Source organism: Ascaphus truei, chromosome 1 (assembly GCF_040206685.1).
Source record: "Ascaphus truei isolate aAscTru1 chromosome 1, aAscTru1.hap1, whole genome shotgun sequence".
NCBI lineage: Eukaryota > Metazoa > Chordata > Amphibia > Anura > Ascaphidae > Ascaphus > Ascaphus truei.
Window position 1 is genome coordinate 15,796,436 of NC_134483.1, and position 72,089 is coordinate 15,868,524.

Below are 72,089 nucleotides of genomic sequence, written 5' to 3' on the forward strand. Positions count from 1 at the left end.
AGCTACAATATCCAAAAAATTATATCTGTGCATTGTGTTCAATCCATCGTTAATTTTGTTTTATTTCCCCTTTTTTCCCCCATCTTTCTATTTTTAGATATATATATGTATCTGAAATGTTTTGAAAGTTTTCTATATGCGTTTTTAAATATATTAAATGGATGTTAATTTTTAATTTAAATACATTTTTAAGGTGCTAGGTTTTAAAGATTATTGTATAAAGAATGTAGTTTTAGAATTTTGTTTGCTTTATGATGTCTATATCTTTAAATTTGCTTTATAAATAATGCACAATTGAGTAAGGTACCTCTAGTGGTAACAACCAATCTTTAAGAGTTGTAGAGATTGAATAAGATATTTCATGGTTTTAAACATTATAAAGGTTGAAAGGAGAATACTCCTAATACAAGTAGTAATGTAGAGCAGTAAACAGCTCAATTATAACACAGTTACAAAGGAACCAATATGTAATTGGAATGTATTGAACACTAGGGAGATGTCTGTGTGAAACAGCCTTTTCCAATTAACAATTAGACATTGCAAAGGGTCTATATATGCTGATATGACCCTCCAACACCATTCTATGAGCCTGAGGAATCCGTTTGCACGGAGAAACGCGTTGCTCTATTTCCTACCTGTTTGTGTCCCACGGAAGCTTCCGTAGCCAGCTCAAACAGTCGCAGCTGCAGCCGAGCAGAGGTGTGCCATCTCTCTGCACTCCGGACGCGGAGACGGAGCATCTTGCGGCAGGACTTTGACATTGGGCAACGTTGGAGAGTCAGGGGGCTTTTTTTATTGTATGTGAGTTCACTGTAGATGTCTGGATGTCATTTAATAAATGTCTTTTTTAAATTTGTCAGCAAGATCCAGAGCAAGTTGCTGGACTTTCTCTGGATGGGGAAGCATTGGGTCTCTGCGGGAGTTGCGTGCCTCCCTTTGGAGGAGGGTGGACAGGGAGTGGTGTGTGTCTGCTCCCAAATACACACTTTCCGCCTCCAATACCTGCAGAGATACCTATTCGCATATCCGTCTCCGCAGTGGTGCCAGCTGGTGACCAGTTTCTTTCGCCAGCTGCGCAATATGGGGTATAACCGGCAACTGTTTATCATCAGGCCCAAGGAGTTAGGTAGAGACTTCTCGGTGCTGCCGGCATACTACCGGGACTTACTAAAGGCCTGGAACCAGGTCTCCGCGACCAGGAAGGGACAGGCGGTGGGGGTTGATTTCCTCGCCGAGCCCCTGCTGTATAATCCGGCAGTGGGGGCTCGGATGTTGGGTTCACCCTCTATTTGCTGCTGACTAATCCTGGCGTGGGTGACCAGAGTCGGGGATCTCCTGGACGACGGGCGATGGGACTGGGTAGGGATAGAGGTGCTCGCGCACCGTATGGGTCTGCTTACTGCCCGCGTCCCTCGTCGTTTGATCCAAGAGATTAAAGATGCCATCCACCCTGACTCACGCATCTTCATCGAGGGGGTATTGCAGACCGGAGAGCCCTGCCAACCTATCAACCCCAGCTCTCCGGATCTTTGCGTGGAACCAAGACCACGGCAACCCCCTCGGGCTCCTCTTTCCCCCAACCTCAGCATGTTGGGGGACATGTCCCCGGCATGTTTCCGCGGCATGCCGAGGAAAGGCCTGTACTCTCTCATGCTCCATATAGTGCACTACCTCGCCCTTGTCACCCTCCCCGGTACCATCTGGAGGTGGGTTCTTCCTGCGAACGAGGGAGAGGCGCCCCGGTGGAGGGAACTCTAATCGGAGTTGGTTCCCTGTCCCGCCGGGGATTTGAGTTGGAGAGTCCACCATGGTGCACTGAGCACGGGAGAGTATTTGGCCCACATCATAGACTCCTCCGCCAACTGTCCCTTCTGTGACGAGCGGGAGTCCGTGTATCACATTTATTTAAGCTGCGCCAGACTGCAGCCCCTCTTATCCACCTTGAGGAGCCTTCTCCTGCAGTTCTGGCTGCACTTTTCCCCTCACCTTTTTATTTTTGGGTGCCCAGTGTCCCGGGACAATAACCCTAGGGATCTCCTCGTCAACCTGCTCCTGGCATTGGCTAAGCTAGCCATTTAGAAGACAGGAAGCAGTGTTTGGAGAGGGGGACCCAACAAATATCGTGGCCATGTTCCGGGCGCTGGTGCACTCCCGTATCCGGGCAGAGTACACGCACGCCGAGTCCACTGGGACGGTTTCAGAGTTTGCCTCCCAGTGGGCATCAGGCGGTGTGCTCTGCTCGGTATCTCTAATTATGGATTCTTTTGAATTGACCCTTTATTTTTAGTGCACTTTATTTTATTTACAGTGCACATGTTGGTTTAATTTTTATATTTGTTTGGCTGTTTTTTCTTTGTTCTACTTGGCAACAAGCAGAATTGCTGTTCAACAAGCCGGCCAATCAGTCAAACCAGATCAAAATAGACCTCCCCGTCCCTTTTCTCTCTCACCTCACACCGACACTTGTTCACATACCTCTCACTTTATGCTGCTTCTTTTCTTATCCCCCACTCTCTGTCCCTCCCCTCTTACTAACACCGCTCCTTTCCCCTCTACTTTCCTCTTTTCCGCTGTACGCGGCGACCCTTCTCTTCCCCTTGCGCCTATCTCGGTGCCGCTTGTCATTTAAACTTCCTGCCGCCACCCTCTGTCCTCTGCAGTGCCTGTTTCTCAACAAGCTTGCCGGTCCGGCGCTCCTTGGCCATCTTTCGGGGCTTCCGGCCTTGGTTTCCCTGGACGCTGACGTCATCCGCCTGCGCCGGCCGGGTCCGTCCACGCGCCACCTCCAAGATGGCGTCGTCCTTTCCGGCTCCAGCTGATGACACGCTTCCGGGCCGCCGCCATTTTGGGTCTCACCAGTGCAGAGGTATGGGCGCACTGTCCTGCTTTCCGCTCTTCGCCCTCTTCCGGCTTCTGCACCTCACCGTGGATTCCCGCCAACTCAGGTACTTTCGCTATCTTGTGTAGGGGACATCTTTTGTGGAAAGTGCAGGCCGATTTTTTATTGGTTTTTTTTTTTTTTTTTGATCGGGGCCTTCCTTGGCTCGATGCTGTCAGAGGTAGTGTTCTGATGTTTGGTGGTCGCATCACTCCCTCTGGGGGTGGGGGCCTGTCTGTGGCATGGAACCTTTGGGATGTGGCGACAACTTTTTTTTTTTTTTTTAGCAGCTTAACTGAATGCAACTACTGCCGTAACTTTAACTTGAGGATGTCAGCATTTGAATTGGGCGCCATTTCTGCTCCCGCTCCGCTCATCTTGGCGCGGCCGAAGTACTCCGGCAGCCCCTTCTTTTTTGTCACCTTGGGCCCTTTCCTGGACATCCTGGGGCGATGTGTATGAGATTTGGGGTGTTTGGCAGCAGTTTAGGGGATTGTGTTAGGTTTCAGCTTTATCAGTAAAGCGAGGCAGGGAGCTCCTAACCTATGCGACCATGCTCCTTGCCGTCGCACATGCGCCTCTCGTGTTGGAGTCTTTTTAAATCAGATCAAATACATGTCACCTACTCAACATCTCACTGTCATTACTTTGGTAAAGGAGGAGCTTCCAAGGGTCACTGTGAATGTGAACAAGGACCATGGTATGTTTAATAGATTTAAATGTAATTGATGGACTCCTGATAAAGACCTGACTTGTAGAAGTATTGTTAAATACAGTAATATGTATAATTTCCATGGTAAATATGCTCTGAGGGAGTTCAACAATCTCTATCAAATGTCTTCGGGCGGCTTGTCAGTCCTCATCTATAGGTAAATAATTTTTTTTATTTTGTATAGTGATTATGAAGCAATATCTTGTTAAATAGATTAACCTAAGAAGCTGTTATACGTGGATTCAGTGGGCTCAAAAAAAATTCAAAATTATACAAAAGTAAAATTGGTACGTTAAGGGCGATTGAATCATTTTGACCCCGTCAATGCCCTATTGACATACAGTGTACGTCCTTAAAAGTGCCACCCCAGCGGCCCTTATGATGTACTGTACGTCATTGCCCCTTGCTCTTGGTACATGTCCATCCCCTCCCTGTAACGTCCGGCAAATCGCCAGAACTGAAGCAGCATTGCGTGATCGTTCCGAAAAGCGGTCACGTCATGCGGAAGAGCCAGAGGGTCCGTGGCCACGAGGATACACGACACCCCGGCACTGAAGCGCTGAATGAAGCCAATTGGACGGAATTTTAAATCTATGTAGCATTTGTAAAACTCTGCTTCACTTCTCTGACAATGTTTTGAAAAAGTCTGCTTATTCAGCGTCCTATCTGAATGTGAACTAATTTTTGTTTTGCAGGTGACCTGGCTGAAGTTACACCACCTCTCCCCTCCCAGCCAAGGTAAAAAAAACAAAAAAAAAACGCTTTGCATGATGATTTAGGTGCAGTTTTACACAAGTAACAGGAAAAAATGCAAAGCAGCATAATCATTTTGTTAGAGGGAACACGAACACTAAGGCTGAGTCCATAGGGACTTCAGCCGTGCGGAGGCTGAGGGAAAGCGGGTGCTTTCCCTGGCCTTAGTCCATGCGCTGTCTGGGGGCGACATCACAAAGCTGGTTCGCTCTCATTGGGCGAACCGCTCATGGGACCAGCCCTCCGCTCCCCTCAGCACGCAAATTTAAATCTGACTGTCACCTCCACACGACTGCGGGAGCATGTGCGAGCCCCTGCTAAAGCCGCTCTCATTGCGGCTGCAGCGACTGACTGGTAAGCGTGAGCATGGCTTAGCACGGGTAAGCGCTGAACATGCTCTCGCCCTAATAGAGTTAAACGGAAAAGTGTTCTCCCTCTCGCTTTCTATTTGATTAACAAACTTAAAGCAACAGGTCAGGCTGACATTTTTTTTAAATGTATTTCCCCCCCCCACCCCTTTAATATGTGCATCACTACAATCCACACACTAAGTAATTAACCAAGTTGCCGATCAATCCGTTCTCCTGTGATCAATCGGCGAAGATTCAGCTCGGGGGTTCATTAAATGGCTGTCAGTGCAGCAGAAGAAAACCAAAGATGCAAAGTTCAGTGGGGAAAAATCATGTGACCAGGCAGTCACTGGATGCAATTGGGACACTGCTAGAGAGAGGGCAGGGCTTAAAAAGGGGTGTGCCAGGGCCTGTTTCAGAAGGGGATGTGACTGTAAAAATGTTCCTATAGAAACAAAAAATGCTTAGTCCACTATTTTAGAGTTGTAGCAGGGTTTTTTTTTTTTTTAAACAATTATATTCTCATAGTACAGAACAGATTTAATAAAAAACACACGTAGGATATTACTTGGTCTGCAATTTTGAGTATATTGCTTCTACAACTTGTGTTAACATGTGTCTCGGCTGTTGAAGTCCAAAGCATTTGATCCCGTTACCCCTCCCCCCTTCCAAAAAAAGAAAATTATGCCAGTTGAGTTGTATGTTGTACATTTGGGGGTTTCTCCTCCTCTCTTTCCCCCCCTGTCCCCTCCTCCCCCAACTAAAATTTTACAATTAAGCAGTTGATGACCAAGTATTTATATTTATTTATGTAATTTATGATCAATTTCTGTACATTTTAGCTAAACCTATGTCCTCAGGTGTTATACGCCAAAAGCCCTCATGTTGCAGAGAATATTTAATGATATAAGACCTATTGTATACAGATTTAGTAAGACTTGTACTTCCAGTGCAATGGCCCCATATACAGGGAGATCTTGGGTACGTACGACAGTGTGCACATCCTGCACCTGGGAGACGCGGCGTCTATGTTCCAGGTGGAGGGTCCCTACCCCAAGAGTCTCAGTGTGCAGCCGTGGGTGGAATATCGTGACTAACGAGTTATGGGATGCTTCTCAAGAGCGGCCAGTGGACCAGGACTTTGTCCGCAGAGCTTACACTCAGGTGGAGAGGAGCGGCCGGGGGAAGTGGACAGCTGACTTGTCCAATGAGCTCTTCCGATTCACACTGGATTCTGTGTGCTACGTCTTATATGGCCAACGTCTGACTCCTCCAGGCACTGAGTCTCAGAAGTGTATAGACTTCATGACACATGTTCCAAACGACCACTCCGATGCTGTATTTGCCCCCTCGCCTGCTCCGGGGCATCAACTCAAGAATATGGACTGACCATGTCCGGGTCACCATCTTTAACCACGCTGATAGCTGTATACAGGGCCCTGAAGCAGTGGCCAGTGTATATTCCAGGGTCCTGTCCAGTCTTCTCCTGCAGGAGCAGCTTCCTCTAGAGGACATCAAGGCCAGTGACCGAGCTGATGGCCGGAGGAGTGGACACGACCTCCATGACACTGCAGTGGGCTATGTACGCTGGCCCGCTCTCCGGACGTGCAGGAGAGGCTTAGGTCAGAGGTCACTGCAGCCAGAGAGGTTTCTGGGAGTGACCTCGTCACCCTGCTAAAGAGCATCCCACTGGTCAAAGCTGCCGTGAAGGAAACGCTCAGGCTGCATCCCGTGGCGATCACCATGCAGAGATACACACAGCGGGAAACCGATCCAGAACTACCCTATACCCCAGGGGACTCTGGTCCAGGCCGGGCTGTATGCGATGGGTCGTAACCCGGACATCTTCCCATCCCCGGAACGTTTCTCTCCTGAGCACTGGCTGGGCAGATTATGCACCCACTTCAAAAGGTCTGGGTTTTGGATTCGGCAGTGTATAGGACGTAGGATCGCGGAGATGGAGATGCAGCTTTTCCTTGTACACGTATGTGAGACCCATCTGTGCGGTGACCATCTGCTCTCCCCAGAGCAGCCACCAGAGGGGGCAGCGTTCACGTCACACGTCTTGATAATCAGTGTCGATTCAATTTGATTGTTTTGATGCTGTATTTCAATACTTCGATGCAGAATTCCTGAGTTTTGATGTTGCATATCTAAGTTGATGCAGTATTTAGTTTCAATGCAGTATTTCTAAACGTCGATGCAGTACTGCTGTCATGATGGTGTTATCTCTTACGAGTCAGAAGGAATTGCTCCTCGTCCAAAGATTGAGATTCAATCTGCAATAATGAAAACTAAGTTCCTCAACAGAAGATATAGCCGTTCTTGTGTAAATAGGGCTTACAAACGAGCAAAAACAGACAGAGGGACACTCCTTTATTCCAAGAAACCCGAACATGAAGGTACCCAACCTATATGAATAATAGGGACCTATAATAAGCAATGGAGACAAATCAGAAACACACTCAATCAGCACTGGCACGTCCTCTTAGAGGATGACGATTAAAAAAAAAAAAGTCTTACATCCCCAGGCTTCCATAACATACAGACGCCCACCAAACCTCTCGGACCGATTGTGCACAGTCACTACCAAAGCCATAACACTACAACGTGGCTGGATGCCAACAAAGTAGTAGGTAATTATTGGTGTGGTGCCTGTAAGGCGTGCAAATATATTCAACCTTCAAAACAGTTTAATGGATCATGCGGGAACAAACAATATAGCATGAGAAATGTTATTAACTGCAAGACTGAAGGAGTAATATATTTGGCAACGTGTAAATGTGGGATGAAATGTGGGAAAAACATCACGGTGTCACAGTAGTGCTCGCCACAAACCTGGGTCGGACCGCGTGGCTGAGATGGGGTTGTAAAAGCACAGACCTTAGACCGCGCAGGCTGATCCGGATTGTGCAGTTCGTAGTCGTACGTAGCAGGGTCAGGACTGGAGAAGGCAGCAACGTCAGTAGACGATGTCAGGGTCAGGACTGGAGACATCAGGGTAAACGTTGTTCAAGCAGGAGTTTGGCAACAGGTAGTCAGGAGTTCCCCGCTTCAGCTTAGGAGCGTGAGCGCGGGAGTGGACTCTGCGCGTGTGGCGACCATAGCCCATGGTACTGGTCTCAGGAAGTGATAGGTAGACCGGAGTGGACACACCGCCTGGCAGCAGTGGTAGATCAGTGCTTCAGCGCAAGAGTCCTGAGCGGGCTGGAGAATCCTCCACTTCAGCGCAGGAACCAGGACACGGCCTCTGCAATAGAGAATGAGCAGCAGGCCCCAGGAAACAGGGAGCTGAAGTCAAAACAAGGAGAGTACTCCGCTTCAGCACAGGAGACAGGAACTAGGACAAAACAGAGTAGTAACGAGATAACAAGCCAGGGGCTTGTGGCAGAACACTCTGTGACACCCAGGAAGGACTATGCTCGGCAGAGAAGGATTGTGGGGAAGCAGTACTTAAAGGCCAGCGGGCCAATCCCCGAAGGAGGGTGTGAAGGCACTGCTCCAATGAGTGAGTACAAGGCTAGGTTGCAGTGATAGCTTGCACAGCTGCAGTAGATACCAGAGGGAGTGTTCAAGGACTGCACATGTCTGTGAGGCCAGGTAAGCAGTAAACTGAGGTGTGGATTCCTTACATTACCCCCCTCCTTCACGTGAGACCTCTGGGCGAACATGACCACTCAGAGTTGGGGGACCTGGAATTGTTCCTGAACTGTCTAGGATTGGGGGTAGAGTCGTGGTCCAGAGTCTCATGGTCACTCCTTTGTGTACCCCCACCCCCCGGTGAGAACTGCGGCCAGACAGGCCCATCCATGGGTCTCGGGGACACTGAGTTGTTCCTAAAGTTTTTTAGGCGGAAAGGGGATCCGTAAACGAGCAGTTCCTTGGTGAGTACTGTTCTAGGATATGAGAGTGGTGGTAGAGACATCATTGGTACGTGGCTCGCCCCGTGAAATGGCTTGGGAATCCAAGGCTGTGAAGAACCAGAGGGTTCCGGAGCAGAAACGGCAGAAGAACCCCCCACTGGGAGCCCAGTCTTTAGTAATGAGACAAGAATTTAGGATAAGCGGCCTTGATAGTTGATCGAATATACCAGGGCGACCTTCGGGACAGAAAGTCTTGACTGACCTCTGCATGTAGGAATTTGAGAGGGACTTCTCCTCCAGAGGTCTCCCAGGTATTGGTCAGCGAGAGTATTGGGTGGGTGGGACCATTTCCCAGTCTTGGTATGGAAGGTGACAAGGCAAGCAGTAAACCAGACATAGAGACCGAAATCTTGGGATACGTACAGAGTATTTCCAACTCAGAGGAAATAACAGGGGCCACAGAAGGTTCCGAGGGGGAAAACCATGGTTTCACAGAGGCAGAGAAGCAATCAGCAGTGGAGCTCCCAAATACTGGGGAACCCTCAGTGGGAGATAGTATTGTCTGGGAATTAGGAATAGGCTTTGGGGCTTTAATATCAGGAACTTGAGAATAAGGCAGAGCAAGGGTAGCGGCGGGAGGGAAGCCAACATCAGAAGCTGAAGTCTGTACTTCAGTGACAGGGGCCTGAGAGACAACAAGCAGCAAGTAGGAACCATGGAAACTCAATGGCAGACACCTTAGGAGAACGAGTCTTATCCAAAACTGCAAGGGCCCTAACCACAGGGGTACTTGACATGACAAAAACATGAATAGACGTGTTTACTAGTGCAAAAATTCTGATAACAGGACTCCTAGCCAGTGGTGAGGGTGTCTGGGTTTGACTAGTGAGAAAATCAGATACAGTGATAAGTGACTTAGAATCAATCACTGAGGTTCTAGGTTTGCTGGACATGTGTGAGAAAGTACCCTTTAAGACAGGAGCTTTAATTTTTACCCCGAGTAACCCAACGGTTGCTGGGGCATATTTAGACGCAGTGCTGAGGGACTGAGGTTTAGCAAGGGCAGGAAAACTAAATAGCTCAGATTTAAACACCAGGACTAAAAATATAGACAGGGTGGTCTCAGACTGTACTAAGGGCGCAACAACAGATATGCTGATCCCTGGAGGGTTTGCATGGGCAGAGAAATCAGGGGAACCAACAGCAAGGATGGCCACTGTAGGAAGAGATTCTGAATCTAAAGGGATGTTTTTAGCTCTCAGGGTATCAGGACCGTCAAGGCAAATTTCAGAGAGAGGGGAAACTGTGTGCAGGCTTCTAGCTAGCACATATGAAAAAGCATCACTTTTGACAGAAAGCAGTGTGTCAGCCAACATTCCTGGGAACACAACATGAACCCCAGGAGGGGCATAATGACCACTGTACGCTTTTAACCCTAAGCTTTGAGAAGAGGAGAACACAGACAGTACACGGGGGGTAATCATAACTGTACTGGTCTCTGAACTGGGTATTTGGTAAGGAGTGTCGGGGAAACCAGAAATGACTGCAGATTCCACGAGGTGGGGACTATGCGCTGAAGCAGGGATCACCGCTCTCTGGGTGACAGACTGGTTCAGCGAGATACCCGGGAGTGGGAACTCTGCGACCAAGCTTAGGGAAAAACCTGGTACCAAAATACCTTTAACTGGAATCAGAACTTTAGCTGAAGTTTCAGGGGGCACAGCAGCTGAAACTTGAGCTGAAGCAGGAGCTTTAATACAAAGACTAACTAAGGACTCCGCAACATTGGGGGAGTCATTTAATGCAACCTCTGCTGTCTGACTTGAGGGCACATTCTCTGAGGCTAGAACGGAGGCATTAGCTTGGAGGCAGCAAGAGTTTATAAGGGTTAATGCAGTTAATGCAGATAGTAGCTAGAGAAATATACGTATACTCCAGGGGAACCTCACAGGACTGATCAGCAGGGGTTAACGTAGACGTATCATTGGTGTCAGAGTACCCGGGCGTACAATCAGGGCTAGGTTCCGTGGCAGCTTCTACGTTAGGGGGCAGTGATAGTGGGTCAGTTTGGTCATTTCCTGGAGAGGGAGATAAGTCCCAAGGTTTAGCGACAGGACTGGCAGCACAGGGGGACTGCCAAGCGGCAGCGTAGCTGGCGAGGAGAGGGTCCTGTTCCTTTATGCAAATGTCCAAAGTCAGGGAAAGTACACAGTGTGTTTTGTGCGTGAGCCAACATGAAGAGAGGGTCCTGTTGTACTACGTGAATTTCCAATGATAAGGCCAAGGTATAGAGTGCATTTCGGGTGTTGGCAAGTTTGATATGATTCACATTATCCCAGGTTAAAAGGGAACCAGGGGAGTAAACACAAGCGGCCAGAGACTGTTTTAAGTCCTTGAGGCAGTAAGCCTTACTAATGAGATCATTACGGCATGGTCTTTGCAAAGGGGTTAAACCTTCATACATAATCTGATCTTCAATCAGGGGTAGCATTTCGCACAGATACTGGTTTTCAAACTGGGACTGGTCTACAGGCCGGGACAGGATTTCAGAAAGAAACATACCAACCCTCACCACAGGGCAGTCCGAGTTTGTGGGGCCGAGCATACTGTCACGGTTGTGCTCGCCACAAACCTGGGTCGGACCGCGTGGCTGAGGTGGTGTTGTAAAAGCACCGACCTTAGACCGCTGAGGGGAAGTGGACAGCTGACTTGTTCAATGAGCTCTTCCGATTCGCACTTGAGTCTTTGTGCTACGTCTTATATGGCCAACGTCTGACTGCTCCAGGATTATATAAACAGAGTCTCAGAAGTGTATAGACTCCATGACTCATGTTCCAAACGACCGCTCTGATGCTGTATTTGCCCCCTCGTCTGCTCCGGGGCATCAACTCAAGAATATGGACTGACCATGTCCGGGCCACCATCTTTAACCACGCTGATAGCTGTATACTGGGTATAGACAGAGCCCTGAAGCAGCGGTCAGACAGTGTATATTCCGGGGTCCTGTCCAGTCTTCTCCTGCAGGAGAAGGACATCAAGGCCAGTAACTGAGCTGATGGCCGGAGGAGTGGACACGACCTCCATGACACTGCAGTGGACTATGTACGAGCTGGCCCGCTCTCCAGGCCTGCAGGAGAGGCTTAGGTCAGAGGTCACTGCGGCCAGAGAGGCTTCTGGGAGTGACCTCGCCACTCTGCTCAAGAGCATCCCACTGGTCAAAGCAGCCATGAAGGAAACGCTCAGGCTGCATCCCGTGGCGATCACCCTGCAGAGATACACAACGGGAAACCGATCCAGAACTACCCTATACCCCAGGGGACTCTGGTCCAGGTCGGGCTGTATGGGATGGGTCGTAACCCGGACGTCTTCCCATCCCCGGAACGTTTCTCTCCCGAGCACTGGCTGGGCAGAGTATCCACCCACTTCAAAAGGTCAGGGTTTTGGATTCGGGCCCCGGCAGTGTATAGGACGTAGGATCGCGGAGATGGAGATGCAGCTTTTCCATGTACACGTATGTGAGACCCATCTGTGCGGCGACCACCCGCACTCCCCAGAGCAGCCACCAGAGGGGGCAGCGCTCACATTTCACACGTCTTGATAATCAGTGTCGATTCAATATGATTGTTTTGATGCTGTATTTCAATACTTTGATGCAGAATTCCTGAGTTTTGATGTTGCATATCTAAGTTGATGCAGTATTATTTCGTTTCAATGCAGTATTTCTAAACGTTGATGCAGTACTGCTGTCATGATGCAGTGTTATTTAGTTCCAACAGTTTTGATGCACTATTTCTGAGTTTTGATGCACTCTTTATCTGCTCTATTTCTATCTGAAACTCATAAGCCTTTTATCCCCTGTACCCAATTTTCCAACTCTGTCCATGAAATGTCTGTGAATTCACTGTATAAACCTGTTCTTTTAATGTAACCATGTATTTTTTTAAACTGTGCCCAGGACATACGTGAAAACGAGAGGTATCTCTCAATGTATTACTTCCTGGTATAACATTTTTTATAAATATATATGTTTACCTGCTATCATCTAATAGATACTTTGATATAGTATACCATTGTGAGTCTGTTCTGTTTCATATCTACGGGGCACACATCCCTGACTGAACTGGCCATGGTGGGATCGTGCCTATACACCTGTAAACAGCACTATTCGGCATCACTCCAGTCCTGCTCCTAATAGAGAAATGTGTCTCTATACTGCATTATTATATCCTCATAAATGTGAGTGGAAAATTGTTAGATTCCAATTGGCTACTATTGAGTGATAGAATATACCACACTATGCTGTGTCCATCTCGCCTTTCCACATATATACTGCACTGAGTGAAAGATCCTGTGGGGCGCACAGATATGACACAGATTTCGACATTTCCACACGCTGTCCATTATCACTCCAGCTGGAGAGAGAAGTGTCTCCAACATGCCATATGACATCTAGAAATTTGTGAATGTGTAGCAATCACTTCCTATTAGACAGGACATTTAGTCATACAATATTGCACTATATATTTCTTTATTCTTCATTTACACAAACGCTGTGGACCAATTGCGCTAGAGGGTTATTTTCTTGTAGCTGTTACCTAATTTTTATCACATTTAACCTTATTCACTATTGGTGGTGGTTTATGCTACACTTAGTACACTTGGTTGTAATTTCTTTGTGGTATTAGAAGAGGTCACCTTCATTATTACTATTATTGTCGTCACTTTTTTCACCACGTCACTTGTTCATTGGGAGCCAGGGTTAAAAAAGCAGAACTATACATGTAAACACTAAATATATGGTACTTTTAAAAAAAATCCTAGGGATAAGTTATAAATTAACATTTGTTTTACATTTTCTGTTGGGCAGAATTAAATCCCTAGCAGCACGCTTAAGATGGGCACCTATATTAGGGTGTGATTAATGTATGTAGCCAATCCCCCTGTAACTGCTTATTGAGCAGCTTGTGGGAGGGTAGTTCCTCCTTTTTCAAGGTATACTGTATAATCTCTCAGTAAGGTTCCTGTAATTCCCTTTGCACTTTACTTGCATACTGTACATGTAAGTATCTTCACTGGTATATACCAGTATTTAACTGCACTAAGTTACATAAGCTTACACTTCGTTTATTTACACCTTCAGGGTATATTTCACAGTACATTTGTATGCATTTAGCGTAGGGACCCGCTTTTGAGACTTACCTTGACGTTGGTTAGCAGGCTTGGCATTATTTGATCAAAGGATCTAACCAAAAGTCTCCTCTGTCTTACAGACCTAGGTCACACTATGTATATTTATTCCCGTATTTATTTTGAGCACAAATGGGAGAAGTGCAGGGATTCACTATTTTCACATATGTATGGCCAATCCTGTCACACGCAGCATGCTCCTTACACGATGAAGCGCGGTGAATATGTATATTTGTTTTAAGTTAACACTTTAGCACGTCAAATATATTCTAATAAATCACAGTTCTTTAGAGGCGTTTGAAGATGTGTACTTTGTTGCTAGATTTAAGGTCCACAAACCCCTATGATTACCATTTAAGAACGGTCATCTTTCCACCTGACCGATCCACTGTGTATGTTTACAATTTTTTTTATATATATATATATATATATATATATATATATATATATATATATATATATATATATATACACACATATACACATGTAGCCCTTTTTCTGACGCTCCCAAAGAGACAACGGGTACTGCACACACCTGTGGCTCCAGGAGATCTGAGCCTCCGCTAGCTGGGAGCTTGGGGTAACACTTATTAGCGCAGCGCCTCCGCTTACCCAGGATCCCCGTTATGTAAGATTCCCGAGCAAGAAACATAACACATATGCTTGCAACCAGTTTTACTGTAATGCAATAATAACCTTATCACTATCATTGGCATCAACACAACATATAACCTTATACTATACGCTTATAACACTAGTGGCTCGGCCACTCATCAGGAGTAACGTCTCCATCCCCTCACCGCGTGCCCCCCACACCGTGTCCATGTAAAGTAATATATTTGTATAGGCTTAGTCCTTTGGCCTCTTCACTAGTGTCCCCAAAGAGTTATACCTAAGGCAGGATCAGCGCCTGTTGACCGGTGTTGGTGCACTTGATGTAAATATTTTCCGGTCACAGCTTCGCAAAGGATCAGACGAATCAGCGGCCTGCCTCCGGTGTCGCAATGTCCAGCCCCAAACGACTCGCCACAACCGCAACTCTGTACCTTTGTCCCTAGCTGTTGCTCAGTAAGGGGATGACGTTCCCATCACTATAGGGCTTCCCTGCAGCACTGCAACCTACTGTGACTCAGGGATTCTCCTAGGGGCCTGTGGGGAAGAACTGTCCTATGCAGGCGGATTGCTGACCCCCTGCAACCACACTACCTCTTCCTTCACCCTCCGTATCCCTTCTCACTAGCTCAACCAAATAACTGCTGCAGCTGCACTGCACTCAACACTTGTGACGACTCAGGAGATGCCTTCCTCTTCCTCTCTCCCATCTCCCGATATCCTTCCTGCCCCTTCTGACTCATCTCCTTCACCGTATACCTCTCTCCCCTTGCCACAGCGCGTTCCCCGCTGGTCTCGCGTACCCACGCTTTCCCACAGTCCCTGCCATAATCCTCCCCGCTCCCTCCCCCCCGTGGTAGCTCCCTTACCTTCCCCTGTGGTGCCATCTGTCCCGTTACCTCCTCTGCTTGTGGTGCCCGCAGCATGCTGCATCCTCCTCGCTCCCCTTGCTGGCCATCGCACGGGCACAGGCCTCGCCCGCGTTTCCCTCTGCTTGGCTCTGTCCCCCTCCTGCTGCCTTTCCCTGCTCCGTGCGGGCCGCACCTGTGTTGCAGCCCAGCTTACAGAGTCTGTGCGCATTCCCAGCTTACAGGGGCCATGCGCACAGACTCTCCTTATCAGGATTTCCCTGTCTCCGCCTCCCAAGCTGTTCAGGCCATTTCCAGTACTGCCCCTTCTGTCTCCTCCTCTTCTTCTCTCCCTGACCTATCTCTAGCTTCTCTCACTCAGAAGCTTGTGTGCAGAGCTCCCAGGCATTTGGTAAGGAATCAGCTTTATTCTTTATTTGGTATTTTTTGGTGTGGATCTGTGGGGGAGTATACTATGAGTATACTGGGAGTTTTATAGAGGGTTTTGGGTGCATTTTCAGGCTTAAAAACCGTTTTTGGTTTTCACCCAGGGGCTGCAGTGTTTTAACCCAGCATAGCTGCAGTTTAGCTGGCTGGAAAACTGCAGTCTCACCCCCTCTCTCCTCCCTCACTACTGGAGGTTTTTACTGGTTGTTTAAACTTCCAATTTAACTTGTTTGTTTTTCTTAAGCCCGATTCCTTTTCTCACTTGCTATTGAGAGCTCTGTGTCTTTTCTATAAAGACTTGTAAAATTGTGGTGTTTGCTTATTACAACAGAGAGAGAGAGAGAGTAACTAATAAGGGGAAAAAGATTTAAAACTGCAGCAGGTTTTTAAAAGCTGCTTTTTTCCCCTTGCAGAGAGATCTCTTCTTAAAGGGACAGTTCCTCTCAATACCTCTCTCCCTAAGCAATACCCTCCCCTAACTTAGAAGCTTATTTGTTATCATGCCTGGAAAGGGGAATAGGACAAGTGCGGCAATGGGGGCCATTCCCGGATACAGAACACCAAAAACTGTGGCTCCTAGGAGCAACACTCTTAGTCACAGCCCTAGGCCAGGTCCTTCCAGTGCCCTGGCCACGCCTCCCCCAGCACCTGTTAGCAGCGTAACCCCTGCAGTCCCAGTTCCAACATGGGCGCATGTGGCAGCAGCAGGCGTTGACCCCAGCAACAACAATGCTGGGGCCATGCCCTGTCTGAGCAGGAAGCTTGGGGTGAGGTGCCTAATGTCACCTGGCCTGAACATGGAAATCTATGCGAGGGCTGTGGCTGATGTGGTGGGTCCCTCTGCTGTGGTGGCGGCCGGCAAGATGTATGGGAGGGGCATTTTCTTCCTCCGTACGCTGGCTGCCACACACACCCTCGTGCAGAAAGGCATCAGTGTAGGGGGGAAATACATTCCTATAGAACCCATGGAGGGGTTGGGCACAAAGGTCATTCTGTCAAATGTGCCCCCCTTCATCCCAGATAGCCTCATGCGGCCGTACCTGCAAGCCCTGGGAGACATTATGTCCCCCATAATAAAATTATCTTTGGGCTGCAGAGATAGGGCGCTGAGGCATGTACTCTTTTAGGTGGCAGGTACAACTGCTGCTGCCGGGGAGCACTGAATCTGTGGAGGGTTCGTTTAGGGTGCCCTACGAGGGCATAGCATATACTGTGTTTTATGGCACGGAGGGGGTTAGATGTTGTTATCTGTGCAAGGAGCTGGGGCACACTCGTAGGAGTTGCCTCAAAGGGAACAGAGGACCCATCCCAACTCCTGCACCCGCCCCTCCCTCTGCCAAGACACCCGGTACCGCTGTGTTCACCACAGCAGGGCCCTCAAGGCCCCAGGTCCCACCTGAGACCGCAGGAGATGTCGCTGTCCCATCCGGAACAGTGACTTCTGCACCTCTTCCTGGAGAGCGGAAGGAAGGAGAGGGGGTCGCCCTGGAGTGGCCAGCCTCTGTTATCGCTGTCTCCCCCCAGGAGGAAACACCCTGTGCTGCTGCGCCCACCGCAGCGGAGCCCTCGGGGGCCCAGGCCCCCCACTGGGACCACAGGAGATGTCGCTGCCCCATCTCGGACAGTGACGTCTAAACCTCTCCCCCAAAGAAAGAAAGGGAAAAGCCCTCGAAGGCCCAGGCCCCCTCTGGGACCGCAGAAGATGTCACTGCCCCATCTCAAACAGTGACATCTTAAACTCTCCCCCCAAAAAAGAGGGAGAAGGACAAAGTCGCCCCACAACAGTCACCCTCTGTCGCTGTCCCCCCCCCACAAGAACCCCCTAACCCCATTGTAAGCACCGTAAAGGGTGAAGGGGAGCGGGAGGAAACTCCTGCTATGGAGACAGCGGCACCCTCTCCTGGGAAATCAATCCCCAGGAAGAGCAAATCTAAAACCAATAAGAGGGTGATTGAGGAGGTTGAGGAGGGTGAACCATATTACGTTTACCCTCTGAAGTCTCGGAAGCGGAAAGAAAAATCAGTTCCGCACAAGGTGGTCCTGTCCGGCCCACTGGTTGGGATTAACCAGTGTAAGCCGGATCCCACAAATGTACAGCCCCCCCCCCTCGAATTTCTGGAAGGAATGCAGCTGGAGGTACCCGACGCCTCTAGGGACGTTGGGGAGCCTCCCAACGCCCCTCTCGGTTAGAGAGCGTCCCCGGAGAATTGTGCTTCGGTGAATTTGACATCCCGAATGCACCTATCTTCAGAGCCAGCCAAGATTCCCCTCCAGCTGTACCGCCTTCGGGTGACGCACATAGGGAGTGAATGCTGGGATAGACCTTCCCAATGAGATCATTGCTAATGAGTGCCCCCCCCGCGGATGGTGAGGGCCCTCCCGCGGATGGTGAGGGCCCTCCCGCGGATGGTGAGGGCCCTCCCGCGGATGGTGAGGGCCCTCCCGCGGATGGTGAGGGCCCTCCCGCGGATGGTGAGGGCCCTCCCGCGGATGGTGAGGGCCCTCCCGCGGATGGTGGGTGCTTTCCCGTGGTTGGTGAGTGCCCTCCCGCAGGTGATGCGAACACCCGTGGCATGCCATTCATCTATATGGCGTTAGAGGAAACTAGTAGGGCACTGTGTGCCTCTGTGGCCCCCGAGGACTCTTGGGAGACCACTGCCTCCGCCATACCACCACCAGCTGCCCTTGAACTTTCTGACTCGGGGATGGATGTGGAGAGCATAGTGGACCCCCTCGTGGAAACACCGAAGAGGGGATGCAATCTAAGGCTGAGAAAGGCCCCCGCAGAGAAGAGCTGGAGTCTTAAATTCTTCAGCCAAGAGGAGCCTGGGGAGTTGGGGCTCAGTGGGGAGTCCTCTGGCACCGTGGAATCTGTAGACTCCTTAACCCCTGTTATCCCTGCCCGGGACCTAGATAGTTTCCTGGAGGCTACCCTCTGCAGGCACGGAGATACGAAGGTGCGGTTGGCCCTTGAGAGGTGGAAGGATGCATCGGTCATTCTCCACTCTCTCAGAGTATATATCAGGGCCAACCGCAAAGCCACACTTTCCGGGACAAAAAAAACATGTTCGTGTCCGGAATTTTGACAATTGATGTGAGAGCACGTAAAGGCTTCTCAGGGTATGGCACCCTGAGCGCCTGTTGGAAGAAAAACTCTTGACTACCAATGGCTTTGAGCATCGGTACACTAAATGTTAACGGCTGTAAGGACGGGTTTCGAAGGTTCCAGGTACTCTCCTTTTTACAAAAGGGGAAGTATTCTGTGTGTTTCCTGCAGGAAACCCATACCACTCCAGAGGCTGAAGCCAGCTGGCATGTGGAGTGACGAGGCAAGGTCTTTTTCAGCCACCTCACTTCATCATCTTGTGGGGTGGTGACCCTGTTCTCTGAGTCCTTTCAACCAGCGCTGCTGCTTGCCAAAGCTGTTATTCCAGGTCGCCTGTTGCATCTCAGGGTCCGGCACGAGGACTACACGTTTAACTTCTTGAACGTGTATGCTCCTGCCACCGGATCCCTGAGAAGGCAGTTCTTCGTCAGATTGTCTGAATACCTGGAGACAGTCGACGCGGACGAACACGTGGTGCTCGGGGGTGATTTTAACTGCACCCTCGAGGCTCTAAAGGACCGGAGTGGTCCGGAGCCACACCCGGGTTCAGCATTGGCCTTGCGGGAGGCCATCACCCGCTACTCCTTGGTAGACGTCTGGCGAGAACAACATCCCGAGGTATCCACTGAGTTCACCTATGTTAGGGTGTTTAGAGGTGAACGGATATCCTGGTCCAGGATCGACAGGTTGTACATTTCCAGCCACAGCCAGTCGCGAGCTCAGTCCAGTACCATTAGGCTGGCGCCGTTTTCAGACCACAATTGTGCGTCCGTGACGGTGGCGCTAACACCAGCAGCGCCCTTGGCCGCCTATTGGCATTTCAACAATACGTTGTTGGAGGACATGGGGTTTGCGACGTCGGTCCGAGACTTTTGGATGGCCTGGAGAGGTTGCAGGTCAGACTTTGCCACGTTAGAGCAGTGCTGGAACGTGGGCAAGGTTCATCTGCGCCTCGTATGTCAAGAGCACACGAAAGGTACCAGCAGGTGGCGTGTTGCCGAGATCGAGGCCCTTAGAGAAGAGGTGCTCGATCTCGAGAGGCGGCTGTCTGTGTCAGGAGACCAATACCTGCAGTGTACATACGTGGAGAGAAAGTGCGCTCTCCGGGACTTGGAAGATCAGAGAGCTCGGGGGGCGTATGTGCGATCTCGCATCTGCTTCCTTCGGGAGATGGGTCGCGGATCGTGCCTCTTCTACGCGCTGGAGAAAAAGAGGGGAAACCGTAAACACATCACCTGCTTGCTAGCGGAGGACGGTACCCCTCTGACTGACCCGGAGAGCATCCGGGACAGAACCCGGAGGTTTTACATAAATCTTTTCTCTCCGGAGTCCATCCAGCTGGATGCATGCAGGGACTTATGGGAGGGGCTTCCTGCGGTCGGTGAGGGTGAAAGAGAGCGGCTTGAGTTACCCTTGACTCTGGCCGAGCTCTCTGGGGCCCTAAGTCTCATGTCCCGCGGAAAACCGCCGGGGCTGGACGGGCTGACTGTGGAGTTCTTCCAGTTTTTTTGGGAGATGCTGTGACCTGATTTCACCGAGGTCCTAGCCGAAGCCCTGGAGACCGGTGAGATGCCCCTTTCATGTCGGCGGACAGTACTGTCTCTGCTGCCGAATGGGGATCTTCGCCAGATTTCCAACTGGCGACCGGTCTCACTGCTCAGCACGGATTATAAGATCGTGGCCAAAGCGCTTTCGCTGAGGCTCAAGTCCGTGCTGGCAGAGGTGATTCACCCCGACCAGTCCTATACTATCCCGGGCCGGAGCATTCATGACAATATTTTTCTGGTCCGGGACCTGCTACACCAAGCGCAGAGGACTGGTCTGTCACTCGCCTTCCTGTCCCTAGATCAGGAAAAGGCATTTGACAGGGTGGATCACCGTTACCTCATGCAGACCCTGCGGGCGTTTGGCTTTGGCCCACAATTTGTGGGCTTTCTCCAGAGGCTGTACGCCTCTGCAGAGTGTCTGGTTAAAAGTAATTGGACCCTGACAGCACCTTTTGTGTTTGGTCGGGGAGTACGTCAGGGGTGTCCCCTGTCTGGGCAACTATACGCGCTGGCCATCGAGCCTTTCCTCTGCCTACTGAGGAGGAGGAGGCTCACCAGGCTGGTTCTGCGGGAACCCGACATGCGGGTAGTCCTGTCGGCTTATGCCGATGACATGCTCCTCGTGGCCCAGGACCAAGTTGATCTAGAGCGGGCACAAGCGTGCCAAGAGGTCTACACCGCGGCCTCTTCTGCTCGGATCAACTGGTCCAAGTGCTCCGGCATTTTGGTGGGTCCCTTACAGGTAGACTCTTTGCCCCCCACGTTTCGTAATATCTCGTGGGAGAGCTATACTCTCAAATATCTGGGAGTCTACCTGTCTGCTGCGGAGGACCCAGCCCCAGAAAACTTCAGTGATCTTGAAGAACGAGTCATTGCTCGTCTGGGGTCATGGGGGTATCTGTCGAGAATGCTTTCCCTTAGGGGAAGAACCCTGGTGATCAACCAGCTGGTGGCCAGTCAGCTTTGGCACCGGCTGATAACCATGGGTCCGCCCCCCAAATTTATCAACAAGATCCAGAGGAGATTGATGGATTTTCTCTGGATGGGGAAGTATTGTGTCTCTGCGGGAGTTGTGTGTCTCCCTTTGGAAGAGGGTGGACAGGCAGTGGTGTGTGTCCGCTCCCAGTTACACACTTTCCGCCTCCAATACCTGCAGAGATACCTATTCGCAGATCCGTCTCCGCAGTGGTGCCAGCTGGCAACCAGTTTTTCGCCAGCTGCGCAATCTGAGGTATGACCGGCAACTGTTTATCATCAGGCCTGAGGGTTTAGGTAGAAACCTCTCGGAGTTGCCGGCATACTACCGGGACTTGTTAAAGGCCTGGAAACTGGTCTCCGCGACCAGGAAGGAACAAGCGGCGGGGGTTGATTTCCTCGCCGAGCCCCTGCTGTATAATCCGGCAGTGGGGGCTCGGATGTTGGATTCACCCTCTATTTGCCGCCGGCTAATCCTGGTGCAGGTGACCAGAGTCGGGGATCTCTTGGACTATGGGCGGCGAGACTGGGTAAGCACAGAGGTGCTTGCGCCCCGTATGGGTATGCCTACTGCCCGCGTCCCTCGTCGTTTGATCCGGGAGATTAAAGATGCCATCCACCCCGACTCACGCACCTTCATAGAGGGGGTATTGCAGACCGGAGAGACTTGTCAACCTATCAACTTCAGATCTCCGGATCTTTGCATGGAACCCAAACCACGGCAACCCCCTCGGGCTCCTCTCTCCCCCAACCTCAGCAGGTTGGGGGATATGTCCCCGGTGTGTTTCCGCGGCATGCCGAGGAAAGTCCTGTATTCTCTGGTGCTCCATATAGTGCACTGCCTCGCCCTTGTCACCCGCCATTGTACCACCTGGAGGTGGGTATTTCCTGCGAACGAGGGCGAGAGACCGGTGGAGGGAACTTTATTCAGCTTTGGTTCCCCGTCCCGCCGGGGATTTGCGTTGGAGGGTCCTCCACGGAGGGCTGAGCACAGGAGAGTATTTGGCACACTTCACGGACTCCCCCGCCTCCTGTCCCTTCTGTGGCGAGCGAGAGTCCCTATACCACATTTATCTAAATTGCGCCAGACTGCAGCCCCTCTTATCCACCTTGAAGAGCCTTCTTCTGCAGTTCTGGCTAAATTTTTCCCCTCATCTTTTTATTTTTGGGTGCCCAGTGTCCCGAGACAATAAGCCTAGGGATCTCCTAGTCAACCTGCTCCTGGCAACGGCTAAGGTATCCATTTACAAGACCAGGAGGCAGCGTTTGGAGAGGGGGGTCCCAACGAACATCGTGGCAGTGTTCCGGGCGCTGGTGCACTCCCGTATCCGGGCAGAGTTCACGTACGCCGAGTCCGCTGGGACGGTTTCGGAGTTTGCCTCCCAGTTGGCGTTAGGCGGGGTGCTCTGCTCGGTATCCCCCATACCCCCCCCCTTCGCCGGCCAATCAGTTTTAAACCAGATCAAAATAGACTCACTCAGAAGCTTGTGTGCAGAGCTCCCAGGCATTTGGTAAGGAATCAGGTTGTATTCTTTCTTTCTTTGTTATACTTTGGTGTGGATTTGTGGGGGAGTATACTGTGGGTAAACAGTGAGTTTTGTAGAGGGTTTTGGGTGTATTTTGAGGTTTAAAAACCGTTTTTGGTTTTCACCCAGAGGCTGCAGTGTTTCAACCCAGCAATGCTACACTTTAGCTGGCTGGTAACTGTAGTCTCAACCCCTCTCTCCTCCCCCACCCTTGGTTGTTTGTTTTACTTCTAGTTTACTTTAATTTAAGCCTGATTCCTTCCTTTTTCATTGGCATGTGGGAGCTCTGTGTCTTTCTTTAAGACATAAAAAAAATTGTGATGTGGCTTATTGTAAGAGAGTGAGAAAATAAAAAGGGAAAAAAAAGGAAGATTGCAGCGGTTTTTAAAAGCTGTTTTCTTTCCCTCCCTTTGCAGAGAGGTAGTTAATTGGTCCTTAAAGGGACAGTTCCTCTATGCATCTCTCTAAACACTACCTCCTCCCCTGACTTAAAGGCTTTTTATTATCATGCCTTAGGGGAATAGGAGTAGTGCGGCAATGAGAGCCACACCCGGATACCCCTAGGAGCAATAATAATAACCATTGCCCTAGGCCTGGTACATCCAGTGCCCTGGCCACACCTCCCCCGACTCCTGTTGTCAGTGTAACCCCTGCAGTCCCAGTTCAATCATGGGCACAGGTGGCGGCTGCGGGCATTGACCCCAGCAACAACAATGCTGGGGCCATGCCCTGTGTGAGCAGGAAGCTTGGGGTGAGTTGCCCAATGTCACCTGGCCTGAGCATGGAGATCTATGTGAGGGCTGTGGCTGATGTGGTGGGTGCCTCTGCTGTGGTGGCAGCCAGCAAGATGTATGGGAGGGGCATTTTCTTCCTCCGTATGCTGGCTGCCACCCACACCATAGTGCAGAAAGGCATTGTGGTAGGAGGGACCTACATCCCCATAGAATCCACGGAGGGGTTAGGCACCAAGGTCATTCTCTCTAATGTGCCCCCCTTCCTCCCGGACAGCCTCATACGCCCACCCCTGCAAGCCCTGGGAGACATTAAGTCTCCTATAACAAAATTACATTTGGGCTGCAGGGATAGGGCACTTAGGCATGTGCTCTCGTTTAGGCGGCAGGTACAACTGCTGCTGGGGAGCACAGAATCTGTGGAGGGGTCCTTTGGGGTGCCCTACGAGGGCATTCAATATACAGTTTACAACGGCACCGAGAGGTTTAGGTGCTATCTGTGTAAGGAGCTGGTGCATACTCATAGGAGTTGCCCCAAAGGGAACAGAGGACCCATCCCAGCTCCTGCACCCGCCCCTCCATCTGCCAGGACACCCAGTGCCGCTGTGTCCACCACGGCGGGGCCCACCAAGGCCCAGGTCCCCCCTGGGACCTCAGGAGATGTTGCTGTCCCATCTCGAACAGTGACATCTGCGCCCATCACAGTGGGACCCTCGAGGGCCCAGGCCCCCCCCAAGACCTCTAAGATCCCTGGGACACCAGGCGATGTCGCAGCTCCGTATCGAGCAGTGACATCTGCACCTCTCCCCGGGGAGCGGAGGGAGAAAGGATCGCCTTGGAGCGGCCACCCTCTGCTGTCGCTGTCTCCCCTCAGGAGAGGACACCCTGTGCCGCTGCGCCCACCGCGGCGGAGCCCTCGGGGGCCCACGTCCCCCCTGGGACCGTAGGAGATGTTGCTGTCCAATCTGGAACAGTGACATCTACACCTCTACCCCAAAGAAAGAGGGAGAAAAACAAAGGAAAAGTCACCCTGGAACAGCCACCCTCTGCTGTCGCTGTCTCCCCCCAGGAGCACCTTACCCCCAATGTAAGCACCATACAGGGTGCGGGGGAGCAGGAGGAAGCTCCTGCTGGAGAGGCAGCGGCACCCTCTCCTGGGGAATCACCCCCAGGAAGAGACCTTATAAAACTATAAACAAGAGGGTGATTGAGGAGGTTGAGGAGGGTGAACCATATTACGTTCACCCTCGGATGTCTCCTAAGGGGAACGGAACATCAGTTCCGCACAAGGTGGCTCCATCCGGCCCACTGGTTGGGATTAACCAGTGTAAGCCGGATCCCATAAATGAACAGCCCCTCCCCCCCCCCCCCCCCCCTTGAAGATCTGGAGGGAATGCTAGAGGAGGTACCAGGCATCTCTGGGGTGAAAGGCCAAAGTGCCCAACAGCACGAGGCCTTGCCCCTAGAATAGACGTTGGGGAGCCTCCTAACGCCCCTCTGGGTTGGAGAGCATCCCCCGTAGACTTGTGTTTCGGTGAATTTACCCCACCGACACAAAAAAGATAGCCGTCTTCGGGGATCCCCTTCCGGTTGTACGCCTTCGGGTGATGCACATAGGGATAAAAAGCCCCGGGTTGCGTCACCGGAGGAAGGAGATGGGCTAGGGCTGACCCCCGTGGTTTGGGGTTTGGAGGATGGAGCAGGGAAGGCAGGTGTGGGTGTTTTGGCGAGTACTTCAGATTACTTCTGGGAGTTGTCTGACCTGGACCCTCTTAGTGCGGAGTTTGTCAGGCACTCTGTTGGAGGCGATTGCTAAGCTGGACCCTCCCTGTGGGGTGCTTGCTGAAAAGAGCCCTCCTGCGATTTATGTGGAAACCCGTGACGTCCCGTTTATGCACACGGCGTTTGAGGAGATTAGGAGGGCACTGGGTGTCCCTGTGGTCCCCGAGGACACTCGGGAGACCGCTGCCTCCGCCATGCTGCCACTAGCTACCCCTGAACATCCTACCCCGGGGTTGGATGTGGAGGATATATTGTTTCCCCTCGTGGAAACACCGAAGAGGGGACCCACTCTAGGGCTGAGAAAGGCCCCCGCAGAGAAGGGCGGGGGTCTTGAGTTTTTCAGTCAAGAGGAGCTCGGGGAGTTGGAGCTCAGTGAGGAGTCCTCTGGCACAGCGGAGGCGGTGGACTCTTTGACCCCCGTTATCCCTGCCCAGGAGCTAGATGGTTTCCTGGAGGATACCCTCTGCAAACATGGAACAACGAAGGTGCAGTTGGCCCTTGGAAGGTGGAAGGATGCCTCGGTATTCTCCACTCTCTCTTAGTATACATCAGTCTAATCACAAGGCCAAAATCTCTGGGCCTATCCATCTTCGTGTCTTGAAATTTCATAAATTGATGCAAGACCACATACTGTAGAGGCTTCTCGAGGTGTAGCACCCTGAGCGCCTGTGGAGAGCTCAAGGAAAACTCCTGATTACCAATGGCTTTGAGCATCGGTATGCTAAATGTAAACGGCTGTAAGGACAGGTTGCGTAGGTTCCAGGGTCCTCCACGGTGCACTAAGTACAGGAGAGTACAAGCACACTTCATGGACTCCCCGCCGCCTGTCCCTTCTGTGGCAAGCGGGAGTCCGTGTATCACATTTATTTGAGCTGCGCCAGACTGCAGCCCCTCTTATCCATCTTGAGGAACCTTCTCCTGCAGTTCTGGCTGCATTTTTCCCCTCATTTTTATTTTTGGGTGCCCAGTGTCCCGAGACAATAAGCCTAGGGATCTCCTGGTCAACCTGCTCCTGGCTAAGATAGCCATTTGTAAAACCAGGAAGCAGTGTTTGGAGAGGGGGGTCCCAATGAACATCGTGGCCATGTTCCGGGCGCTGGTGCACTCTCGTATCCAAGCGGAGTACACGTATGCCGAGTCCACTGGGACGGTTTCGGAGTCTGCCTCCTAGTTGGCGTCAGGCGGGGTGCTCTGCTCGGTATCCCCGACTATGGATTATTTTGAATTGACCCTAAATTTTTAGTGCACTTTATTTTATTTACAGTGCACTTGCAGGTTTAATTTAATATTTGTTTGGCTGGTTTTTCTTTGTTCTACTTGGCAACAAGTAGGATTGCTGTTCAACTGAATTGGCCGGCTTCGCCAGTCAATCAGTTTCAAACCAGATCAAAATATACCCACTTCTCTCTCTACTGCTCCTCTCTCTACCATTGGTGCACCTCCCTTTATAATCCCTGTCTGTCCACCTCTTCCTCGCTCTGCATAGTTCCTGTTTCCCTGTGTATGGCTGAACTGTGCTGGAGCCCGCTTCTCTCCCACTCAGAAGCGCGTGTGCAGAGCTCCCTGGCATTTGGTAAGGAATCAGGTTTATTCTTTTCTTAATTCTTTGTTATTTTGGTGTGGAACTGTGGGGGAACACTGTGTGTTTTGCAGAGGGGTTTGGGTGTATTTTGAGGTTTAAAAACAGTTTTTGGTTTTCACCCATAGGCTGCAGTGTTTCAACCCAGCACAGTTGCACTTTAGCTGGGCTGGTAACTGTAGCTTCAACCCCTCTCCCCTCCCCCACCACTGGTTGTTTGTTTTTCTAATTTACTTTAATTTAAGACTGATTCCTTTCTTTTTCATTTGCATTTTTGGGAGCTCTGTGTTTTTCTTTAAAACTTATTATTGTGGTGCGGCTTCTGCAAGAGAGAGAGTAATTATAAAGGGAAGAAAAGGGGAGAAAAGACTGCAGCGGGTTTTAAAAGCTGTTTTTTTCCCTCCCTTTGCAGAGAGGAAATTAATTTTTACTTAAAGGGACAGCTCTCCTCTGTACCTCTCTCCCTAAACACTACCTCGTCCCCTGACCTACAGGCTTTTTTCTACCATGCCTAAGGGGAATAGGAATAGTGCGGCAACGAGAGCCACACCGGGATACTGGACCCCAAAAACTGGGGCCCCTAGGAGCAACAATCTTAGCTACAGCCCTAGGCCTGGTACTTCCAGTGCCGTGGCCGCACCTCCCCCAGCTTCTGTTGGCAGCAATGTAACCCCTGCAGCCCCAGCTCCAACATGGGTGCAGGTGACAGCTGCAGGCGTTGACCCCAGCAACAACAATGCAGGGGCCATGCCCTGTCTGAGCAGGAAGCTTGGGGTGAGGTGCCCAATGTCACCTGGACTGGGCATGGAGACCTATGTGAGGGCTGTGGCGGATGTTGTGGGACTTGGAAGATCGGAGAGCTCGGGGGCGTATGTGCGATCCCGCATCCATTTCCTTCGGGAGATGGGTCGCGGGTTGCGCCTTTTCTACGCGCTGGAGAAAAAGAGGGGAAACCGTAAACATATCACCTGCTTGCTAGTATAGGACGGTACCCCTCTGATAGACCCGAAGACCGTATCTACAGTATCCGTAGACCTTTTCTCTCCGGAGTCCATCCAACCAAACGCATGCAGGGTCTTATGGGAGGGGCTTCCCATGGTCAGCGAGGGTGGAAGGGAGCGGCTTTAGTTACCATTGACTCTGGCCGAGCTCTCTGAAGCCCTCAGTCTTATGTCCCGTGGAAAAATGCCGGGGCTAGACGGGCTGACTGTGGAGTTCTTCCGGTTTTTCTGGGAGATACTGGGACCTGATTTCACCGAGGTCCTGGCCGAAGCCCTGGAGACCGGTGAGATGCCCCTTTCGTGTCGGCGGGCAGTACTGTCTCTGCTGCCAAAGAAGGGGGATCTCCGCCAGATCTCTAACTGGCGACCAGTCTCACTACTCAGCATGGACTATAAGATCGTAGCCAAAGCGCTCTCGTTGAGGCTCAAGTTCGTGCTGGCAGAGGTGATTCACCCCGACCAGTCCTATACTATCCCGGGCCGGACCATTCACGACGACATTTTTCTGGTCTGGGGCCTGCTACACCATGCGCAGAGGACTGGTCTGTCACTCGCCTTCCTGTCCCTAGATCAAGAAAAGGCGTTTGACAGGATGGATCACAGTTACCTCATGCAGACCCTGCAGGCGTTTGGCTTCAGCCCACAATTTGTGGGCTTTCTCCAGATGCTGTACTCCTCTGCAGAGTGTCTGGTGAAGATTAATTGGTCCCTGACGGCACCTTTGCGTTTGGTCAGGGAGTACGTCAGGGGTGCCCCCTGTCTGGGACACTGTACGCGCTGGCCATCGAGCCCTTCCTCTGCCTACTGAGGAGGCTCACCGGGCTGGTGCTGCGGGAGCCCGACATGGGGGTAGTCCTACAGTATAGGCCTATGCCGATGACGTGCTCATCATGGCCCAGGACCTAGTTGATCTAGAGCGGGCGCAAGCGTACCAAGAGGTTTACACCGCGGCCTCTTCTGCTCGGATCAACTGGTCCAAGTGTTCCGGCATTTTGGTGGGTCCCTTATAGGTGGACTCCTTGCCCCCCACGTTTCGTAATGTCTTGTGGGGGAGCGATACTCAAGTATCTGGGAGTCTACCTGTCTGCTGCGGAAAACCCGGCCCCAGAAAACTTCAGTGATCTTGAAGAACGAGTCATTGCTCGTCTGGGGTCGTGGGTGTATCTGTTGAAAATGCTTTCCCTCGGGGGAAGGACCCTGGTGATCAACCAGCTGGTGGCCAGTCAGCTATGGCACCGGATGATAGCCGTGGGTCCGACCCCTGAATTTGTCAGCAAGATCACAGGAAGTTGATGGATTTTTCTCTGGATGGGGAAGCATTGGGTTTCTGCGGGAGTTGCGTGCCTCCCTTTGGATGAGGGTGGACAGGGAGTGGTGTGTGTCTGCTCCCAGTTACACACTTTCCGCCTCCAATACCTGCAGAGATACCTATGCGCAGATCCGTTTCCGCAGTGGTGCCAGTTGTCGACCAGTTTCTTTCGCCAGCTGCGCAATATGGGGTATGACCGGCAACTGTTTATTATCAGGCCCGAGGGGTTAGGTAGAGACTTCTCGGTGCTGCCGGCATACTACTGGGACTTAATAAAGGCCTGGAATCAGGTCTCCGTGACCAGGAAAGGACAGGCGGTGGGGGTTGATTTCCTCGCCGAGCCCCTGCTGTATAATCCGGCAGTGGGGGCTCGGATGTTGGATTCACCCTCTATTTGCCGCTGGCTAATCCTGGCGCTGGTGACCAGAGTCGGGGATCTCCTGAACTACGAGCGGCGGGACTGGGTAAGGGCAAAGGTGCTCGCGCACCATATGGGTCTGCTTACTGCCCGCGTCCCTCGTAGTTTGATCCGGGAGATTAAAGATGCCATCCACCCCGACTCACGCACCTTCATCGAGGGGGTATTGCAGACCGGAGAGCCTTGTCAACCTATCAACCCCAGCTCTCTGGATCTTTGCGTGGAACCAAAACCATGGCAACCCCCTCGGCTCCTCTCTCCCCCAACCTCAGCAGGTTGGGGGACATGTCCCCGGCATGTTTCCGCGGCATATTTCCGCGGCATGCCGAGGTAAGGCCTGTACTCTCTCGTGCTCCATATAGTGCACTACCTCACCCTTGTCACTCATCCTAATACCATCTGGTGGCGGGTATTTCCTGCGAACGAGGGCGAGAGGCCCCGGTGGAGGGAACTCTATTCAGATTTGGTTCCCCGCCCTGCCGGGGATTTGAGTTGGAAAGTCCTCCACGGTGCACTGAGCAAGGGAGAGTACTTGGCACACTTCATGGACTCCCCCGCCACCTGTCCCTTCTGTGGCGAGCGGGAGTCCGTGTACCACATTTATTTAAGCTGCGCCAGACTGCAGCCCCTCTTATCCACCTTGAGGAGTCTTCTCCTGCAGTTCTGGCTGCACTTTTCCCCTCATCTTTTTATTTTTGGGTGCCCAGTGTCCCGGGACAATAAGCCTAGGGATCTCCTCGTCAACCTGCTCTGACATTGGCTAAGATAGCCATTTATAAAACCAGGAAGCAGTGTTTGGAGAGGGGGTCAAAACGAACATCGTGGCCATGTTCCGGGCGCTGGTGCACTCCCGTATCCGGGCAGAGTACACGTACGCCGAGTCCACTGGGACAGTTTCGGTGTTTGCCTCCCAGTGAGCGTCAGGCGGGGTGCTCTGCTCGGTATCCCTGACCATGGATTATTTTGAATTGACCCTAAATTTTTAGTGCACTTTATTTTATTTACAGTGCACTTGCAGGTTTAATTTAATGTTTGTTTGGCTGATTTGTCTTTGTTCTACTTGACAACAAGTAGGATTGCTGTTCAACTGAATTGGCCGGCTATGCCGGCCAATCAGTTTCAAACCAGATCAAAATAGACCCACTTCTCTCTCTACTCCTCCCCTCTCTACCATTGGTGCACCTCCCTTTATAATCCCTGTCTGTCCACATCTTCCTCGCTCTGCATAGTTCCTGTTTTCCTGTGTAATAACTGTCCTATGCTGTACTCCCTCTGTGCTCCTGTGAATACCTGCTCCTCTGTTACTTTGGATTTTCCTGGTTTTGACCCCTGCTCTCCCTGGACTACTCTGCTCTCTACTCTGCTCTCTGGTAACCCCTTGAACCCTGCTACACATACGACTTAGCTGACCTCTGGTTTCCTAGGACCTGGCTTGCTCTCTGACGATTCTACTCTCTGGATTCCCTGAACATTGGCAAACGGACACAACTATTCTCATGGACACTTCCCAAGCGTTGCAAGTATATGCTAACAACTCTTTCAACAGGCCCAGCAACGCTATACCTAACTCCGGGCTTGCTCCCACTGCTGTGGGTGTGTGGTATCATACCGTTACCACCTCAGTACTAGGGTCTAACTTGGTCTGCGGGCATACAGGCGTGACAACACTGTCTTCTTGTCAGCACACAGAGCACTGCAGTTGTGTCACTGACAAGACTACACACACACACACACCTAAGGGCAGGGTCCCTACCTTAGGGGCCTTCCCTCAGAACCTACCCGCTAACCTAATGGGGAGTGAGGCCTACCAGGGACCTGGGGATAACCTGACCTGGTGTAGGAGCCACTTGCTCCCTACACCCTACCTCCCCCTTCCTGCTCGCAGCTCTAACTGCCGTTCGTAAGCCCGCGAAAAGTATCTTTTTCCCTCTTACTGAGAATCCTTGTCCCTCATTGGCCACTCGGGGACACCTGGGGTATTTGGCCCTAAGCCTCCTGGGACTTGCAGTCCCGTGGAGGCTACTGATACATTGGGGCTGCATGCGCGCTTCCACTGCGCATGCGTGACTTGATAATGGCCACAGCAACTCCTGCATACCCACTGCGCATGCGCGCGCATCCATAATGGTGGCCCCCGCTAGCCGAGTGTGCCGCCGAGACTCCCAGGACTCGGAGCGCTTCCTGCTCCAGCCCCCACCTTTTCTGTGTGCCGCCGAGTCCGTTACTGCCTCCGGCGGCACCCGCGACCGCTCGGCATGAGCGCAATGGGGTCTGAAGAGAGAACGGGGCTACATACATTTTATAAATGGTCCTTCCTTGTAGCCTCTGAGCAGAGTTAAACATGTCTAACAGACTATGCCTCAATTGGCAAGCTTTAAAAGCCTTAACAAGTGCATTACCGCCGCTATTTTGTGTTCGGTTTCTAATGATTTAGTCACAGCCAATATTAGAGATCGCACTCGACACTCCAAAAAGCTAAAATACCTTTATCAACACGACAAATTAGAAAACTTAAAAAGTGGCGTAAAATTATAGAAACGCTGAGCGCTAAAAAATTTTTTTACAATTAGAAAAAAGAAACTGGTGAAAGAGTCGGGCGGCTTTATTGGCTCTTTTTTGCAGTTTGTTGTACCGTTGCTGACTGGTCTTCTGACTATCCGCTAACAGAATGTTTACTTATAAATGGAGTAAATGTGAAATGTACTTCCTTGATCCGGTCATTTATTGTGAGGATGGCGTTATCAATACTTAAACAAAAAAAAATGGCAGTCTAGAACTGTAATATAATGGACATTTTTTTTTTTTTTTAGAGAAAGATAATATAGTATGGACATCATAAGAGATGCTTTCGATAATGTAACAATCTGAAAAGGAGAAACAAACTTAGAAATGAAAAATTATACGGATTTTAAAACAACTTTTATTACAAGGTATAACAATGATGAAAAAGCAATTAAACAAATCATTGGGAAACATTGGCCCATTTTAAAGAAATACCCTATTTTAGGCACTTCCTTACCAGACCGTCCCCATGTAATTTTTAAGAAGGCAAAACACGTTTTTAACAATGAAAATTTCTCATTGTAAAACAAGTAATGTAATTTACCTTTTGGAGTGCCCGTGGGCGTTCCAGTATGTCCCACTCACAATTACACCTGTGCCTGTCCGCCTACTGGAGCGCATTGTGAACATAAGCAAGGGAATGATGACTGTGTCCCAAAACATTTTAAAATGGAAACAAAGTGGTGAATACTCAAATTTAAAATATCGAGTGAGAGTGTGTCCAGAGGAATGTGGTGACATTATACAAACCCTATCACAGAGGGTCCAATTTCACATCGTGAACAGCCAATCTGATGAATGGCTGGTTTTCTATCAGCTCAACCAGACTTCTCAGTTTGGAAAAATGAGGCAAATGTTCTCATCAGATGGTGATCCTTTAACAGCAGATAGTGACATTTATATTTACTTTTACTTACTGGATAAAACTTACAGTACAAACATCAAACAAGGTTTTGGTGGGAGGTGACAAGTTTGGAGAACAATATGAAAACTGGCCTTATACTAAGGGGCCTGAGACAACTTGTCACCTTCCCACAAATACCTTGAGAATTTTCAGAAATCTTGGGACACCATATTAAGTAACTGCTCTACAGCCCTGAGGAAATGGATAGAATTCGAAATTGAAAAATTAAAAAAAAACAGTCAATATAGAACTGAAAAGTCACTTACTGTAGATGATGCCACCAAATGGAGAAGCAGTTCAGAATTTACTGAATGTGAGAACAAACTTAAGACCAACGTAAGTGTCAGGGTCTTCCTTGTCCACCGGGTGTGATGCTGCTTTGTCTGCTCTGGGGTTTGTCTGTCCTCTTGTTGCTCATTTTCTCTGTCATAGTTCCTGCTTCCTCTTTGGGTCTATGCCTTTGCTTAGTGTCAGACTCCATGCCTATGCCCATGCTTCTGCCGCAGCTTGTTCCTGTATCTGTTCCTATACCAGTCCTATTCTGTATCGGAAAGGGTATTATGGTGCTCAAGCATGAAATCCCATCACTAATAAGTACAGAGGCCACCTCCTGGGACATAAATAATGTGCAACCTAATAAGGGGCTCCAGTTACCCTGAAGGCAGGGGTAGTTGCATGAAAACACCCACCCCTCACCTCATTGGGCTGGCCCCAGGTATTACTCACAATGGTTGAAGTCACCAGGGATCCTCTCAGTTTGCGTGCTGTCGCCAATGGGAAAATTCCGGTACAGCGCTTTGTGATGCAACGCACAGCAAGAAGGTGGTGACAGCAGGTCTGGCAAAAATCTTCTTTATTGGAGGAACATTAAAAACGGAAGGCTGCAACCTTCTACGCGTTTCGTGCAGTTAAAATTGCACTTTATCAAGAAGTCAGTTAAACATGGTACATTGCACCCCATATATAGGGACAGTCTGCCGTTTGGCGCCAAAAACGCTAATTGAAATTTGCATAATTACCTAATAACACATAGCTGTGCCTGCGCTATGCCAGAAGTGGCTGTATACCTGTATAACCACCGCGACATCCGCCTCCCATGTACACACCTGCTCCGTGACCCGCATTGCAGGGCAATGGAGGGCCAAATGTCGCGAGATGCGTTCCAGGACAGTCCCGTCTGGCCGCGCATGCGCAGATTGTGCTGAATGGAAAAAACAGAAAAAAACAGAAAAAAACAGAAGAAACAAACCCCGATCCCGCAGGAGGGCACCACTAAAGTCCTCAATACTCGCGCATGCATATGTATGGCTCTCTGGCATTGCGTACAGCGAAATTGGCCAGTGATTGATGTGACCAGCCACCCCGAGGGAGATAATCATGGAAATGCCCCTTAGACCCAAGGAGACACCCATGATATACCACACTAACGGGGGAAGGGATACCCCAACCATCTAACATATAAAAGGTGCTAAATTGATGAGCCTTTTCAGGCAGACTGTACCCCATATAGACAGACACATATAATAACTGTAAAATTAAAAACTAAGTGGTTAAATAACAAAAAAATTTCACCATCTCCCAAAGATCCATAAGACATTGGTCGACCCTCCCGGTCGTCCAATTGTCTCTAGTATTGGATCTTTGGGAGATGGTTTATCCCGTTACGTCAATGCTTATTTGCAGCCCTTTGTCAGGGCTTTGCCTTCCTTCATCCTTGATTCTGGTGACTTGTTGGTACAATTACAAAAGGTCACGTGGAAGCCTGACTATCTATGGGTAACTATGGATGTGGTCTCTCTGTACTCAATTATTGAGCACGATCTGGGGCTGTCAGCTGTTCGTCACTTCATTGAATGTCCAGGAAGCTCAATGTTAATGACCACTTTTATCACTGAATCTATTCTTTTTCTTCTCACACACAACTATTTTCTTTTTGAGCACCAGTTTTACTTGCAACAACGGGGGACAGCAATGGGGACAAGTTTTGCCCCCTCCTATGCTAACCTTTTTATGGGGTGGTGGGAGCACGTTTTCATTTATAACAGCACTAATAAATTTAGACACAATATAGTTTTCTATAAGCGTTTTATTGATGATTTACTTATAGTTTGGCACGGGAGTATAGACACATTGGAATCATTTTTTGAATATGTTAATAATAATGATTTTAATATTCAATTTACCACTAACTTCAATGCACATCACATCAGCTTCCTGGACATTCTATTATATGTGGATATGAATCAGCAAATTCAAACAGATACTTTCAGAAAAAGTAACTCTAGAAATACAATTCTTCGGGCGGACAGCTGTCACCCCAGATCGGTGATTACTGGCATCCCCAAAAGCCAGTATCTCAGACTGAGGAGGAATTGCTCCACACTGGATGGATTCCTAACTCAGTCCGAGGCTCTTACCAATCGGTTTATTGAAAGGGGTTACAACAGGGAGACCCTCCAATCAATAGTGGAGGGAATAATTAAAAAAGATAGAAAAACATTACTCCCCACCAGAGAGTCAAGGGTGAAGGATGTTGGTAAGAAGAGGGATATGAATAGGTTGGGATGTACACCACCTCTGTTTATTACACAATACAGTAAGGCCAGTGGCCAAGTGAATAAGATAATTAACAAACATTGGGGCCTATTACGCATGGATCCCATTCTGGGAGGGTACACTAAAATGGGTCCTAAGATTGTCTATAGGAAGGCCAAGACCATTGCTAATTATCTATCCCCTAGTGTTATTCCAGACCTCAACATTAATGTCAATACCTTCAGGACAAAAGGTTCATTTAGATGCAATAATTGCAATATGTGTAGATACATGAAACCTTCCAGATATGTCTTTTCCCACAGCCCTCATAGACGTTTCGAAATAAGAGATTTTATTAATTGTAATACATCCTTCGTGGTCTATTTGATCAACTGCGGCTGTGGGAAAAGATACGTCGGAAGGACAACAAGGTCTCTAAAAATTAGAATGCAAGAACATTTTAGATTAATAAAAAGAGGAGACCTGGCACATCCGGTTTCCAAGCATTTTTCTGAATGTGAGAGGGGTGGCATTAAGAACTTCTCATTTATGGGAATTGAGAACATTCTCCCCAAAATGAGGGGAGGAGATCTAGTAAAAAGATTAGATTGCAGAGAGTCTTATTGGATCTTCACGCTAAAAACCCGCTCTCCAGATGGAATAAATATAGAATGGAGCATAAATCATTTTTTGAAATAATAAAAATAAGCAAAATGTATGTATAATTTTGGGAATATAACACAAGGACTAATTATGGTGGTTCCAGTGTTCCACAATAAATAATACAAAACCAATATCCTAGTTTTGATCATATAAGCTTATCCAAATAGCATACAAGAAGTGAATATATCCTAAGTCAGCCACACTGTATCTACAAGCCTCTGTAAATTCTTACAAACAATCATTTGGCGTAACACATTGTCCACAATATAAACAGCTTTATTGATTTATGAAATTTGTTAATATATCAACTAAGTGAAGTGCTTTTGATGTCCATGATTGTTTTTTATGATTTTTTCTGATTTTTTTCTGATTTTTTTCTGATTTTTTTCAGATTTTTGTGGAAAAGGTTATGCAAATTAATTGAATAAGTTTTCCTCTGTTCCTTTGGAGGGCTGCTCAAATGGTTTTAATATAGGTATAAGTTAGAATTAAGATTTTTGTTATTTAACCACTTAGTTTTTAATTTTACAGTTATTATATGTGTCTGTCTATATGGGGTACAGTCTGCCTGAAAAGGCTCATCAATTTAGCACCTTTTATATGTTAGATGGTTGGGGTGTCCCTTCCCCCGTTAGTGTGGTATATCATGGGTGTCTCCTTGGGTCTAAGGGGCATTTCCATGATTATCTCCCTCGGGGTGGCTGGTCACATCAATCACTGGCCAATTTCGCTGTACGCAATGCCAGAGAGCCATACATATGCATGCGCGAGTATTGAGGACTTTAGTGGTGCCCTCCTGCGGGATCGGGGTTTGTTTCTTCTGTTTTTTTCTGTTTTTTTCTGTTTTTTCCATTCAGCACAATCTGCGCATGCGCGGCCAGACGGGACTGTCCTGGAACGCATCTCGCGACATTTGGCCCTTCCTTGCCCTGCAATGCGGGTCACGGAGCAGGTGTACATGGGAGGCGGATGTCGCGGTGGTTATACAGGTATACAGCCACTTCTGGCATAGCGCAGGCACAGCTATGTGTTATTAGGTAATTATGCAAATTTCAATTAGCGTTTTTGGCGCCAAACGGCAGACTGTCCCTATATATGGGGTGCAATGTACCATGTTTAACTGACTTCTTGATAAAGTGCAATTTTCACTGCACGAAACGCGTAGAAGGTTGCAGCCTTCTGTTTTTAATGTTCCTCCAATAAAGAAGATTTTTGCCAGACCTGCTGTCACCACCTTCTTGCTGTGCGTTGCATCACAAAGCGCTGTACTATTCTGTATCGGAGTCCTGTTCATATTAAAGGCCCTTGGTATTTAACTAGATTGCCCTAGTCTGTTTCCTGCTAGCAAGTCCCTGCCCAGTTTCTGCCTTCCTGTTGCTGAACCTCTGCTTGCCCACGACGATCCTGCTTGCTGCCTGCCACCGACTTCTGCTTGCCCACGACAATCCTGCTTGCTGCCTGCCACTGACCTCAGCCCGTGAACCCAACAATCTTTGCCTGCTCCCGCTGTTCTGGCCACCGAGGTCCTGGAGTCTCCCATGTGACAATAGATAAGTTTATAAAAGAACTGAAGGAAATAAAACAAAGGAAATTCCTCAGAGAAAAAAAGATTATAAAGACACCAAAATTTAGGCAACCACACTGACAAAAAACCCAGACCCCAACATCATGAGTCATTCACGTCTAATGATGAGGGAGAAACAAAAGACCACCTAACAGGATACGTTTTTTTAGATCATGGTCCTCATTACCCCCTCTTTTACGAAAGAGGAAGACCCGCAGAGGATGCAAGGGCTGGGTTAAGAGACAGAATCTGGGCATAACGAGGGAAACCCAAACACCAATTCAGACACTGTAGGTAGAAGTAAACACTACCGACAGTAATCGGATAATAAATATCTCTACCCGAACATTAACAGTAGATGATTTAAGCACTCTAATTAAGGGTTTGTCCTTTTCCATGTCCGAGGGTTTTAGACTCTTCGACTGGGTCAAAGATACTCATCTATTCCGAAGGAAGCTTTTGCTTCATAAGTGCTTTAAAAGAAGGGAGTTGGCAAAAAAGAAGTATAAGGGCCTAGATCTAGATCAAATGGATTGTAACGCTTAAGATTTTCTTGGAGTGGCTGGATACCACTCCCTACACCTTGAGAAAGCGCCTTGAGGGCGTGAAACGTACGTCGGTTTTTAGTGACGTCGCCGCCGTGACGTCATCAGGGAGCGCATGAGTGGAGTAGGGAGAAGGAGCATATTGAAGCAGCACGATCCCAACAGCTAAACCAGGTTGTATTCATCTGCTATCAAGCTCACAGGATCTCAGTATACACACCCATGTACATAGGGGATTCCAAGTACAGATCTAACATCATAACAGGACAGAGTGGGATCAAGTACTGCGGGTATATGGTTTATACATAAAGGCGCCCCCCCCACCCCCTTTTCAATCTACAGGGGCATTTGCCTAAACTGAATTAAAGACAGTCCATCGTGTAAATGTATATACTGTATTTGCTACAATTGATATAGTATTCATTACTTGACTCATATGCTAGAGATTCAAAGACTGAATACATAAGGAAGACTAAAGTAATATAAGTATCAGATCAGGTCTATGTTCTTGCCTTTGATGTCTGGTATTGTGTGAATGACCGAGCAGTCATTATTACAGGTGACGTCGGCTTCTCACATCCTGCCCTTCCCTCTTCTCCCTTTGCAATTAAGGAAACATCAATAGAGGTTGTTATATATAGACTCATAAGTCCCTCCACCCCTGCGGTAGTTCCGTTATTTTATCCAATATATTTAGTTCTTTTTGCATAGATGTTTAATAAAAGATTTTATTTTATTAGTGAGTGGTTATATAAGGATTACCCCCTAGGATTGAATTCTTCCTAGCCCTTTTATGTTAATAGCGAGTGCACATAGGTTTCTTTTTGTTGCCCTGTCAACACCTTCCTGTTTCAAATGGATTTGGGCAATATTAGAGACATGACATCACTCTTAGAGGAAGCAGAGTAATACTGTAGGAGAGGGTCCCTTTGCAGAGCTGAAAACCAAATAGAGTTTCACGCCTCCATTATAGACATGTCCTAATGTTAACGAGCGAAACGCGTAGAATCCAGTTTCCTGAAAGCAACAAAGTGATCCGCGCTGCAGTGATGGTGAACGCCCTGGCTCAGTTCCACCCAGAGACGAGTCGTCACCGGAAGTGACGTAGGAGTCTGAGACAGAGGCACATGCCGTGCATTTGAGACGCTGAGGATCCTGTGTTTGCTTTGTGATTTCGTACCACGGCCGGTATTGTACTCCACAATGTGAGTTGCGGAGAGAGAAAGAGACCTAGGGCTGCAAGCTCTCCCTGGCGCCCCTGGGCTGCAGAGCTGCCACTCTGTGCTGGGGATCCCCTCTGTGGATGCCATGCACACCCCGGGGAGCAGCCCCTTACCCTATGAGCAGTTGCCCGGAGACTGGGGGCGCAGCTGGCGAGGGCTCTATTGCTTCTGGAGGAAGAACGGATTCCACGACATACATCTGATGGTGGAGAACTTCCAGCGCAATGGCCCCATATACAGGGAGACCTTGGGTACGTATGACAGTGTGCACATCCTGCACCCGGGAGACGCGGCGTCTATTTTCCAGGTGGAGGATCCTTACCCAGAGCGTCTCAGGGTGCAGCCGTGGGTGGAATATTGTGCCTATCGAGATATGGAATGCTTCTCAAGAGCAGGCAGGGGTGGCGATGTCACCGGCTGGCGCTGAACCACGAGGTGCTGTCGGTCAGTGGGGTGGACCGTTTCCTGCCGCTGCTGAACCAGGTGGGGCAGGACTTTGTCCGCAAAGCTTACACTCAGGTGGAGAGGAGTGGCCGGGGGAAGTGGACAGCTGACTTGTTCAATGAGCTCTTCCGATTCGCACTGGAGTCTGTGTGCTACGTCTTATATGGCCAACGTCTCAAACTCCTCCAGGATTATATAGACACTGAGGCTCAGAAGTGTATAGACTCCGTGACTCATGTTCCAAACGACCACTCCGATGCTGTATTTGCCCCCTCGCCTGCTCCGGGGCATCAACTCAAGAATATGGACTGACCATGTCCGGGCCACCATCTTTAACCACGCTGATAGCTGTATACAGGGTATAGACGGGGCCCTGAAGCAGCGGTCAGACAGTGTATATTCCGGGGTCCTGTCCAGTCTTCTCCTGCAGGAGCAGCTTCCTCTAGAGGACATCAAGGCCAGTGACCGAGCTGATGGCTGGAGGAGTGGACACAACCTCCATGACACTGCTATGTACGAGCTGACCCGCTCTCCGGGCGTGCAGAAGAGGCTTAGGTCAGAGGTCACTGTGGCTAGAGAGGCTTCTGGGAGTAACCTCACTGCCCTGCTCAAGAGCATTCCACTGGTCAAAGCAGCCATGAAGAAAACGCTCGGGCTGCATCCCGTGGCGATCACCCTGCAGAGATACACAACGGGAAACCATGATCCAGAACTACCTTATACCCCAGGGGACTCTGGTCCAGGTCGGGCTGTACGCGATGGGTCGTAACCGGACATCTTCCCATCCCCGGAACGTTTCTCTCCCGAGCACTGGCTGGGCAGAGTATCCACCCACTTCAAAAGGTCTGGGTTTTGGATTCGGGAGCCGGCAGTGTATAGGACGTAGGATCGCGGAGATGGAGATGCAGCTTTTCCTTGTACACGTATGTGAGACCCATCTGTGCGGCAACCACCCGCACTCACCATAGCAGCCAACAGAGGGGGCAGCGCTCACATTTCACACGTCTTGATAATCAGTGTCGATTCAATATGATTGTTTTGATGCTGTATTTCAATACTTTGATGCAGAATTCCTGAGTTTTGATGTTGCATATCTAAGTTGATGCAGTATTATTTCGTTTCAATGCAGTATTTCTAAACGTTGATGCAGTACTGCTGTCATGATGCAGTGTTATTTAGTTCCAACAGTTTTGATGCACTATTTATCTGCTCTATTTCTATCTGAAACTCATAAGTCCTTTATCCCCTGTACCCAATTTTCCAACTCTGTCCATGAAATGTCTGTGAATTCACTGTATAAACCTGTTCTTTTAATGTAACCATGTATTTTTTAAAACTGTGCCCAGGACATACGTGAAAACGAGAGGTATCTCTCAATGTATTACTTCCTGGTATAACATTTTTTATAAATATATATGTTTACCTGCTATCATCTAATAGATAATTTGATATAGTATACCATTGTGAGTCTGTTCTGTTTCATATCTACGGGGCACACATCCCTGACTGAACTGGCCATGGTGAGATCGTGCCTATACACCTGTAAACAGCACTGCTCCCGATAGAGAGAGAAGTGTCTCTATATTGCTATACCGCTGTTCAGAATCACTCCAGTCCTGCTCCTAATAGAGAGAAGTGTCTCTATACTGCTGTATTATATCCTCATAAATGTGAGTGGAAAATTGTTAGATTCCAATTGCCTACTATTGAGTGATAGACTATACCACACTATGCTGTGTCCATCTCTCCTTTCCACATATATACTGCACTGAGTGAAAGATCCTGTGGGGCGTACAGATATAAGACACAGATTTCGACATTTCAACACGCTGTCCATTATCACTCCAGTTGGAGAGAGAAGTTTCTCCAACATGACATATGACATCTAGAAATTTGTGAGTGTGTAGCAATCACTTCCTATTAGACAGGACATTTAGTCATACAAGTGTAGTCTTGGTGTCCTCTGCCTCCCAGAGACCCCCTCTCTAGTCAGCCGAGCGGTCGCGGGTCCCGCCGGAGCCAGCGACGGGCCTGCCGGCTGCTCGCTAAGGTGGGGGCCAGTGCAGGGAGCGCTCGGCGTCCCTGGAGCCTCGGCGGCGTACCCGGCTAGTGGGGGCCGGCATGATATGTTGCGCATGATTGCGCATGCGCAGGACTTGCCAGAAAGTTGCGGCGGCCATTAGGGACTCGCGCATGCGCAGGGCAAGTGCGCACGCGGCCCAAATGCCAAGACAGCCTCCCCAGGACTAAAACTCCCATGGGGCATAGCGAGGCAGGCACCAGGTGCCTCATAGTGGCCAATGAGGGCCAAGGATTCTCAGCCCAAGCAGATAGATACATTTTGCGGGCTTTGGAGCAAGTTAGTTGGAGCTGGGAGCAGGAAAGGGAAGGAAGGGTGTAGGGAGCAAGTGGCTCTTACACCAGGTAAGGTTCCCCATATCCCAGGCAGACCCCAACTCCCCACTAGGTTAGTGGGTAATTAATAAGGGACGGCCCCAGGTTAGGGACCCTGCCCTTAGGTGCGTGTGTTGTGCAGTCTTGTCAATGTCACGGCTGTCAGTGTTTTGAGGGCTGACAAGAAGGCATTGTGTGTGTCTGTAGCACGTTCGCTGCAGGTACCAAGTAGGTTGCAGTGCATTGCTGCAGGTGCTGGGAGTATTAGTTAGCACTCAGGACCGGGAAGAGCTAGGGGAACGGATTAGGCCAGTAACCCCCTAGGCCCCAGATAGGTCTTCACTCCCCAGCTTGTGGTGCTACAGGGACAGGCCCTAGGTTAGGGACCCTGTCACGGTAGTACTAGTGTTAGATAGGGACACAGCGGACGCTGAGCTCCCCGAGAAGAGGCTTGGGCTCAAGTCTGTGCCCAAAAGACAGAGACTATCTCCAGGGAGGGATCGCACCTGGCGGGCCCCGTGCGAGGCAACATCAGATCAGATGGGATCACCAAGCGGCAGATCCTTTTCGAAGTTGCTTGCAGGCCCGAGTGCAGGAGTGCTCGGCAGGTATCTTCCTATGTGCACCAACGTATCCTAACATATCACAACTACACATAGTGGCAGCGCTGACCATGGGACAAGGGGGTTGGGCTGTGGACACAGTGTGGGGATACACGGTGACTGTGGAGTTACTCCCTAGGGGGAATGTTATAAGTGTGTGTTATTGCCTGCATATATATTCTGCGTTACAGTAAACTGGTTATATACATCCCTGAGTATGTGGTTATTGTATATGCAGGTCCTGTGTAGGCAACCTTCTACATCCCTAGAACCCTACACTAGTGGAGGCGCTGAAACCGAGAACGTCTCAGAGGATTCACCCCAGGCTCTCACTGGCGGAGGCTCAGACCTCCTGTGAGCCTGACAGGTATACTGCACCACACTTGGTAACATATAGGTTCCCCTTCCATATGCTATATATGCGATTTGATGGGGGGGGGGAATACCTGTTACACAATATTGCACTATTTATTTCTTTATTCTTCATTTATATATACGCTGTGGACCAATTGCGCTCCCCTCAACTGGAAGACACGTATAGATCTGGAACAGATCTATAGAGGGTTATTTTCTTGTAGCTGTTACCTAATTTTTACCACATTTAACCTTATTCACTATTGGTGGTGGTTTATGCTACACTTAGTACACTTGGGTGTAATTTCTTTGTGATATTATTAGAAGAGTTCACCTTTATTATTACTATTATTGTCACTTTGTTCACCACGTCACTTGTTCATTGGGAGCGGCCGATTGCACCCCCTTTGTTCACTATTCTACTGATAAAACATGTCTAAAAGTTAAAGGTATAACACTGAACGCTGCCAATGTCGAGTTGATTCCCTTTGACAGTTTAAAAGACATAGCATTGGACTACCCCTTACACTCGGATCTTGAAGAGAAAAAGGAATGTGAAATAGTCTGGGATTGTCAGAAATAAACAGCACTGGCAGATAGACGCGACCTCTGCAGAAGACACAAAAGTGTGTATATACTGAACGACAACTAACCAGCACTTCACCACACTACCCTTTGGCTACTAAATATAACTAATAGATACCGGGCTTCAACATCCTCTCGTGCTCTTTAGCCGGCCCTTCCAATTCAGGGTAAAGCTATTTTGTTTAACAGCTTTTGCAACAATTTAACCCTCACTTGTCACACCGGCCTCATAACATTGTATGGTTTTATGCTTGCTGAAAAAATCGTTACGATGAATTGTTACGCACTATGCCACACATTAGATTTATTGAGGGTATAGCCAACACATTTAATGATCATCTTTTTTTCTCTGTAAAGTTAATTTGACAATTGTTGATGACTTGATTGAGGCGCCAGTGAGAACTCTGAAATTGAAAAAGCATTCACTGAGTACTGTATGTGCATCACAGAAACCTCAGTATCATGTACCTCATACAAAATGGGTTTTTTTGCCAGGGTTTAAAAAAAAGCAGAACTATACATTTAAACACTAAATATATGGTACTTTAAAAAAATCCTAGGGATAAGTTATAAATTAACATTTGTTTTACATTTTCTGTTTTCTGTAGCCCTGATAGGTTTTGGGCTTTTATTCTGTCCTCCTATTAGTTGTTATACCTATTAAGGGTAGATATGCCAGGATTAATCATGGGTTTTCCCCACATTGCAGTGCAGTGAGTCAGAGAAGTTAGTCTCATCAGGCCTTGTGTCCAATTTGAGGCACAGGGGTGGTGCTTACTGGATCTGTACTTAATGCATTATATTTCCTGATTTAGCCAGTCTGTCTCTACCTTGAGAGGAAAGGTTTACCCATCTAAGCTGTCAGGGCTCTGGCAGTTTGAGGCCCTCCCCTAGGGGAGCAGTTGAAAACCAATACCTCATACCACAGGGGACCACATTCTGTGCCATTTGGCTGGGAGTGGATCCAGGGAGACCCTGGAGGGTGGATACCCTAACTGCTGAATACAGAAAAACCCACAAAGAATCCTGAGTTTTATAATACCTCCTGCCTGAGTGAAGTCTATTGGGAGGATTGGGACGAGATTCTTCTGCAGAGACTTCTCCCCATACACCTGGGGGCTGCACGAGATGGAGGCGCTGCACCTGTGAGTACTAGTTGGGCAAGACCCCAGAAGACTGTCCTGTCATTCCCCTATACACCATGCAGGAGACCCAGGGCCCCCTATTACGAACAGGTATGCACCACACTATGCCATGTAACCAGAGTGAGTTTCCCAGAGAGGCCCAATGTGAGATTAGGTGGGGGAAGCAGGGTTGCATTTAGGATAACAAAATAGGGAATATAATGCTCACTAAATCAATAATATGGTTGTAGTATGGTGGTGCCTTACCCGTCTATACTGACGGTGGGTGCAACTGATGAGCTGAGATGAACCTGAGTTAACAACAGCTGAGAAGTGAAGGCATATTTGTTGCCAACGCCTAGCAGCTAGAAGCTCATTACGAGTGCACTCCTTGGCAATTAAAACTTAACATTTAATTAATAAGTAAAATAAAATAGGTTCTTAACATAAAGTGAATATAATTGACTACATTTAATGTACTTAGGCGAGAGGGAATGGGGAGATGATAGATGGCCAAGGTATATAGTAAGGTATGTTAATGCCCAAAATAGGTTCAGCAAAAACTGTTAATACCAAATTGGCCTTGATTGGGGAGTGGGTTACTTTGCTGTAAATGCTCAAAGGTGCTTCCCCTGTATAAGTGTATTGTGCGTCATGTGGCGTAGCATACCGATCAAACCAACCTGTATTGATATGATAGCTCAAATCAGTGTACAGCTAATAAATATAAAATTTAATCTAATAGAAATTATCACTGTATGGGCAACTCAATAACAGGTTGGTGGTATGTGGATTGATTCTGCGCCCAATGACATTTAACAAACACTATACACAGATTGTATATCAGGAAAGCTACTAATTATAAAAAACCAGGGTAAGCTGATACTAAACACTCTGCTAATTGTTGAAGCAGTAAATTAATTATTACTGTGGTCTTTGAACATGCCGTCCAAATATAATCAATACTGTGAGTACTTGTCCCCAGCACATTCACTGCATATTGAGCCCTTTGAAACAATTCACAAACCAATTCACAAGTGAATGAATGGCTCTATGTAGCAGATGCTGGCTGGCTAACTATGCTGGAGTTAAATGTAACGTAAACACAACAATTAGCAACTTGATAGCCGTTAACCTCAAGGCAGGCTAGCACAATAGTTCACAGTACAGAGACAGGCTTGAACTTAAACCACTGAGTGAGTAGAGCCTGCTTTAACCTGGATGCGATCGCATTTAAAATAGAGCAACAGCAGAGAACACAGACACAATGTATCGATACTACCCGTCTCTCTCAGTTCCCTCACGCTGACGTCACCACGCCAAACGCCCTACGCGTTTCCCTCCTTGACGGAGATTCTTCAGGGGCGAGTGATAACCAGCTGATGTCGGAAGCGTGTTATATAGCGTCACAGGTTGCCATAGCAACCGACGGGTCAATAGGATGTTTATACACAGCATATACCGATCAGTAGGGGACTATATGTTAGAACAGCGGTTATTGAAGAGGTACACACTGATTATAAATAATAAAATAAAGTATAATGAGGGTTACAAAGTCACCTGCATGTGGGACAGAAGCTCAAGCATGTAGGCTTGTAAGAGGCTTGCAAAGCTATGCCAAATTGGCTGATGCTGAGTAGCTGCTCTGTGATACGTGGCAAAACACAATCATAACAGGTTAAAAAACATTTAGACATGTACTAGATGGAGTGCATATAAATCTATACTAGGTCCTTAATAAAAGGCTGTGCTTGCTTGTTTACCAGTAAATAGAGGGTATACCAGGTGAATAACAGAAATCTGAGTTTTTGTATGAGACATTCTCTGGATGGATAAGCATAGTATAAACTCCATTAATAATCAAATAAATGGAGTATATGTAAAACCCTCATTTAACCCTTGAGGATTCCATGTTCTTAGTTTGTATATCCATTCAGCCTCACGTTTTAATAGTCTGTTGTTTATATCACCACCACGTATGTTGTTTTTAATGTGGTCAATGCCTGTAAATGATAGGCATTTAATATCTCCCTGATGAATGTTATTTACATGGCGTGCAACTGGTGTGTCTAATTTATTATGGACAGAGTTTATATGTTCAAGTACTCGTTTTTTGAATTCCCTGATGGTTTTGCCAACATATCTAAGGCCACAGTCGCAACTGATCAAATATATTACATTGATGGTTTTGCAACTTATATGGTGTCTAATATCAAATGTTTTAAAACCAGAGACAGAACATAAAACACAGACAAAGCTCAGTTTTTAGCACATCCAGTGAGACTCATACACGGTACAGTGCCTAAATATATATGTATAAATATCTAATAAGTGAAATGGTCTTTTAGTTTGACATTTTTGGCCAAAATTGTTGTAAGCCCCTGAGCCAACGCCAAGGCAGACCACATATCAGGGGTCCCTAACGCTAATATAAATTCTTAATAACCTGTGTAATAACAGGAAGAATGATTTATAGTAAATCTGTCAATATTAGTTGCAAAGTTGCAGTTTGGCTGTGACATCTCTAATACAGAGTGCTTTTCCTGGTAATGTACAGGTTAATAAAAGCTTCAGTCAGACTCAGAACTTTGCAACTAATATTGACAGATTTACTATAAATCATTCTTCCTGTTATTACACAGGTTATTAAGAATTTATATTAGCGTTAGGGACCCCTGATATGTGGTCTGCCTTGGCGTTGGCTCAGGGGCTTACAACAATTTTGGCCAAAAATGTCAAACTAAAAGACCATTTCACTTATTAGATATTTATACATATATATTTAGGCACTGTACCGTGTATGAGTCTCACTGGATGTGCTAAAAACTGAGCTGTCTGTGTTTTATGTTCTGTCTCTGGTTTTAAAATATATATTGCCATGCTCAGTAGCACTCCTCTGTGACACTCATATGCTTATATATATGTTGTGGTCATTTTGGGGGTTCAATAGGAGCTTGTTAGGAGTCCAGTATGTCTAATATCAAATGTGACAGATTTGTCATGAGTCATGAAGAACTTATCAGGATTGATGTATTGACATGCTTTGCAGTTTTTGCACTTGTACATGCCCTTTGGTGGAGGTATTAACCATGTTGATGATATAGGGCGTTTAAAATGACTATGCACAAGGCCATCCTGCAGATTCGCAGATCTTCTGCTAGTAATACTGGGAGTGCCTTTTAAGATTTTTGCAAGGTCATCATCTGATCTTAAAATATCCCAGTATTTCGCAAAGAGTTTCCCAGAGAGGCCCAATGTGAGATTAGGTGGGGGAAGCAGGGATACATTTAGGATACATTCTTTATTCCACAATGATTTTTTAGATGTTTTTGTATTTTAACTTCATTTGTTCGTTTTGGTTTGTTAGATTCAATAAAGTTGGTTTTGTTGTTTGAACAACATGGGCTGACGAGATGATGCTTTTGACGTCATCACGTGACTGTGTGGCGGGAAGCCAGTCTGTTACTTCCTGGTTTGGCGGACATACAAATACCCATGTAGGAGGAAAGATTTTATGCACTTTGATAAAGCCATTTGTTGGCTAAACATGTCAGTATAACTTCTATTTTTGGCACATTAAATAATTTTTATATCATCTCCCTTTTCCCTTTCTGAATTTGTGGTGCAGTGTTTTTTCGGGGCTTTTTGCCTTGTCTACTTTGCTATGTACTGGCAAGTCATGGCTGTGCCCCATATCATGGATTTGAGTGGAAATGAGATGATGGGGGGGGGTGAAAAGAGAGGAGGGTGGTGAGGAGATGGAGGATAGTGGTGGTTGCGTGAAAGGTGGATGAGGGGAGAGTGAGAGGATAAGAAAGGGTGAGAGGAAGCTTGAGGGGGGTTGCAACATGGAAATTAAACAGTACAAATTTGTTCATACGTTGAGTTAAATTTAGAAAAAATGACGTAACTGTCTGAGAATTTATAAATAACACACCTCCCCACCGACTGAGCGCGCAGCATTTTTTCACCAGTGTGTCCAGTATTTTTGGTGAAGCCACCTGGCAACCCTAAAGAGTTGACACCTGATCTTTTACGGGTGGTGTCTAATTACACACATTAAGTGTGCATATGCATCTGTTGTGTGGACGATTAACACTTTTTTTTTTTACATTTTTAAACATTTCTCCCTGACAGATGGATAAGTTGGCGATTAGAAAAATGACGTGAACCAGCGACAGGTGATAGTCTGCTTCACTCACCTCAGCACTAGCTCAGTGATTCAGAACCTAGTGGTAAAGAGCAAAAAAAACAAGAGCATGGAAGAGCATGACACGAAACTTTCAAGAAATATGGGAGCTAAAATTAGTGACGCAAGTAAATGAAGACTGTGCCTCATCTGCAAAAAAAAAAAAGTTTCAGTGACAATAAGGCAGACGGTTTGAAGAAGCACTTTCAAAATAAGCACAGTGCATTTAACAATAAATATCCAGTTGATGACCCTAGTCGTGTCCGTGAAATTGCCCGTTTGAAATCACAGTTTCAAGATCAGATGAGCAGTTTTTCGTCGAATAAGCTGGTGACGTTAGCTAGTTATAAAGCAGCCTGGATTTTGGCTACGAAAAATAAACCATTTTCTGATGCTGAAATAATAAAATAAATAATAAAAAAAAAAAAAAAAAAAAAAAACATTCTGTTGACCGTGATGGAAACTGTTGGAAAACTACGAATCGAAGGTGAAGAATGATATCCTCCAAAAAGTGCAGAATTTACAGTTAAACGGTTGTTCGTAGAGTGCTGGAATTAACGAAAAACGTTGAAGAGCAACTGCTTGAACAATTGAAAGACTGTTTTTCCCTAGCGCTGGATGAGTCAACCGATTGTACGGACACGGCACAATTAATATTTTGGGGTCGGTTTGTGATTCCCGATTTTACAATTCGTGAAGAAATCCTTGTACTTTGTGGACTGCAAGGCCATACTTGTGGAACTGATATACTCGAACATTTTTAAGCTTCAAAAAATGTGACTTAGATCTGATAAAACTCGCTTCTACTACAACGGACAGTACACCCGCAATGATTGGAAGAAAAATCGGGATGTGTTTCTCGTTTGAAGCAGCATTTGAGTGAGCATGGTGTGAAAAACATGTTGCCTTCCTTCCATTGCATTCTGCATTAAGGAGAATTTGTGTGCTCAGATGCTCGGAACAGACATTTCGAAAACTTTGATGGACAAGGTTGTAAAAAATTGTGAATTACATCCGAAGTGGAAGTTCCCTCATCCATCGAAGTTTGAGGCCTTGAAAGAATGCGGTGACTGAGAATCTTACCGACTATGCAAATGTGAGATGGTTGAGCAGAGGAAAAGTTCTGGAACGGTTTACCTATTTGCTTCCTCAAATTCAAGGTTTTCTTGTTGAGAAACGTCAGATAGAAAAATGTTCTGACATTGAGGACCCTTCATGCAGTGAGATTTACATTTTCTGTGCGATATACAGCAATGGCTCATGAATTAAACGTGAAGCTGCAGGGAAAAAGGTACAGTAATATGTGAGCTGGCACAGCATATTCAAGAATTCAAGTCAAATTGAACCTCATTCATGTACAAACTCTGGACGATTTGACCCATTTTGCAAACCTGAATAGATTTCTAGAAAAAAAAAATGGAGTGTGGTCTACTCGACGTGAAGCGGCAACTCTACGTAAACTGGATAAAAAAATCTGTCCCAGAAATTTGAATCACGTTTTTCTGATTTCAATTACGTCAAATTGGTATTTAAATTCTTGTTTGATCCATTCCAATTTGATATGACTAATTCAAGCAAACAAATTTCCAGCCTTCTATCTTTGGACAAGCGCGAGCTTGAAGATGATTTGCTTTCTCTTCAGTCTGGAACACTTGAAAATGTACCTGAATTCTTCAGGTCACAGATATGTGGAAATCTATTCTGACCGACAACGATCTCCCAACTTTGAAACCGGGCATTTCAAAATTGTCCATGTTTGGATCAACATGGGTGTGTGAATTAACATTCTCTACAATGGGATTCATCAAGTCAAAATACAGATCTCGAATTGTTGATGTCAATTTGGAGGTTGAGCCAAGATGTGCATTGAGTTCAGATATTCAGCCAACGTTTCTCCAACTTGTCAGAAATAAGGATTGTCAAATTTCGCATTAAATTGTCTTAACATTTCAATTGGAACCATTTATCGTTTGACTACTCAGTTACAACTGTGTCAGACGCAGTGTTCAGTGTGTGGTGTTTTAAATTTTCGCATGGTGTGGCTATTTCTTTCTAATTCGCCACACCTGTGGCTACATTGAAAAATAGGTCACCCAGCCCTGATTTAAACCTTGAAGTAGACGCGCTATATATTGATTGTTGCTGTCATCTCTCTGCATCGATTCTAGTTTTTAAATATTTGTCCTATAGATTGGTATGGTGAATCTATGGCCAATTACCTTTTATTAGTTCCAATTACATGGTTTTATACTATTCATATCATCGCACTGAGTGCATTCTATAGGGACTATTTTCTTTATTTTGTGTGCATGGATTTGTCCCTATTGCACCGTGCTATTCATATCCAACATTGAATTTTAATAGCTTATGTGAGAGTTTTTCCAATTTCCCTGCCCCCCCCCCCCCCATTTGTATACCAAATCACAGAGGGAAACCTTTTGGATTTTTTAATTTTTAAATTAAAAACACTTATATCCTCTGTCTATTAGACTTGCTGCATAACAATCATTCAATTGAGAAAGGGCTCTTAGAGCCTGAAACGCTTAGGAGGTTGTGTGTTTTTTGTATTTTGTTTGTCCTTTTTCATTTTTATGTAGTTTAATAAACGTATTTTAATTTTCCACATCTGGAGAGCTGAGGGTGCTTTTTGGACATTGCAGTCTGTTGAAAATCCATTTTTCTACCTGCATTGCTCTTTGATTGGATTGACGCACTGAGAGAAGGAGGGTACGCCATATGGGAGTCTGTGTGTGCTATTGCATCTTCCGCGGACTCTGCGGAGAGAAGGAAGTCTGCACTGGACGGACCGGAAGTGATCACATGCACTACCGGCACTCGGGAGCTCTACAGAGTTTGTGAGAGGAGACGCAGCTGAATTGGAGACGAATGATGCCGATGCTGCTTACTGGATTAAGGCATTGAAAACGGAGCGCTACAAGAGGGATTCACAAAGGTATTTACATTTTCTTCTCTGGTTCATATGCATCCCAGGTAGTCCATTGGAACTCCTATATTGCCTCATGCTGTCCTCGGTCACCTCTTCACGCAACACTTATTGACACCCACATTTTCATTCTCCCTCATAGTTTTCCTCAGTTGTCCACATTACTATTAACTTTATTTTTTTATATTTTTTGTGACTCTCTGTTTTGAGCTTTTAGTAGCCTTGTCACAGATTATTCTTGAATTTTAATAGCTTATGTGAGAGTTTTTCCAATTTTTACTTTACTCCGCTTGGTTAATTCCTGATTTCGGAGAGCAGTGACCGCCATTCCTACTAATTAAATTACTAGCAGAAACGCAACAAACACGTTTACTATCCATCGAAAAAGACCTCGACATACAGTTAAATGAACTGGATCATTTCAGAGCCTCCCCCAATTTGATGAATTAGAAAACAAATTACAACAATAAATAGCAAAATTAAAAAATTATCGCAAACATCGCAAGTTCAAGAGAGACAGCCAGGACTATAGTCAGGATAAAGTATATAGTTCGATACAAGTCAGCATATAAAATCAAGACAAATTACTATTAACTACTCCTCTGAGGCCGAAAACTCTGATGAAAGTGATGCGACCACAGAAACTATAAACATAAGAATTTGAAAACTATTTCCAATAGTAAATTAAGACCATTGACAAAGGCTTTTTTTGACCACAGTCTAAATCCAGAATCCGTGTTAGAGAAAGGATTGTCATTTTCACCAACTAGGGACTTTAAATCATTTGAATGGGTCAAAGATCTGAATTTGTTTTCACGAAAGCTATTGCTGCTCCACAAATACCATGCCAAAAAAAAAAGCAAGACGTAAACTAGATATGGTTGGCATTTCGGCACAAGATCAATTACATATGGATGATCTTATATCTCTACTTGATGACAATGACTACACTCATACCTCCCAAACATTTTACCACCATTTACCACATTGAAAGCTAAGAGTAAATTTACTCCTCTAATTGTCTGCCCTCAGGTTGAGGTCTTTACAGACCTGGTCACTCGAGACCTTGAAAGCCTAAAACCAAGCCACCCTCCAATATATAACATCTCTAAAGCCTTACATATAGCCATGAAAGTTAACATCAACTAAAGAAATAACAATAAAACCCATCGGATAAGGGAGGGAATATTGTTATTATGAACACGATGGATTACATCACAGAGAACAAAAAGGATCTTGACAAATCCAGTTACAGCATTTTAGTTATAGATCCAACACCGAAATTCAAGATTGAATTACAGTCCATACTAAGACGCCTAGGACAAAAATCTTTTGGATGAAAAGGAATATGAATTTATAAACATAAGAGCACCAACCATCGCTACTTAATACACACTTCCAAAAATTCATAAAAATAACCAAAAACTTCCAGGCCGCCCAATTGTTTCCAGTAATAACAATCTCACGGAAAATAGTGTGTGTTTGGATAAAATATTGCGTCATCTCTTATCGTTATGATCTTACATTAAAGATACAAAGAACACTGAGATTGAATGTTATCACTAACAGCAGTACATTATTGGTAACATTTGATTTCGAAGCTCTATACTCTAGCATCACACACACTAATGGACTAAAGGCATGCGACTATCTACTAAAAATTGTGGGTATACTTTACACAATACCTTCGTGATGGATTTACTCCATTTTGTTCTCACACAATTATTTCCTCTTTGATGGGACAATCTACCACCAGACCCAGGGCACACACAGCTATGTGCACCAACATATGCCAAATCTGTTCCTGGGCTGGTGGGGGGCCAACTTTGTATTTTTGAAGACCTCAATTTCACAGTCCATATAGAAATATGGCTAAGATTTATAGATATTCTGTTCATTTGGAGCGGTTCCGAAGCATTGCTTAAGGAATTTGTATCATTACTAAATGCCATCTAAATTTACGATTCACATTTGAATACAGCACTAACGCAATCACTTTTCTAGATCTGAAAATCAGCAAGGATGAGAATAATGAGATTCAAATGTCAGTATTCCGCAAAAAAACTGCAACAAATAGCCTACTAGAAGCTACAAGCCTGCATCCACCATCTTTAATCAGGGGTATACCCACAGGTCAATACCTGCGGCTCAGATGTAATTTCTCCAGTAGACAAGAGTTTTGCAAACAGGCCCAGGATCTTGAACAATGATTCCTTGACGAGGGTACTCAATGGGCAACTTAAAAACGTACCTATAACTGTGCACTCAACAGCAGTAGGGATACACTCCTACACTGGCGACACACTTTATTCGAGCTCGGCTAGTCCCACGAATTCGGGTATACCCGGGTGTATTGAGGTTTGTGACTGTTTTCTGCCCGAGTGCATTGGGTTATTTTCCAGGCAGGGATTGAAGCATTTTATTCCCACTGGCTGCAATACTGCACAGTATATATATATATACTGCATTACAATTCATGAATTTATGCCATCTGGTAGACACGCGAAGCATTGCAGCCTATTAAATCCTAATCATTATCATTTAACAGATCAGCCGCCCGTCAGCCAGGCATGAACCCAGGCTGGGAAGGCAAACGCAACGGGGCTTGTCAGAGGTGAGGAGCGGCGCATTCCAGGTATCTGCCAGGTACATACTGGGTATTTGCTCGAATAAAGTGTGTCGGTGCAGTACCTAGTGTCAAAACTCCAACGGCTGAGATTCGTTGCATAGGAACGTACAAATATAGGTGGAAGTCTATAAAATCCATCTTTGCCAAACACTGGCAGATTCTCAGATCTGACAATGATTTGGCCAAAATACTTCACCATACACCAAGCATCACCAGCAGACGTTCTAAAAACTTACATGATGACCTGGTTAAGTCATTTCCAAAGGAAGCTATCAAACACCTGGCTAACTGCCACACTTAAGGGCTATCAATGCAAAAAATTGCAAAGCGTGCAAATTCATCCATTAAACTAAAACGTTTCAATGTCCAGATAATCTTAAACAGTATGAGAGAAGAATTTATCAATTGTAAAACTAAAGGGTTATTGAATAAGTATAACACAGTTGAGAGCAGGTGGGTATAAGCCCCTCTGCTATCAAGTGTGTTCACCAGCGCTCTTACCTATTGACCTTTATATATATTCATTAACATATAAAAAAGAGAATAAAATAACAAGGGATTTACACAGCAAAAATTGAGACAATTACTTCAAACAATTAAATTATAATACTTAATGTCCATGAGATTTGCTTTTTGTGGTCCCAAATATAGAGTCCAATCTTGATCTCCAATGGGTATGCAGCCTTTTTGCATCTGGAACCAACCTCGGGACCAGGAAAAGCTATAGACAGGGGAAGAGAAAAGAAAAAAGCGCAAGCCCCATAGAGTAGTATAGTTAAGTTTATAGTCAAATAAAAACGGTTATAAAAACTCACAGAAAGAAAGTTGGTACAAGCATTTCGGTATCAATAATGACCGCAGGAACAGGGGTGCTTGGACTCTTCTGCTCGTTTGGGTACGGTGATGTTCAGCCCTCCTCCTCTTTCCGATCAGTAGTCGATCCACTTCCGCGTCAGCTGACTCGTGACGTCGGCGCGTGACGTCGATCAGGGGGTTGGACTATGGGCGGTCACCTGCTCCCACTTTGAGCTCGGAAATCCAGAAACTTTGATCACTGCGTCCTCTCAATACCTAAGTGATGACTCCCAACCAGCAACAGCAACCAAAGCAATGTCCGCCCTATGCGTTTCAAGGACGCTTGTCCTCTTCGTCAGGGGCAGGAAAATGCCCCTGACGAAGAGGACAAGCGTCCTTGAAACGCATAGGGAAGCCACGGAAAGCATACCGTTAGAGAGTGACAAACTAAAAATATTCAATCTGTCTGACAGTCTTATCACCTGCACATATATATATCTATCTTGGAAAAAGGTTTATCATTTTCACCTTACAGTGATTTCAAACTTTGAGTGGATAAAAGATCTAAACCTTTTTTCAAGAAAATTGCTTCTGCACAAATTTCATATTAAAAATAAACAAAGACAACTAGAATAGAGATTTGACAGTCCAGGATCAGACAAATGTGGATGATCTAGTCACACTACTAAACGAGAATGAGCAAGTGAATACATCAGTAGAGGGTCCATTTACAAATTTAAGACCTAAAAGCAGATTCACACCACTTATGAGCACGTGTCCCCAAGTAGAAGTGTTTACAGATTTAGTGACAAAAGACTTGGAAAAAATGAGACCAAGATATCCATGAAATAACAACATTACTAAGGCTGAAAAGCAAGCATTGGATGAATTAACTACATGCGATAACATCACAATAAAACCTTCTGATAAGGGTGGGAACATTGTAGTGTTGAATACATGTGATTACATTAAGGAGAATAAACGTATTCTAAAAGACAAGCAAACCTACCAACTTTTGGATAGAGATCCAACAAATAAATTCAAGTTGGAGTTGTATGCCGCTCTAAGGGAAGGCTTGGATAACAAGCATATTGGAAAAAAGGAGTATGAATATATGCACATTAAGAATCCAACAATTGCCACGTTTTACACACTCCCAAAGGTACATAAAAGCCGAGACAAACCACCTGGAAGGCCCATTGTGTCTGGGAATAACAACCTGACGGAGAATACCAGTAAATACCTGGACAAGATTTTGAGACCATTTGTCTTGACACTACCATCTTATATTAAAGACACGAAAGATACCCTATTAAGATTAAATGGGATAACAACGGATAAGGACACATGGTTGGTGACACTTGATGTCGAATCATTATACACCAGTATTCGGCATACAAATGGCATCAGTGCCTGTAAGCACTTCCTATCAACTAGACACTGTGGTTATGCTCAACACAACAAATTTGTACTACATCTCCTTCAATTTGTGTTAACACACAACTATTTTTTATTTGATGGCCAAATTTACCACCAGACCCAGGGTACAGCAATGGGAACATCATGTGCACCTACATATGCCAACTTGTACCTGGGCTGGTGGGAGGCCACCACCGTCTTTACAGATAACGCAATATTTACTGAGCACATAGATCTGTGGCTCAGATTTATTGACGACATTATCTTAATCTGGAGCGGACCAAAAGACATTTTGCTTGAATTTATAGGGCAATTAAATGTAAACACCCTCAACCTACGCTTCACCTCTGAATACAGCCAATCCAAATTGACATTTTTGGATTTGAATATCACTATTGATTCGACAAAATTCAAACAACAGTATTCAGAAAACCGACCTCTACTAATAATCTGCTATTAGCTAGTAGTCAGCATCCAGCACCATTAATTCAAGGTATACCAACAGGGCAGTATTTGCGACTAAAACGTAATTGCTCTACCTTACAAGATTTTAAATTACAATCTTTAGATCTTAAAAACAGATTCCTGGACAGAGGCTACTCTCTTAAAACTTTAAACCGGGCCTATAATAGGGCTCTACAATGTGACAGAGACTCTCTACTTGCTCAAAATGTAAAACCTACAGATACCCAAATACGATGCATTGGCAACTATAGTCAAAGATGGCATGAGGTAAAACGAATATTCTCCAAACATTGGCACATCCTTAAATCAGACAGTGACCTCTCAACTGTACTTAAAGATACACCTAGTCTAACAAGCAGAAGGTCCAAAAATTTAAAAGATACTTTGGTGCATAGTCACCACCAACTTAAAACATCTAAAACATGGTTACCCAATCCACCAAAGAGATGCTTCCGATGCTTCCGATGCGGCAGCTGTAAGGCATGCCAATATCTGATTAACACCAAAATCTTTGATAATGCGGATAGGTCCAGACAATTTGAAATTAGACATTTTGTGAATTGCAAGAGTTACAATGTAATCTACTTAATCGAGTGCAATTGTGGACGCAGATATGTAGGCAAAACTACACGCGAGCTACGCAGACGAGTGTTGGAACATGTCAACTCTGTTATCAACAAAGCTGACACTCCAGTAGCACGCCATGTAAACTTGATGCACAATGGTAATCTAGGATGTTTGCAATTTATGGGAATAGATCGCATTAAAATTAACATCAGAGGAGGTGATATTGATCTCAAACTTTTACAACGGGAAGCAGAGTGGATATATCAATTAAAGACTTTACATCCACTCGGTCTTAATGAGGGCTTTACATTCACCCCCTTCATTTAGGTCATTCAACGTTACCCCTGACCTTTAATTCCAATCATGGTATCAGTTGTTGCATTATAGTATGCTATTCAGACACTCCACACTATCTTCTCTTCCCTACCGTAATGTGTTTTATGACATATTAGTCATTTTGTATCTCTCTACATTGTTGCATTAGCAACAACAATGCTGATAGACTGGATCTAGCTTCGTTTTCCTCCATGGTGAACCACGTGTATGGTTCAGGATACACACAGTCGCTGTATTATACTGCTACCTTCCAAAAGTGCTGGGTTGATAATTGAACTCTGAACATTACTAACCTTAATTATGAAAAACATTAAAACCTATATAGTGTTTCATCTTTTATACAGGTAACTACAACACTCACGTGATAATCACAACACTGCTAACGCTATTGACATATCAATCGCTAATTGCAATCAATAATAATTGCTTGCACACTGTTATGATTATGGGATTGCCTATATAAAGTAGTGAGTGATGTAGCTCCGGTATCCACCTGCCCCTGATGAAGCTCCGCCTGGAGAGAAACACGTAGGGCGTGGGCTCAGTGACGTGGTGACGTCACTCACACGCGGTGCAGCTGATCACGTCCAAGCCGGTTGAGTAATCGTGGGTCTGACCGGAGATGTCTGCAAGCAGCCAAGCAGTCCTGATCACTAAAGCTATGTACTATACATTGAATTCGGCTCTTTAGTGTGAGGAGGAGGCAATATAGTTGATTACCATACTATCGTATATCACTAGACTTAGGGACCCCCAGTACAAGTTGGCAGCGATGTTGGAGCTGCGTTGTTTGCTAGCAAACAGCGTTTATATGTTAGCCTAACAGCTGAGGGACCCCATGGTATTCCATGCATCCTCCTCCAATTAATCAATGCTGTGTATTGGTCATTTGATACCAGATTCCACACCCTGTGGTTATATGTCTTCTATATGACTGGGAGACAGCCGGTTCAATTTCTGTGGTGTGGTTAGGCACAATATACACGCACGAACAGCATTGGTTATAATACTGTGTGCATATTCATTGCATGAGGAAAGAGCACTATTACTGGTTGATCATTATGCAAACGCTCTGTCATTAGCTACAGGGACTCCCAGTACAAGTTGACAGCGATGTTGGAGCTGTGCTGTTTGTTAGCAAGCAGCGTTTATATGTTAGTCGAATAGCTGAGGGACTCCCATGGTGGTCTAGTGTATTCTTACACTTCATTTATGCTGTATGCGGACTACTCTGCTTGTGATGCTATGACCTTGATATCGTCAATTACATTAACATTGCAATATACTCACTGGCAATTTTACATCAATTGTATGAGTGACTACAACAGACTTATTGTGTGGTAATAGCTACTTTATTGCATATAGTAGGAGGACAACAATAATAATTGCTAATTGACATATCCCACAATGTTGTAATAGTCTTTACCATAGGTACATACTAGTGGACTACAGCGGACAGCACCGCGTGTGTATTTTAATATTTTATTATCACTTTAGATTTAGATTCACCTTGATTTTTCACTGTATAACAAAAACAAAAATTGTTATTGTGATGTGCACCAAAAATGTACCCTTTTGAAGGCACTCGTGACTATATCACGGGCTCTTTCTATTAGTCCTACTTTGCGATTTTGTACATTGGTAGCACTCATTAGTGTCAATCTTAGACACTTGTCATAAGCATTATAAAATTATAAAAAAGTGAGCGGTGTGCTACGTTTTGTGTTTTACATGTATTAAGGCATATGTAGTATAAACACTTAGGGGCCTATGCAGAGAGCAGCGCTAAAGTAAATCTCGCCATTTTTTTGAGAAATTCGCGCAGAAAACAGCAGAAAATGGCGAGGTACGAAAAACGCGCCATTTTTTTTTCTATTTCTGAATCTCGCCGCGCGGCTGGCGAGACCCTACATCTCGCCAGTGTTAAAAATATCCGAATTCAGAAAGGCACGATCGCCATCGATTTTCTACAATTACCTCCGCCAAAAAAAGTTAGCAAGAAGCTGGAGCTCGCCGGCCATAGGGAAAAAAAAAATGCACGATTTTTTTCTCACTTTTCTGCAGCGCGCATCTCTCCCTTTTAAACTCGCCACACGCATTCATGCCATAAATTGCGAATTTCGCCCATTTCTGCATATGGAGAAAAAAACTCTCCATTAAAGCTACTTTTTCTTAAACTCTCCAATTTTTTCTAGCGCTACTCTCTGCATAGGCCCCTTAGAGCAGGGTGACCATCTTCCTTAATAATAACACCAGCGATATTCAAAGTACATGAAATTTTGGAAGGAAGCAACAATACAAAATCCGCAGTCCATAATATGAGGGGAGAAAGCCAACTAGTCTAACCGGTGAGTATGTAACTCCACCCGGCGGTCCCTCTTTGGGTGGGCTAAACATAACCTCCCATAATCTCAATTGTAAAGGGTTGTGTACTCACTCTTCCAAGCTGGATTCTGCTGAGCTTCCCTCGCTGGAAAGCTGGATGGCCCCTGTTCAGTTGCGTGCCTCGGTCCCAGGATAGAGCTAGGATTGTGAAAAATTCAGACGAGCACTGCTGTGAGGAAGGCGGGAGGCAAGGTGCTGCAAAAATAACTTTATTCAGGCATACAATGGAGCACTTTGCAAGCAATGACTTGATCCTATCTCAAAATATTGATGAAGTAGAAAAAGCAATTATGGAAAAGAAACAGACAAAATTCCAAAGAGATAAACAGGACTACATTAAGAAACAAGTTTATTTTTGGGAAAGGGTACCGACACCAAACGCTAACCGCTTAAATGGTAGATCAAAGTCCCCACAAAAAATACCTAATGAACGAGATAAGGGATCCTCTACCTCAAGAAAATCTATCTTGAAAAATAAATATACTGAAATATCCAGCATGGAATCTGACAATTCAGAAGGAGAAACCCGTGGTCAATCGGTGTCTTTTGACAAAAATGAAGATCAATGGAGAAAGAAAAATACTGGGGGGGTGTATCGAGACTTCTATTTCAGGTCGAGCGGGTTCGGCTCGACCGGGGTTCGGGTTCTTTCCCATTTTATTTGTTATTTTCATATATATAGCTATTTGCGTTAGACTATTTATATTCACAGTTGATGTCTTCACCTTTTTTCTCTTTTCTTTTCTTTTCTGTTCTGATCTGTCCTTCCTGCAAAACACAATTAATTGATTAAATTTTCACACCTGTTTTGCATGATGGGGAGTGTGTTAAATACCCAAGGCCTCCCCCTTCTCTGTATTCCTTGAAAAAGCGCCACAGTAGGCGTGAAACGTGTGGGAAAGAGTTTTTGTACTGTTCGTTATTTTGTTTTTATGTAGTTTAATAAATTTGTGTTTTTAACCTCCTTGCTGGTGAGTTTCACTTCTCTTTTGGAGCGGCTGGACCATCGATCCTTCCCCTCTCTTGCTGTCACGTGACGGGATCAGCGTTCACCACCGGATGCAGCCGCAGACACGGAGGGAGACGGTTCCGCATTCACAGCATCAGGCCCGGAGCAGCAAGCAGGCAAAGCGGAGCGGTGATCTGGTGAGTCGCGTGGACTCCACACCGGGCTTAACGTGGCCAGGGCTTGGGACGGAGTAAGTACCTCTTGTTCCATTTAAACTCACAGCCCTCTCTTGCTTGTACTGCCAACCAGTCCCCTTTTTCCTCATCCCGGTGTCAACTCCATTTACTCTTCATTATTGCAATCATTACACGTGCTCTTAGAGCTTTTACACGGTTTGCTGCTTTCCAGTACCAGTTGTTACCATTGTTTGCTCAGAGCACTGTGTTTTATTCATATTTTTTCTATGTGAACTCACCAGCATTAGACCCTGTCAAAGGTCTTTTTAGGTTTTTTCATTATTTCAATATACATTTTTTCACTTAATTATCAGTATTCTTTTTCGTTTTTCACCTTTTTCCTTTTCATCACTGGCAACATCAGTATATGTATGGAAGTTCAAATGGCGGACTCCAGTCCTGTTACAGCCAGGCCCACCCATTTTGCTTTCAATTACTCAGATAATACAGCCAGATCTAAGAAAGCAGGATCTGTGTTTGATAAAGACTGTGCTCTTATATGTGAAGCAACAGAGGATCTTAAACCCCATTTTTTTAGACTTGAAAACTACATTACACAAGATATTAGATTATGGTGGGACGTGACTTCTTTGGAGACCTATGTTAAAGATAAACGTATACCTCGTGGTCTACGAATCAAAAAAGCTCCCTCTTTTGGGTTCGATGACAGATTTTGAGGCACAATGGATCAAGATTTTGGACCACTGCTCCTTTAAATTTATAGAATTTATAATCCAACGTAAACTTAAAGAAAAATCTACCGCAGAGAAACAGGTCAAAGAATTGCAAACCAAATTACTTGCTTTTACGCATATAGACAAATTCAATGAGATGGACACTAAATTGGCCCAACGTGTTAATAACATTGAGAATGGCATTATGCTGGCCAAACAGAACAAATATGAACACAACAAGGCAGATTACCTTAAAAATCAAATCTATATGTGGCAGAGACCCAAGAGACCCAAATCAACTAATAAGGGCAATAATGTGACCAATAACAAAAAACAAGAACAAGGGAACAAGACAAACAAACCTATGAAATCTATCCTTAGGAAATCCTCACATACTGGTTACCAACTAGGCAAAAGTTTTGAGTCTGATTTATCTGATAATGATTTCGTGGGTCCAAGTGTTTCTTTTTCAGAGAATGAGTCAGCTGCTTCCTCAGCGGATGAAAGAACAAATCCTGTCCCTCAATTAAAAACTTCTAAACCACCGTCAAAAAACGAAGAAGGAGACGGAGAAGATCTCGACATAAATTGGTGGTCAGCTCCGTCAAAGAAAATGAGGTACCAGAGTTAAAAGAAACCAATGTGATTAATATTTCTCAATACACACTATCTACAGCAGAAATAGAGGTCCTTGATCTTGTACTCACGTTTGCACCCACCAGAAACTTTGACCTGTTTTCCACAATTGTGGACTTACTGCACCGACACACTTTATCCGAGCAAATACCCGGTATGTACCTGGCAGATACCTGGAATGCGCCGCTCCTCACCTCTGACAAGCCCCGTTGCATTTGCCTTCCCAGCCTGGGTTCATGCCTGGCTGATGGGTGGCTGATCTGTTAAATGATAATGATTAGGATTTAATAGGCTGCAATGATTCGCGTGTCTACCAGATGGCATAAATTCATGAATTGTAATGCAGTATATATATATATACTGTGCAGTATTGCAACCAGCTGGAATAAAATGCTTCAATCCCGGCTTGGAAAATAACTCAATGCACTCGGGAAGAAAACAGTCACAAACCTCAATACACCCGGGTATACCCGAATTCGTGGGACTAGCCGAGCTCGAATAAAGTGTGTCGCCAGTGTATATAACTTCACGAGGAAATTATCTTTAAAACGTTTCTTTAGACAGAAAGAAAACAATGTTGATATACGTGGGTCTCTTAATTTACCATCCCTGGATAATCACCAGTTCAAGACAGTGCCTTTTTTTGACACCAATGCTCAACTTTCATTTAAAGAACAATGTCACTTACAAGATCTTATGGAACTTTTTCGCGAACAAGAACCTACTAATGAGGACAATATTGATAATTTCCTAGGAAGACAAGATTCCGGGCTGAAAAGGCAGTCCACTTTTTGCCCCACTTTTCTCAGAGGCCATGCCATAGACGTGTTAAGAATCAGTCCAGAGAGATTTGAGACTTCTGTCACAGGGCATATCTACCATGTGTTCCAATAGACAAGCCACTACCAATCTTACCCCTGTCCAGCGCGATGCACTCAAAAGCATCCAAAATAATAATACAATTATAATCAAAAAGCTGACAAGGGAGGTGCGGGAGTGGTTGTTGATTATGACTATTGCATCAATGAGGCCCTGCGCCAGTTAAGTGACACTGATTCTTATGTAGTGTTAAAATCTAACCCTACCACTGCTTTTCTGCGTGAGCTAGATGAACTTTTGGATTTAGGTAAAATATTGCAAGTTTTATCTGTCAGTGAGTTCGATTTCTTGAAATGCAAATGTCCTGTTACCCCAATCTTTCATCATTTACCTAAGATACATAAGTCTCTCTTGGCACCACCCCGAAGACCCATTGTGTCTAGTATCGGGTCTCTCGGTGAAAACCTTTCAATCTATGTCGATCATTATTTACAGCCTTTGGTCTCTGCCCTCCCCTCTTATCTTATTGATACATCCCATGTACTCTCTATATTTTCTGATTTCACCTGGGCACCTGATTATCTATGGGTCACACTAGATGTGACCTCACTTTACACCAGTATTACACATGCACATGGTCTCATTTCTGCACAATTCTTTTTGGACACATAGGGCCTCATGCAGTAAGCGACGATTATGTGAAATCGGCAAGCTTACCGATTAGTCATGTTATTGGCGATTTTTCCTCTCCGTATGCAGTAAGTGCCGAATAGATTCAAAATCAAGCCGAAAACATATCCGCCCACTCTCACGATGATTTGCCGATCACACACAGGTGTATCGGCGTGCGTGGCGGGGTGCTGTTACGTTCACCAATCAAAAATCTTGCTGAATCAGGCGAACCAAGCATGTATTGGATAGCGCGCCATATTTAAAGGCAACGTGTTCTGTTAATCATTCTCTGTGTTGTTGGGAGTGAGAGAGAGAGAGACGCACAGAGCTGGGTGATTTAAGATTTGCATATTGACTGAGAGACTTGTGTATTGGGAGAGCTTTGTCCTTTGTTGTTTTGTTTACATCTTTGTCTTGTTTTCTATGTGGAAGTGTTTCGTGTGATTGGCTGTACATTTGTTGTCTGTTTTTTGTGAGTGCTGTAAGTATGCCCGCAAAGCGTGGGAAGAGTGATGCTGGTGGGAGTGGGAGTGCTACTCGTGCGAGTACGCGTCGGAGTGAACGTACGGTTCAGGGGAGTGATGTTGCTAGGAGTGCGAGTGCTGTTGCTGGGAGTGCGAGTGCTGTTGCTGGGAGTGCGAGTGCTGTTGCTGTGAGTGGTGTTGCTGGGAGTGTGAGTGCTGTTGCTGGGAGTGTGAGTGCTGTTGCTGGGAGTAGGAGTGCTGTTGCTGGGAGTGGGAGTGCTGTTGCTGGGAGTGGGAGTGCTGTTGCTGGGAGTGGGAGTGCTGGTGCTAGGAGTGCGAGTGCTGTTGCTGGGAGTGGGAGTGCTGGTGCTAGGAGTGGGAGTGCTGGTGCTGGGAGTGGGAGTGCTGCTGGTGGCTCAGTTGCTGATGGGGTGTCTGGTGGTGGCGTGCTTGCTGGTGGCCAGCTTTTGGAGTCTCTTCCATTGGAAGAAGGAGAGTCCAGTCAGCACCAGGCAAGCTCTGAGCCTAAACCTGCTCGGAAGAAACGTGTGGAGAAGCCACGTAATCCTCGCTTCAATGACCAGGAAAATACAGCTCTTGTCACTGGGATTCTGGAGAACTATGACAGTATCTATGGACATTTAGTAGGTAAGTGTACCTTTACATTTATTCTTCAAATACATGTGATCCTAGGTCATCTGAGTATTGTTCATATGCAAATATGGGTACAGAATATCTTTCTATATTAATTAGTGTGGAAACACAGCTTTTTATCATGCGTTACAAGGACAACTAAACACAGGCGTTCAAGTTGCCATAACTGCATACAATATGAATGCAAGCTTGCTTACATGTATAGGTTTAGTAGTGAATGCTCATGTGCTTCACATATTACACCTAAAACAGCATGTTTGCTATCTCTTGGAACAGCTAGCAGTGTAGGAAACTGGTGCTTCTATTATTATTAATTTACCTCATATATTTTCTATGTTTTTCAAGGGCGGACAAGTTCATCAAGCAGAAAAGAAATGTGGGACACAATAGTCATTGGTGTCAATGCTTGTGGGAATCGTGTCAGGGACAAGTATCATTGTCGGAAAAGATTTGATTATATTAGGTCAAAATTGAAAAAGAAAATACAAGACCAACGCGTGCATGCTACTGGCACTGGAGGTGGGCCGACACCACAACGTCTGATATTAACTCCATTGGAGGAGCTGCTTCGGGCAAAATTACTTCCCGTCGTCGTGGAGGGCTTGGCTGGTGACCGTGATATTGGAATTTATCCCTCACAATTTCCACCAGGTGAGAAATATTACTGTACTAGGCGTGTCGTTGCTTACAGTAATTTTGCATATTTCCACTGCTTTTTATACTGTCTTCACAATATAAGCATACCTGCATCTATATATGTATATGTCTGATTATGTATATATATATATATCTCTCAAAATAGACATATATGTTGTAGTCCTACTAAAAGCAGTAACTAATATAGCACGTGCCATTGCGTGGTCATTTACATGTGAATTCCCAAAATGCATTGCTGCAGTGGAAGCAATTGATGGTGGCGAAGATGGGGAACAACAGGGTAGTACACATGCTAATGAGAAATTATTACTAGCTACAGGTACAGAACATAAATATGTATAATATTGTGTATTTTATTTATTTAACTCCTACAAACACGACATTACTGCCTATTTTAAGCATGCATCAAATATATTGCATGCAACGGCCTACAAACATCACTTGCACTAACACATCTATAGTTGTTTATGAAAAGGTCCATTTTTGCTTTATGTCATATACAGACAGCATAATGAGGCACACGTAGCATATGTTATGTCATTGTGTTCATAACTTAAACACTGCAGACGACTATTTAGCTCCTCTAACATTGTGTTAAAGCAGCTGCAATGAATATCTAATCACAGCATACACGTCAACAGAGGGGGTGGGGTTCAGCACACACACAAATTACAGGCTCATCTTAGGGTCAACTTAGTTCACACCATTTTCACCTGTTTGAAGTAATTGAAAGGTCTGGCTGATTAGGCTTTTTATGGGAAGGGAATACCGTTCTTACAACCTGACTAGCACTACTGAAGCTAATCACACTCATTTGAAAGTGTAACTCTAGCTACTAAATGCCCCAACAAGTCATTAGTTCACTCATATCAATAGTTGAACTACTATCAACGACACTGTACCACACTATGTACCACACATATCCTGTACCAAAAAAAAAACTTTTTGCAATATGACCACCTTCATGATAACCATTGTGAATGTTCATCTCATGATAGTTATGTACATTATGATACTGATATCACTACACAACATATGATTTTTATGTACAATTTTAATCTATTTATCCTCACGCATTACTGCAGAAACATAGTATGTTGTATGTTAGGGAACTCAAAAGTTCTAAGTACACAGGCATGTACATTGTTATTACAACTATTTATGTTCACTTTCACACACACATTTTCGGTTAAGGAACTGATGCTGTTAGGTACTCATAAATACAGAACATACAATAACTGTTTGTTCAATATTTACACATGTAAATGTAAAACTAATGTTATTGTTATATATAGTTGCCCCTGGAGGACATGTGTCACCTGAGACGGAACAAGTGTCTTCACCTGGGTCATGCAGCTCAACACACCTAGAAGGTGAGTGTATGAGTTGGTGGCCATATAATATGTGCACTTCTATATGTTATGTTGTCATGTTCATTATTTGTTTTGCACATGTTCTTTAAATAGGATTACTTAGTGTCAGTGAAAATGAAGTGTAAGGCAACATGTATTGTGTTAGTGATGTTAAGTATCATGTAGGAGTTGTGAGTTTAGAGCAAGTTTTCATTCATTCATATTTCATAATGAGTCCAAACATTATTCGTAAGTCAAGGTAGTTTTTAATGTGAGGTTATAAAACGTATGGAAACATGTTAGTTGTTACTTATGACACAGTATAATTACATAGTAACACAGCAGAGATTAACATGCCATTTAATAATGTGTACATTTATTTTTAGAACATGATGATGAAGATGATGATGCCACCACCATAGACACAGAAATACAATCAAGTGAGCATGAAGAGGTTCCAATTGAAACAGTTTTACCGCCAAATCGTCCATCAACTACCACATACGATGCAATTGTAGCTTCTGAGGGAAAAATTGTGGAAGCAGAAAATCGTCGGCATTCTGATCTGATGACAGTGCTGGAAAGGATGATTGCACTGCAGGAAGAAACGATATCACAATTGGCACATCTCCACAGAGTCTTCATTGAAGTGCCTAAACAGTTGCAAAAAATCAACACCTCATTCGAAGCATTAGTTGTTCAGCAAACCCAAGCAAATTACTTGAGAATGACTACTGTACCACATTTCAACTTCAACACCTCACAGGCAGGATCTTTACATGCTGGTAATTTTTCACCACATGCATCTGATCTTCATTCCCCAGGTCCGAATGTTACCGGTCAAGTAGCAGACATTGCTGTGCAGGTTCCTGACGACATCCTACCACTGCCATCTGTACAAAATCAGGAGCTGACACCTACAAAGGAGGCGACAAAAACAAAACAGCACAAGCAGTTACTACTGACCAGTTTTTGGACACAAACAAAAAAAGACACACATGAAACAGACCAACCATCACTTGTGCAGTGTCTACCAACTTGCTCACATGTGTCAGTGGGCACAAGCCCTGTCGGTGAGTCACTGGCCAAAAGCCCTGTCGGTGAACAGTCACTGCCCACAAGCCCTGTAAGTGAGTCACTGCCCAAAAGCCCTGTCGGTGAACAGTCACTGCCCAAAAGCCCTGTAGGTGAGTCACTGCCCAAAAGCCCTGTAGGTGAGTCACTGCCCAAAAGCCCTGTAGGTGAGTCACTGCCCAAAAGCCCTGTAGGTGAGTCACTGGCCACAAGCCCTGCCCGTGAAGTGCCAGAGGCCACTCAAAGTGGCTCTGTTGTGGCTAAAGTTGTTGCAAAACGAAAATCCAAGAGACAACAAGCAGGCCTGTTACTCGCTCTCAAAAGGAACAAAAAAAATAAATGTTATAATTCACTAAATATGTCTTTGGCCTTGTTTTGTTGACTTCAGATTATCTAATTAATATTGTATGTATGCTGAAGACTGTTGTTTCCAAACTTTCAAGTATGTTCTTGTACACGTGAAGTTTTGGAAATGTTAACAGTCCTAATTAATGAATAGTGTTATTAATATTGATGTATTAATCGTGTATTCAGTAATGGTCCACCAGGAGCCAGTTGCTATGTTTAGAGAAGCTGCCATTGACTTTGCAGCAAAACATTGTATTTGGGTGTGTTACTTGATGTAATCATTGCATGTGCATATTATTCACATGCAATTAAAAACACACCTATTTAACTGCAAACATCTTTCTTGTACGTGTACAGCAGGATTATGTGTTAAATATTACTTAACTTTGCCTTGGCTGGCCATTGTAATGTTGTCCTTTAATCATTTATGTGTTCTTGTTTCAAGAACATCTCTGATTTTATACTAATATATATGTAGTATGTATGGATATATGCACACACACACACACACACAGACACACACTGTGTGTCTCTGTGTGTGTGTGTGTATGTATGTATATATAGTAATATCTAAACTGGTATAGATGTATTTACAAAAAACATACACTTCATGCTTCCTTGTGAAAACACACTATTTTAATAATACAGGCCTAATGTTTGTGAACTATACTACCTGTGAGCCTATAACAGTATTGGGCTTAAACACATTTTTATTACTTAATTCACTCATGTTTATCACCATTTAAATAGGTTTCATACAAGGGATACTTACTGGCATCAATATGTTGTGTGTACTCCTGTATTATATATATATATATATATTATTGGTTTTAACACTACAGCCCTTCTAAATAAAAATAAAAAAATTTTTGATGGTAAATCACATTTACCATACAGGTCAATGCAATAGGCCATACAAGTGTAAGCCTCTATTATGTTAACCTTTAAATAAATCACTGCAATATAAAAATCCCTCTTTACATATAAGCCCTTAAAAGTTGTAATATACACACACACACATTTAAAGTTTGGTTTAACAGACATTGTTATATATATATATATATATATATATATATATATATATATATATATATATTTATGAGAGAGAGATATATATATATACATATAGACACGTAGTTAAACTGATGCAGACAGGGAGTTAACCAGACTTTCAAATACACACAGAAATGTATGAGGAAAAAAAACATTTACTTTTGCAGGTGTGTGTGTGTATTTCATTATATGGCTGTGTAAGCACTATTTCCAGACAGTGCTCTATTTTATTTTTCCTGAAAACACAATGTTACTTAATTAAAAGTTTAGCTATGTTTTGAGAAACGAGATAAAAAATGATACATGTTTGTCAGACAAACGGCTATCACAAACCACAAACGTTAAACCAATTATTTCAACACATCCAATTGGTGGTTCAAAAAAGGAGTAAAAGTTGATACTTTTTATGACCTTGAAAAGGAAACACAGCAAATTGTTAGGCATTGACCAGTTTCATTCTTATGAGCAAAGAACAGAGAGCTGCAGACATCTTTTCGGTTAATCTGCAATGGCTGATGAATTGTTAAAGAATATGAATCCGCACAGAGGGTATAAATTCATGATAGCAGAAGCTATTTTGTCGACCTCAGGACACAAAGCGAACACCGGTCAAATCTATGATTTGATTAGAGCAAAGTATCCTTATTACCAAGAACCTGGGCATGCGCGCAATTTTAAATCCTCAGTAAGATTCACTTTATCAACTAATGAGTGTTTTGAACGTGTGCAGGATAAGCTAGAAGACAGGTATGGTTTCTGGAAGATTGCCAAGGATAAACATTTCACCGTGAAAGAGGGCACACATATTGTGCTTAATGGCATATTTATTCCTAATGCCAATAGCAATGGATCCGCTACTACTGTTCCGTGTGAATCGATACCTGCTGCAATATCTGCACCCTCCATTCCTGAAACCCACATTGTACAAGAACATAACTACTATGATTATGTACCAAGCCTTTCAGCTGAAAATGCATTGGAATGGGTACCCGAAGAAATGAACCTACCTCCGGACCAATTGTTTGTAGAAAGCAGTGGCGATTCCTATGAGCGCTTCATGGAGGAGATGTGTGTCATACTGGATTCAGCGTTTGGGTCAAGCAAATGCCTTGCTTTTCTGGAGCGACCAGTTGCAGGCAGACAAAGTGTTAATTCTACAAGAATGGTAAATATAACAATCGTTATGCGTTGACTCTGTTTAAATTTTTTTTTTTTTTTTGTAACCACCATTTTCACTTTCAATGCGTGGATACAGCGTTACATTGCAGACTGCATAACATGTATCGATCACAAACAAATTTTTTCCTATTACAATTTAGTAGAACCTGAAAAAGTAGTACACATTGCTGACGGAATAAATATACGTACTTTCCTATCCCTTTAAACATATTAGCAAAATTTTAACATAACTCTAACACATACCTGTTTTGTTATCATGCAACATCTACAAAATAAAAAACCGGGTCCACCACGTATGACGTGGGACCCTTGTCATGGGCCAAGGCGTCCTTAAAAAGGATTACGGATGTAAGTCCCGCCCCCAAGCGACATGCGCGCCTCAAAGCCTATTGGCTGTGTTGTTTTGTTATAGTTACGGTAACTGCACTGTGTCATACACTGGGGGCATACACTGGGCATTAGCCGAATGT

At 45.6% G+C, this 72,089-nt stretch overlaps 3 pseudogenes; all 3 read left to right on the top strand.

The window, feature by feature from the left end:
- The window catches only part of LOC142468002 (cholesterol side-chain cleavage enzyme, mitochondrial-like), a 15,624-nt pseudogene extending 8,839 nt beyond the window's left edge, over positions 1-6,785 (top strand).
- A 4,600-nt stretch (positions 6,786-11,385) lies between these two features.
- On the top strand, positions 11,386-12,154 carry LOC142468010 (cholesterol side-chain cleavage enzyme, mitochondrial pseudogene; annotated as a pseudogene).
- A 27,551-nt stretch (positions 12,155-39,705) lies between these two features.
- On the top strand, positions 39,706-53,405 carry LOC142468018 (cholesterol side-chain cleavage enzyme, mitochondrial-like; annotated as a pseudogene).
- Positions 53,406-72,089: the final 18,684 nt, after the last annotated feature.